The sequence below is a fragment of the Canis lupus genome, chromosome X (assembly GCF_048164855.1).
Source record: "Canis lupus baileyi chromosome X, mCanLup2.hap1, whole genome shotgun sequence".
Lineage (NCBI taxonomy): Eukaryota > Metazoa > Chordata > Mammalia > Carnivora > Canidae > Canis > Canis lupus.
Window position 1 is genome coordinate 4,148,622 of NC_132876.1, and position 70,018 is coordinate 4,218,639.

At 49.5% G+C, this 70,018-nt stretch overlaps 3 protein-coding genes and 1 long non-coding RNA gene across 9 annotated transcripts; 1 reads left to right on the plus strand and 3 right to left on the minus strand.

Annotated features, from left to right (window-relative positions):
• Positions 1-5,411: 5,411 nt before the first annotated feature.
• CNGA2 (cyclic nucleotide gated channel subunit alpha 2) lies at positions 5,412-12,305 on the minus strand. The gene is made up of 6 exons (XM_072816458.1): positions 12,196-12,305; positions 11,886-11,978; positions 11,082-11,252; positions 9,860-9,967; positions 7,982-8,088; positions 5,412-7,633 (listed from the first exon to the last, which is right to left on the minus strand). Exons 1-6 carry the CDS (start codon positions 12,303-12,305, stop codon positions 6,228-6,230), a joined length of 1,995 nt encoding a protein of 664 aa, XP_072672559.1. The 3' UTR covers positions 5,412-6,227.
• Positions 12,306-26,377: 14,072 nt separating this feature from the next.
• FATE1 (fetal and adult testis expressed 1) lies at positions 26,378-33,045 on the minus strand. The gene is made up of 5 exons (XM_072815325.1): positions 32,843-33,045; positions 31,692-31,819; positions 28,059-28,165; positions 27,575-27,653; positions 26,378-26,870 (listed from the first exon to the last, which is right to left on the minus strand). Exons 1-5 carry the CDS (start codon positions 32,946-32,948, stop codon positions 26,739-26,741), a joined length of 552 nt encoding a protein of 183 aa, XP_072671426.1. The 5' UTR covers positions 32,949-33,045; the 3' UTR covers positions 26,378-26,738.
• Positions 33,046-35,727: 2,682 nt separating this feature from the next.
• Positions 35,728-45,649, plus strand: LOC140627462 (uncharacterized). The gene is made up of 2 exons (XR_012026187.1): positions 35,728-36,797; positions 44,333-45,649. It is a non-coding gene; the product is annotated as an uncharacterized lncRNA (long non-coding RNA).
• A 1,245-nt stretch (positions 45,650-46,894) lies between these two features.
• On the minus strand, positions 46,895-57,916 carry PRRG3 (proline rich and Gla domain 3). Of its 6 annotated transcripts, none has more exons than XM_072817676.1 (4): positions 57,839-57,916; positions 53,868-53,906; positions 52,775-52,935; positions 46,895-52,450 (listed from the first exon to the last, which is right to left on the minus strand). In XM_072817676.1, exons 2-4 carry the CDS (start codon positions 53,872-53,874, stop codon positions 51,923-51,925), a joined length of 696 nt encoding a protein of 231 aa, XP_072673777.1. In that variant the 5' UTR covers positions 53,875-53,906; positions 57,839-57,916; the 3' UTR covers positions 46,895-51,922. The 6 variants fall into 6 exon arrangements, with proteins under 6 accessions (XP_072673777.1, XP_072673774.1, XP_072673776.1 ...); XM_072817673.1 differs by lacking the exon at positions 57,839-57,916 and adding an exon at positions 57,327-57,471; XM_072817675.1 differs by lacking the exon at positions 57,839-57,916 and adding an exon at positions 56,798-56,904.
• Positions 57,917-70,018: the final 12,102 nt, after the last annotated feature.

The following is a 70,018-nucleotide window of genomic DNA, read 5'->3' on the forward strand; positions in this document are numbered from 1 at the left end:
TCTGTAGAACCCTATCAGATCCTACACAGATATGGCCCTGGTCCAAGACACAACACCAAGCCCCTTTGGACCTATGTTTAGCAAGCCTTTTAGCTAGAAATGCATCTTCATCACCCTCCCAAATGGTGCCAGCTGTAGCTGGCTTGGTTTTGGGTCTTAAATCAAAGCTGGATTGTCCTTCCAGGGAAATGTCTGCCTTGGAGAAAAGCAAAATTACTTAGTATTTGGCAGCTCAGTCCATGCCAGGGGAAGGTGACCTGCAACAGAACCCACAGTCAGTGTGGCAAGTCATTCCTCATGCTAGAACCAGATGGCATCCCATACCAGCCTACCCCACGTCCCTGTTGAGCTTGTGGAGCTCTGCCTTCAGTAGGGCCCTATAGGGACCAAGTCCCTATCCACACTTCCAACCCCAAGTAGCCTCAGCTATGGGAAAGGCACTGCGAATACCACACGGAAGAGGTGGTGGTTGTTTTGAGGTGGATTTCTGTGAGGGCCCCTTCAGAGCCCTGATGACAAAGAACAAGTCATGACAAGGTCTAGAGGAAGAGGGATCAAGGCAGAGGACAGTAAGTGCAAGGCCACCAAGACAAGAAGAAGCTTGGTGGGAGTGTGGGAGGAATTAAAAGAAGACTGGAGGGCTTCTGGAAGAGAAAAGCAGGAGAAATGAAAGAGCAGGCAAGGTCAAAGACATAGCCTGGGCTTATAGCAGACAGGACCTGGAGACCAGTCATGAGTTAGGATCCTATTATAGGAATAATGGGAAAGCACTGGGAGGTTTGAAGTAGGGAAATGGAAAGGATTTCAGGGAGATAAGGTAGAAACAAAGACACTAATCTGAAGGCAACTGTAGGCACCTACAAGAAAGCTTATGGGGGCCTGGACCAGGGTGGGACCAGCAGAAGTGGGAGAGGTTCGTGGATCCTGACTTTACTTTGAGAGTTAAGCAGAGAGTATTTCCTGGCTGGTTGGATATACTGGATGAAGGAAAGAGGTGAGTCTAGGATGACTCCGATGGTTTGGCCTAAGCAACTGGAAGGGTAGGTTAAGCCATTACTCATGGGGAGGATGGTAGGGAGCTAATTTGGAAGAAAAGCAATCAAAAGCTGAGTTATGATAGTGTTGATTTTGAAATGCGTTAGTGTTGTCAGGTAGGCTTTTGGATATCCACCATTATCTGGTCACTCCCTTCATGAGCCATTGGAACAATTATTCATATAATCATTTTCTTTAAATCAACCTTAAATAAGTTCATTTTTTCTTTAACTCCATGCTAAGCAATAATATTCATGACATCAAGGGTTTCATAGACTACTAGTATTTTTTTCCTCGATACACATTAAAATTCATATGACAAACATAGTTACTAGGTCTTATTGAAGTTCAATCCTGACATTTCCTCCTTACCCAACCCTTAGCAAAGTCTGGGCACCTGGCATATACAGATTTGAATTCAGCCATTGGCTTTGATGCCTAGGATCCTTCAAGGGCATTTGAAGGAATTGCAGTGGGGCATTCAGAGAAGAAGACCTGGTCCTGAAGCTCAGAGAGGGCCTGAGGGCAGCCTCCCGATTGCTAGGGAACCCTACTGAGCCCTCAGCTTGGTAGGGGGTTTCACAGAGCAGAGCCCACCACCCTTTTCTTAGGTCCATGCGCCCTCTGGTGGTTAGGTTCTCTGACTCTTTGCACTGGGGGGGCTTCTGAGCTCGCTTCCAGGCTATGCAGAAGTGGGGGACCCTCTACCTTGGCCTCCTTTCAAGGGAAGGGGAAGGGGTCAGATTAGCTTTAGGCTCAAAACTAAGGGACAGGATGGGCTTAAGTGGGGGCAGCAGTTTGCAAGCCAGGCTGAAACCACCAAGAGTCAGACCAAAAGGGGAAGAAGAGTGGTGGGTAGGAGTAGGGGCTTTTGTTATCCATAGAAGGTCGCCAATGCAAAGAAAAGCACACTGATAGCCATATACAAATAGGGCAATTTACCTTAGGTGGGTATTTTCAGAGGAAAATACAAAACACTCCAATTCTAATATTTCAAAATTAAGAGCAGGGAACATCAGACTATGCTGAATAAATACAACACATAATGGAAAATGTATTTCAGTTCTTATATTACAGCCAGTTATGGGAGAGAAGCGGGGGCGGTGACCAGCAACAGGCAGGAGAGAGTCATGCTCTTGCAGAAAGCAATCAAGGAGGGGACTGGGAGGGGCAAAGAGACACTGTCTGCCTAGGTTGATATCCAGGTGCTCACACAGGCATCCACACCACATCGACACAAGTGTCCACACAGGCGTGTGTGTGTGTGTGTGTGTGTGTGTGCGCACACACACACATTCACATACTCACATACTTCAGGCTGCATGGATATTCTTTTGGTAACCCTTTCATCTTTTTCTCAAAGAACAAACTGTGTTTAGATGAGAAGAGACCAATTGCTAAACACACTCACAGTCCAATGTGCAAGACAGTCTCATGTAGAAGGCTGTGGCAAGGCCTCAAAGAAGGGGGCCCCTGAACTGAGTCTCAGAGGAAAAAAAAGCAGAAAAGAGTGATCCAGGCAAAAGGGACAGCATGAGAAGTCCTAGAAGCTTAAGAGAACATAGACATTCAAGGCACCACAAAAGGTCATGAGTGATTTAGACTCGAAGATGTCTGGGGAGAGTGTGGGTACAGAACAGAGCCCTGAATCCTGCATCTCATTCCAGGGAGCTCCCCACATGACCCAGATGAGTCACCTACTTGCACTGGGGAAAACTAGGTCCAAGATTTGATGTCTGCTAGGTTGATGTGAGCTGGAAATCAGGTACCCATGGAGGCTGGACGAAGGGTGAACCAGGCTCCAGGAGAAAAGGCTACAGATTTCTTGCTAAAGCCAATGAAATATTTTTCAATGCAGTGATCTGCTGCTTCTGGGCCAGTGCCATTCCAGGGCAACAAAATTAATATCTATTCTGGGTTCCAGCACAGAGCAAAGCTGAGCTACTTGGTGTAGCCTTCGCAATGAGCATCTGGGCAAGCAAATGGTTGTGTCCTCAAGGACCCCACCTCCTGGTGGCTCAGCTTCTAATGAAGTGAAGGGACTTAGAGCCTTTTCTTCCAGCCCAGAATTCAAAGGGAGAGCATACACAGAATACTGTTCCATCATGAATCCTGCCTCCCTACTGCTGCCATTCTCAGGGATCAGGTCTAAGCATGGGTAATGTTACAGATCCCTCCAAGTGAGTCTGTCCCTGGTTAGGACTTGTTACTGTAAGGTAGAGAAGAGGCCAAGAAATTACATCAATTGTAAAAGAAGTCTGGCTAGAATGAGTTCCAAAGAAGATCAGTGGTAACACCTACATCCAGGAAAATTGGACTAATCAAAATTTAAAAATTCTGTGTTTCAAAGGACACAATGAACAGTGAAAAAGCAACCTATGGAAAGGGGGAAGGAATTACAAATCATATATCTGAAATATCTGATATGGGCTAATACCCAGAATATGTAAAGAACTCCTACAACTCAGTATGAAAAAAACAAACAATATGATTTAAACAGTGCAAAGGACTAAATAGCCATTTCTCAAAAAAAAAAAAAATGGCCAAAAAGCACATGACCGTTTACCAGGGAAATAAATATTAAGACTACAATAAGGTACCACCCACACCCATTAGGATGGAAACTGTAAAAAAAAAAAAAAAGAAAAAAAAAAGAAACAAGTTTTGGTGAAGATGTATAGAAGTTATACTCCTAGTGCACTGTTAGTGGGAATGTAAAATCGTGCAGTTGCTATAAGGGATATTATGATGGATGCTCAAAAAATTAAAAATAGATTTACTATATGATGCAGCAATTCCACTTCTGGGTATATCCTCAAAAGAAGCAAAAGCAAGAACTTGAGCAGATATTTGTGTATTCATGTGCATAGTGGCATGATTCACAGTAGCCAGAAGATGAAAATAACCCAAGTGTCCATCGGTGGATGAATGGATAAACAAAATGTGGGGGATCCCTGGGTGGCGCAGTGGTTTGGAGCCTGCCTTTGGCCCAGGGCGCGATCCTGGAGACTCGGGATCGAATCCCACGTCGGGCTCCCTGCATGGAGCCTGCTTCTCCCTCTGCCTGTGTCTCTGCCTCTCTCTCTCTCTCTGTGACTATCATGAATAAATAAATAAAATCTAAAAAAAAAAACAAAACAAAACAAAACAAAAAAAACAAAATGTGGTATATCCATACAATGGAGCATTATTCAGCCTTAGAAAGGAAGGGTATTCTGACACATGCTACAACATAGATGAACTTTAAGGGCATGAGTGAAATAAGCTTATCACAAAGGAATAAATAGGGTATAATTCCACCTATATGAGGTATCTAAAATAGTCAAGTCATAGAAACAGAAAGTAGAGTGATGGTTGCCAGGTGCTAGCAGGGAGGGAAAATGAGGAGGTGTTGTTTAATGGGAGTAGAGTTTCAGTTTGGGAAGATTAAAAAATGCTGGAAATTTGTTTCACAACAATGTGAATGTACCTAACCCTACAAAACTGTACGCTTAAAAGAGGATGAGGGATTCCTGGATGGCTCAGGGTGTGATCCCAGGGTCCTGGGATGGAGTCCCACATCAGGCTCCGCACAGGGAGCCTGCTCTCTCTCTGCCTATGTCTCTGCCTCTCTCTGTGTGTCTCTCATGAATAAATAAATAAAATCTTAAAAAATAGTTAAGATAGTAAATTTGATGTATATTGTACTGTGATTAATAGAGACCTAGAGAGATGGATGATAAATAGGCAGATAGTAATAAGTGGTGTGCACAAAAGCATCTGAGTCTGCACCTAGAACTTCTCGACTACTAATTAGCACTTGTCCTTTGGGTTCCTAATCATCTGATGGTACCTACTCAAGTATCTGCTCTTCCAGAAGATCTCCTGCAAATCCCCAGATGTAGCCAATGTTTCTTTAAAGACCCAGCTATTGGCAAATAGAAACATAGGCATCTTGATGTGTTTGCTCATTGCCCCAGCATTTTTTGAAAGCCTCCTCTGGGCCACGCATGTCCCCAAGACTGCAGACAAAGCAGTGAGGGAGGGTATGTTGGGCCTGCCCTCCAAGAGCCCACAGTACGGAAGGGAAACCAGCTCTGTCAAAACCAGCCACACAGTATGATATGAGCCAGAACATAGACTTGCAAGTGCTGTGGGAGTCTGGGGGGGGGGGTGATTGACTGCCTAATGAGAGCCTTATCCAAGAAGGTAGTTTTTGAGCTGAGTCCTAAAGGACCAGTGGAGCTATGGCAGGCAGCAGAAGATAGCAGAGGTGTTCCAGGCAGAGTGAGTCCTTTATAAGAGGATAAAAGAGGAGAGAAAGGGAAAGAATGGGAATAGCGTAGTGGAACAATAACCACAACTAGTTCAAATGAATTTATTAACTTGTAGGTGCCTCTACTGCAGATGTGAACTTAAAGAGTCTCCCACCCACTGCCAGCCTCAGGGCTTCTTCGGTAATGCTCTGTATAGAGGAGTGATGGCCAGAGCTCCCACCCACCTCCTTCTCCAGGTAGCACTTCCTTGTTCCTCACTCCCTGCACTGGAATGGACAAGGAACCAAGAGAATAATCTCTCCCTAGTCCAGAGAAGCCTGCAGAGACCTCACTTCTGGCTGGCAACATTCAGATGGATGAACAAAGCAGGACTTGGAGTACCTGATGGAGAGGCAGCCGTGAGTGATCACTGTCCTACTTGCCACCCTCCTTTCCCTGCCTTGGGAGACAGACACTCGGTACCTATGCTAACTGTCTGCAGCCATTTATTGAACTACATACATGTGCAGGGAAATGGGGATATTCAGATCACATATCCAAAAAGCAGGGGCCAGAACCAAGTGGGAAGCAGCTATGTGTGAAAGAACCTGGAGAAAGGGCAGATCCACAGTAGGGTGCACAGTGTCCTGCAGATGGGCTTCTTCAGAGTAGATCATTTCCCAGGCTCCCAACCCCAAGAAAGACCCCTTGAAGATAATTCAATGGGCTCTTCTCTTCCTTCCTCAGACTTGGACAGGCTAAAGCTCCTGGAAGCTGAGCCAACATGGTCTGCACTGTGCATAAGCTTGGCTATTAGCTGGACTTGGAGGAGGGCTCCTAGATGATTGAGCCAAAAACCTAGGACAGAGAGGCTTCGGGGAGAATTCAAGAGGTAATATGGACACCTGCACAGCTCCTCTAATTCCCAAGGCTGGGAGGGCAGTTGAACCCAAACCCTCATGGCTTATCAGCAACAGCTGGCTCGGGGCTGGTAATCCCATCTGACAGGTAATCATCCTCATTGTTCTGCTTCATCTTGGTTTCCAGAACCGTAATGCGCTGCTTGAGCTTTTGCTGGGCTCCCGTGTATTCAGCCAGCAAGCGGCCAAAGCGAGTGTACAAGGTCTCCATGTTGGTCTCCAGCTGCTCTAGCTTCTCTTGCACATCTATGTCCATGCTGGCTGCCACCTCAGTCTCATCCAGCAACCCCTCCTTCATCAGGATCTCCCGGCCCCTCTCCTCCAAGACCTTCTTGGCATCAGGGTACTCAGTCACGGCTTCCATAAGATCATCCTTGGACAAGCAAAAGAGATCTGAGTAACCAAGGCTACGGATGTTGGCTGTGCGTCGATTGCCCATTTTGCTGCCCTTAATGTTAAGGATACTGATCTCTCCAAAGCAACTCCCAGCCGAAAGCAGGGCATATTGAGTAACACCATCATCAGCCACCACTGCCAATTTGCCCTCCTTGATTATGTACATCTCCTTGCCAATATCCCCCTTGCGGCAAATGTAATCACCAGGACTGAAGACCTGAGGACGAAGCTTCAATACTAGCTCCACCAGCAGGCCAGCCTCACAATCCTGGAAGATGCGCACTTTTTTGAGTGTGGACAGATGGACATTGATGGCTATCTCAGCCCTCAGCTTGGCTGGCAAGTTCTTGAGAACTTCCCGCTCATCCACACTCTTCTTATTGGTCCACAAGTAGTCAAACCACTTAATTACCTTGGCTTCCATCTCCTTACTGACCTTTCGGAACTGCATGTAATGTTTGACAGCATCAATCTTGGCCTGGAATTCAGCCCGAGTGGCATTCATGTTGGAGATCATGGAGCCCACGTTTCCCACAATGGTGGCAAAGATGAGGACACCAATCAGGAAGTCAAAGATGACAAATAAGTACTCCTCATCCTTTACAGGGGGTGGTGTCTCTCCAATGGTGGTGAGTGTCAGCGTAGACCAGTAAAGGCAGTAGATGTATTCTCTAGCCAGGTAGCCATACTCAGGGTCAGTGATGTTGGGATAAACCCAGGTGTCAACGCCAAAGCCAATGGACTTGGAGATGGCATAGTAGATGCAGGCATTCCAGTGGATGATGACCAAGATGTAGAGGACCAGGTTGCTGATTCGGAATATGTTAGGGTAGCTGGTGCGTGTCTCAGTGCGATCAAAGAATTCAAACATGCGGGCAAAGTGTAGCAGGCGGTTGAAGCGCAGCTCAGGTCTGTGGATGCCCACAGCAAAATAGATCAAGTCTGTGGGAATAATAGAAGCCACGTCCAGCTTGAACTGCAGTGTGTGGATATAGTTGTCCCGCAACTTCTTAGAATCTTTGACCAGCAGGCCCTGCTCCAAAAAACCTAGTAGAGATGCAAACCAGTATATCAGTACTGCCCTCAGGCCTGTCCCTCTAAATAGGCTAATGCTCAGCAAGGGACAAACTGCACACTCAGCCCTCCTGCCCAAGAAGAGTTATAGGAAACTCACAAGGCAGAGCTGGCCTGAAGGACCCTAACACATGACCCCTAGGCTTGAACCTCACTAAGCACACAGGGACTGTGAGGTTCAAAGAAGAGCAAACACCAACCCAAGTCCCAGCCAGGCAGTTAAGTCTAACGCTGTGTCAAGAAATCTTCCTAAAAACGTGGATTCAGGAGTTTGGACTGATGGGTCATGTTCCTGCCTATGCATCCCACTTGCTCACTTACCTGTGCGCAATCGAATGAAGAGGTCCGTGATATACACCACATCTGAGAAGTAGTCCAGCACCAGCCACACTAGGTAGTAGCCTTTCTGTAGGTCACTGAAGCAGGCTCTGCAGGAAGACAGGACTGGGCTTCTCTCTCAAAGCCAGCCAAGGCCCTCTGGAGGCCTCAAACTGAGTGCCCACTGAGCACAGGGCTTGAGATAGCTACTAGGGACACTGACAAGTCACAGTCAGTCTGGTGTCATGAAGAAACTTATTAACAAGCAACATATACCTCCTTAAATAGACATCCACACTGACCATTACTTGTCTCTTATCCACTGGACTATGAGTACCAAGAAGATGGAGACCACCTCTTAGTCATTACTGTATATGTCCTATGCCCTGCCCCAGAGCACCAGGATTTTTGACAGGGGTGAGTTGAACCAAAAATTAGACACTGGAAGTATGAACTATAATATACAGCTGAATAGCCCCATGCCCATCTCTTCAACATACACTTATTGAGAATTCAACACAGAGCACTGGCCAATCCAAGTGAGAGAGAAGACAGTAGCTGGGCTTAGCCTAGAGGCAGTAGGAATGGAGAGGTTAGAGGCTGCAGGAGTTTTAGAAAGAATTGACAAGACTTGATGACTGAATGGGTACAGACCCAGAGAGGGAGTAGAATAGGAGATAGAATGCACAATGATGACCCAGTGAGTGTACGAGTCAAAGGAAAGAGCGGTTTATTCTTACTACTTGGTCACATTTCAAGTAAGACCCAAGACCCTGGTGCACCAAGCCTACAGAACAGTACTATGCCTGCCTGATATTCACTTCAAGTCTTCCAGCCAACTAGGCCATCCTGAGACAGGGTCTTGGCATATGTTCCTCCTTCCCAGAATGTTCCTTTCACCAGGCTCAGGCATCTAAATAACTGATTCCCTATCACCATTCAGGTCTCAGCTAGGATGTCACCTCCTTAGAGAGGACTACACTGACTGACTTCCTCTAGTAGCTCCCTGCCTCAAGTCCCTTGGGCATTTGTTTTGTTCTTGTTTACTATCAGTGACTCTCACTAGCCTGAGAGCTCCAAGAGAGCAGAGGCCATGTGTGTCTTGTTCACCACATCATCGTCAGCACATAGCACAGAGCCTGGCACCCAATGGATGCTCAGTCAAACCCTTGCTAAATAAATAAAGTGGGGGATAGGGTGGGGTGGGAAATGATGTCAAAGAAAGCTACCTGTGAGAGTGGCTTTGGAACTGAAACTGTAAGAAGAACCTCCATAGGCTAAAAATGGGGAAAGAAAAGCTTCTCTTGAGGAAATAGAATGTTATGATTCAAGAGTAGTGACTGCTGGGGCTGAGGGTATGTCCAAAAGGTGGAACTAGAGAGAAGGCCAGGTCCAAACAGCCTTAACGGTTACTCTGAGGGCTTCAATTTCATCCTGTGAGCAATGGGAGGGGGGGCATTGAAGGATTTATTAGGAGAAACTGACGTAATCAAATCCCAGTTTCTACTAACTGTACTAGTTGCAAGTGTGAAGGATGCATTGGAGGGGGCAAGAGTGCTTGCAAGAAATGGGTGCAAGACTATTGTAGTTGTCCCAGGGAGAGAGGAGGGTGGCCTTATCCAGGCCAGTATTGGTATGGATGGAGAAGTAAGAACAGATTCCAGGAAGGACATACATGAAGCTTTGGTAGCATATTAAATTGGGAGGGGGCATTGGGGGTTAGCAGGGCAGAGGGAGGTGCCATTGGCAAGCAGGGGATCCAGAAAGAAAACTGGGTTGAGATGAGCTCTGTGTCCACAGCTGGGACTGGTACACTCTTAACCCCAAAGCCTGTGTGCTGGGCTGCTTTGGCCACCCCCTCCCAGATCCCTCTCTGCTCACCTGGCCACCAGCAGGCACCAGTTGTAGAGAACAGGCATGGCAATGACAAATAGCCAGCGGTAGTACCAGTCCCCAGCTGGATCCAAGACAAATAGTTCAAATTTCTTTCTGAGGAGACAGACAGAGGGCAGGCTTGAGGACTAGGTCCTCACTGTGGCAGCACCCCAGTTCCCAGAGGCCAGGAGTCCTTTAAAAATTAATGCTTAAGAGGATGTGCAGGGTAAGGACCAGGTTGGCTCAGGGCCCCATTTTCAGGGAGACAACTTGGTACTGGGCATCTGAGTAGAGCTCAGATGGGCCAGGGTCACCCATCTTCCTACTTTAACCCCACACAGGCCCATTGGTCCCCATGCCTTCCTGAGGCCCCTCGCTCAGAGGGCAGGACATGGCAAGGGGCAGTGTTTTCACTGAAGTGGGCTTCAGGGCCTGGGGAGGTACTTCCACAGGATGGTAATGAGCACTCAGGGCCTGTTCCCATATCCCTCCTGGGAAGAGAGAGGAACTCCAGAAAAGTGAGTGCCACGTGCTTCCTGCCCACCCCACCCTCCCTGTTTGGTCCCTGGCCTCCAGCTCCCAAATTGCTTTCCCAGATGCTACATCCTGTCTTGGCAAAAGCTCTTTTCCTCCACCGGCCAGAAGTGGGGAATGTCGGCTTGGCCAGACATCCCCAGTCGCCAACTCATTCCTCAAAGAACAGAGCTTCCAGCTCTACCTTCTTGGCCCTCCCCCGCTCCCTCCTGCTCAGTTGTTCCCAGGCCTTCCCCAGCCAGCCAGCCCCCCATATGGCCTCTTCAAAGGCCCACCTCTGTACCCACATTGGCACTGGTGTGGGCATACTCTCAGCAGCACTCCCTAATTGCACCCTCCTCTGCATTTACTGACTGTTGGAATTGAGACTGAGGCTGGCAAACATTTGTGTGCCCTTGCTGTTTGCTTCATAAGCAGTAAGAGAACATCTGGCAAGGGACAGCTAAGGGAAGAAAAGCCACTAAGAGCTCCCATGGCAATTGGTTCCTGGAAGTTGGAAAGTCTGTGAACAGGGACAATGGAAACATACTAGAATTAAAACCATAGCAGGTCTCCCCTGTCAACCCTTTTCCTTGCCATGGCAGGACTTGTTATAGACTTCAGTCTTCCCCTGACAGTGGCATAAGAAACCCCACCAAGCCCTACAGTCGCATGCATGAGAGCCCTTCTAGTCCTACAAGCTGGACAACTATACTTGGTGCCCTTGCCCTCGCCGTCCTTGTCGCCTTTGCCATCCCCTTGCTGCGTTGTCACAGTCTGGAGCTCGGGCCCACGGAAACGCTCCAGGAACGAGTCAGGTCGAGCTTCCTCCTCACGGAAATTCTTGTTGGCCCACTCTCTGATGACCCCCACCAGGCGGACAATCCTAGAAATGAGAGAGAGCATGGACCAGAGAGAAGAATCATGCTATTCAGAAAGGATGTGGGCCCAAAAGCTCACCACTTGGTGAGGGAGATGGAGAAGGGACCTTGGAAACAGGCCAGTCCATGATGCTTCCCATGCTAAGAGTTGGGATGTGGACCAGCACTGAGGACAGGAGGCTGGGGTTTGGGTATGACTCTAAATGCAGCCTGAGAGGCAAGGAGTTGTTCTGGGAAGACTTCTTGTATGAGGTGCCATCTCAATTGATGGTGAAGAACAAATAGGTAGTCTCCAGGGCAAGATAATGGAGGACAAGTCAAGAGGAAGATTGGCCCAGGCTTCCTGATTTCCCTATGGAGCCTATGACTCTGGGCTGCGGACCTCAGGACCCTCTTCTTAGACCCATTTGCTGGGGAGGATTCCTCCTCCCTCTCCCAATGCTGAGACAGACAAGTCTGAAGGGAATGCTCCACTGAGCACTCCCAGCTTGCTCACAGGAGCCACCTCAGGAGAAAAGTATTTCCCATGGGTCTTAGCAGAAAGGCTCAATGGGACTGACAGAAAGGGAATTATGGTAGCCATTCTGACAGATCCCATAGGCAGAAGCAGGTAGCATGAGAGCAATGGTGGAACCTACCTGTGGAAGCCACCCCTTCCCCGCTGGGGGGCATCCATCTCCGCCAGCCTCTGAAGTTCTGAGGAGGTGTCATCATCAGCGGCAGACTGTGGCCTGTAGAGGAAGGAACAGAGCTGACAAGGGTTACTCTGGACATACCTTGTCTCCTATCAGCACTTTTCTCTGCTGGGAGGTGCCTAGAAATCCAATACTCCCTTTTTAGAGGATATTCTTAAGCCAAAGGATTGTTTACTCTGACAATGAGGCAGAGCTGGGAAAAATTAGAAGCCTCCAGGCCATCCCTGAAAAGACCCAGCCTCAACAGACTCACCTGCTGCTGGTCCTGGGGTCATCTTTGCCATTGGCCTTGATTGCAGGAGGTGCATGGTGGTTGTGGTTATTGGCTGGGGAACTCTTCACACCATTGGATTTTTCTGTCATCCTCCATGTACAACCGGTTCCTCACCTGCAAGGGAGATGGTGAAGAAAAAAGTCACAGAGGATCTTGGACACCAGATAAGGCAGAGGAGGTACAGATGAGCAGTGAGAACAGAACCAGGGCTCACCTGGGAAACCCCAGCATTCCTGGGTACTGCGATGGCAATGCAGGACAGGGGTATTCAGCATTGCCTAAGTACCAAGCTCTAAACACCAAGAAGATGAAGGTGCTTTCCCCACTCTGCCAGGTAATTCAAAAGGCAAATAGCACTAAATTGCAAAATGTGCTTATTTTTCTTTTACCCCAGTGTATTTTTGACATATAAACTATCAAAGCTAAAACAAAACAGAACAGGTAAAAAAAACTGTCTGAGATGGTGTGCCTGGGTGGTGCAGTTAGTTGAGCATCCAACTCCTAGTTTTGGCTCAGGTTGTGACCTCAAGGTCTTGAGACAGAGCGTCATGTTGGGCTCCATGCTCAGCACAGAGTCTGCTTGAGATTCCTTCTCCCTCTCCCTGCCCCTTCTGCTTGTGTATGCTCTCTCTATCCCTGCCTCCCTCTCAAATAAATAAATAAATAAATAAATAAATAAATAATTTTTTTTTAAAATGTCTAAGACATCTTCTGGTGCCCTGTCTTTGCAAATGTCTGGAAGATACTTAGGCTGCCGAGCATCTCCAAACCAACAACTGCCCCCAAAATCTTGCCTTATGGAAGGAGATGTATCTCCTTGGCCCAAAGCAGCTGCTACCCCACCCCTCACTCCCAGATCTCTGGTTCTGGTTCTCCTGACCCGAGATCACCTCAGAACTCATGCTCTTAGGTGAGAGTTCATCTCTCATTGACTTCTTCAACCAGGGGTAATGTCTCTGGGGCTCCTTCCTTTCAGCTCCAGTCACATTCTCTCCAGTACCCCCTAAGTAATGTTGCACAAGCTGAGGAACAAAAAATGAGCCCATGGCTGGGACAGGGAGTGATAGGTAGAGAAGGGAGCACTCCCATGGGCTCCATAGACAGTGGTACCAGTCAGGACTCTCTCCTTTGGGCTACAGCAAGCCTTGGAAAAGCTGAGCAGGAGCATGGCTAGAACAGTGTTATATTCTAAAAAGATCCTCTGGCTGCTATGTAGAGACTGGATTAAAGCAAGATAAGAGGCAAGGTGGTAGGGAGAAGACTGAAGAAGATGGTGCCAAAGGAGCCGGAGACAAATGGGCAGAGTGGAGAACTATTCAGGAGGAGAAAGGACGGGACTCAGAGATGGATGGGGAGCACTGGAGAGCAAGTGGGTGGAATTGCACAAAAAGAAAATACAGACTGAGAGACCAGGTCAGAGCTCTGGAGAACCCCAAAGTTTAAATATGAGCATAGGAGGATGTGCCCACAAAATAGACTACGAAGGAGCAGTCTGAGAGGGAAAAATCCTGAAGAAAGACAGGAGATTACATTCATTCTGCATTATTTCTTGCCATGGGTTCAGAGAGGCTGGGGCAAGAGAGATTCAGAGCAGCTCTTCCCTGCTCGGTCTGGTCAGCATGACCCACCAGATTCAATCAGAAGTGGTAAGCACACCCCTTCAGGTTGCCTATAACCCCTACTGCTGAAATCCTGCCCCAGTCGCCACTACCTCATCCCCTCTCCATCCACTAATTCCAGATTCCAAAGCTGTCACCATGGTGATGGCAGGCACACCAAGCTCTGCGGTGAGTGGTAATAACAAGCAACCTCAGAGCTGCTCGCCCGGTACTCTCTGTGGGACTATGGCACTGGGATGCTAATGAGGACACCTGAGGGATAGGAACCAGTATCTCTCAGTCTCTGCTTGGACCCTAGAGACAGCAGACCATGGAGACAGAAAGTTCCAGGCAATGCAAACAAAGCTGGTACCACTCACACTGATCAGAGTTGGCCTCAATGGAGCACTGTTCAGTGAATGGATAGTAGGAGTACAGGTAGAGCAATAAAGGTTAAGTCCATTGCATGGATGGAAGGGAGACTGGTGTGAGGAGAGTGGACCCAGAGTGGGGTGTGAGCACAGGAGGCCGAGGCAACCCAGGAAGCATGCAAATACCAGACAGAGGACTTGGGACAGCCTCACTGATAGAGATCCAATGCAGGCCCTGTCTGCCACCACTTGGATCTCTTCCTTCTTTTCTAATCATCCCTAATGGCAATGGCTCTCAGCCCACAGACGGATAGCTTTGGGGGTACACGGCAACATTTGTGTCCTCTCTAAGTTTCTAGCACCAAGAAAGATTTGTCTTCTATTATTCCTACTCCTTCTCTGCTAGGAACAGGCCCTCCCTTCAGTCTTGTTGCCCAGCAACTGCCCTGCCACACACATTCCAGTTCATAAGACCCACCCCCTCATGCTGCTTGCCAGAGAGCAAAGGCAGGCAGCTATCTCCTGGCAGTGCAGGCAGCTATGCCAGTGGTTCTCATCTGCATCTAGTCCTAAGGCTTCTAGTACCATCATGTCCCCAACCAGGCATCTCTCCCAAGCCACTCACCCATATCTCCAGCAGCCTGGTAGACATCTCCTTTGAGGTACCTCAAATGCAACATAGCTAAAACTAAACTTGACACCTTTACCTACAAATTGACTTCTCCAAGTTACCCATCTCTTAAAGGGGGACTACCCTATACCCATCGTCCAAATCAGAAACCTGGATGTCAACCATAACTCTTGGTTTCCTCCAATCAGCATATCCAGACAACCTCTGTCCTCAGTCAGTCGTCCCCCCCAAAGTGTCAAAGATCTGTCCATGTACTGCCCTCTATTCCCAAGGCCCTGGCCTGCTCTCAAGCCTTCACTGTTGCTCTCCATACATGCTGCAGCAGGCTCTGGACTAGAGGGTTTGCTGGGGGTTAAAGCTCTCAGAGTGGATGACCAGAAAAGGAGGCTGAGGGGAGCATCCTGAGGATCTGCAAAGGCCACATGGAGCTGAACAAGTGAAGGAAATTGGTGACCTTATCAAAAGCAGTCTCCTGCCCCCCTCCCATCTAGCAGCCAGTAGTTTTTTTCTCCGTATTTACAGGTTTGATTCTGCTGCTTGTTTGTTGGTGGGAAGATAAGCAAAATGGGTTAGGCAAAATGGGTGAAAGAGGGTGAGAGATACAGGCTTTCAGTTGCAGAATGAATAAGTAACAAGGATTAAAACAAAACAAAAAGGATGAAAACAGTACAGTGTGGGGGATATAGTCAATGTTATTGTAATGGCATTGCATGGTGACAGATGGTAGCTACACTCGCAGTAAGCACAGCCTAATATACAGAGAAGTTGAATCACTATTATGCACACCTGAAACTAATATAACATTGTATATCAACTATACTTCCAATTTTTTTTTAAAAAAAATAGCAGCCTCAAGGAGTGATGGTAAAAGACAGCATGTTTTACAGGGTTTCATAATGAGTAGTAGGAGGTGAAGAAAAAAGCTATGAATATGTCTAACTCTTTCCAGGAGCTTGATTGAGAGAGAAAGGAGAGAGATAGAATGGAAACCGAAGAATGTGGGGTTGCAAGAGGTTCATTGTGTTGTTTCTCTTATTCTTTTACTGAAAGGAGATAATAAAGCAGGTATAAAAATTCTGAGGAGGGATTCAACAGATAATGAAAATATCTGCATATCCGTCCAACTTCAGTTAAGACATCATGAAAGATGGATGTAATGAGTGGGCCTAGGCACTAGAGGAGTAAGAGGAGATTTATCAAGAACATAGGCCAGGAGGGAAGGAGGTGACAGACAGTTTAGATGGGGATAGGGATACAGTGAGAAACAGCTGAAGGGGCTCATTCATATAAAACCCCAGAATTCTCAGTGAAATGACATCAAGTTTCACCTTCAGAGGCACCAGGCAACAGTAGACACAGACTTTGGAGGAGGTCAAAAGGTTTGAAATAGCTGCTGCAGAGGTGCATGGGGAACCTGAGCAAGTGTGAGGGCAGGACTAGGCTAGGCAAAGAAGACAGGAGACCATGTAATTGGCAAAGACGAGAGAAATGGGCTAGGTCCTAGATAGAATGTGGAACCCTCAAGAAGGGAGGCTTTCAAACAGAGTAAGACGTAATGATTCTGTAAAAAGCCTGACATCAGTCACGATATACTTCTGGATCTCTTTCCTTCTCACCCACAAGTTGAACAACAGACCCAAGACTTTTATAGAACAACCAGCCCTGGTCCAAGTAGTCTCTTGGACCCTGGTTGAGAGCATTCTGAGGACAATTATTTAAGAGATGCTAAGACCAGGGACATAAGGGACAAGTTACACATACAGCCAAGAGAAGAAGCCAGAACTACTAACTTCCAGTTTGTGTCTCATTCAAATGCTCATTGTTGCCTGGTACTCTTTTATTCATTCATCTAGCCCATGCATGTTCCCAAAGCACCCGCTATGCATCAGGTCCGTGCTAACTGCTGAGGTCAAAGAGATGTTTCTGGCCAAGCCTTTGACCTCAGTGTTGCTCCCAGAATAAAAGAGACGATAGGAGCACAATTCATCCTCAGAGTCACTTCTAGATTCATGCCTGTTCTGTTTCTCAGAAGCATTTGACACAGCTTGTCTACTCTCTCCTCTCCTCCTTTCTCACTGGCCACTTCTTAGTGTCTTCTGAAAAAGCCTCTTCCTCTTTCCTAACTCCAAACTTTGGAGTTTCCTGAACTCAGTCTTTGGATGGATTCCTTATAGTTCTCTTCATCATTTCCTCATCCAGTCTTGTGGCTTTAAACACATCTGTATGATGATGACTTGCAAATTTATAACAACAGCTCAGCCTCTCTCCAAAACTCCAGTTTGCGTCTCAGATATTACCACTTGAATGTTGAATAGGCATCTCAGACTGAATATGTCCAAAACTGAGCTCTTGATCTTCCTCTCCAAGCCTTATCCTCCGGTACTCACCTGCATCTCAATAAAGACAATGCTATTGTCCCAGTTATTCAAGTCAAAAAACTTCAGAATCATCCTTGACTTCTGTCTTTCTATTATATCCACACACTCTACCTGTGCAAGTCACAAGGACTCTACCTTCAAAACATACCTTGTATCCAGTCATTTCTCACTATTTGTACCATTAATATCTTAGTCCGAACTACCATCTTATCTCAGTGCCTGACATATAATACGTGCTCAATAAGTTTTGAACGAATAGTCAATGGACGGTACCTGCACTTTCTCCAGTCCATTACTCCCTCTCTTTATACATCCATTACTTTTTTTAAAAAAGATTTTATTTATTTATTCATGAGAGACACAGAGAGAGAGAGAGGCAGAGACACAGGCAGAGGGAGAAGCAGGCTCCATGCAGGGAGCCCAATGTGGGACTCGATCCCGGGTCTCCAGGATCATGCCCTGGGCCGAAGGTAGGGGCTAAACCACTGAGCCACCCAGGGATCCCCACTACATCCATTACTTAGCTTAGGCCACTACTATATAGAATAGGTCATTTTAAAGATTTTATCTGTTTATTTGAGAGAAAGAAAGAGAGAGAGAGGGAGAGAGAGAGAGAGAGAACAAGCATGGAGGAGATCACAAACAGGGAGGAGAGGGAGAAGCAGATTCTACGCTGAGCTGGGAGCCTGACACGGGGCTCGATTCTAAGACCCCAGGATCATGATCTGGGCCAAAGGCAGACGCTTAACAACTGAGCTACCCAGGTGCTCCTAAATTAGTCATTTTAAAGGACTATATGAGACTTCTGCTTCTGGACAAGATGGATTATCAGGGACTGGATATACCCTCCAGAATGAAACCCAAGTTCGGCAAAATAAATGAAACAGCAGCTTTAAAGACATTAGGCAACAATGTCAGTGACCCCTAAGAGTCAGGAAACAAATGAGGTGATCTCTACAATTGCCCCAGATTACTTTTATGAGAGATGCCGGGCCATGGCACAGAGAGAGGAAATCCAGGTGGAGCCTGATAGATTACCTGGATTGAGAAGACAAACATGAGAATCCAAGGAGAGCAAGGCAGCTAGAGTTTGCAGAATAGAGTACGGGGGAAGAGAAAGCTGCACAGAGAGAGAATTCTAGAGATCTGCGGAGTCCCTTTCAAGTTGTCAGCTGAGCATTTATCAACACATACCTATGAGGAACGAAGTTATCCAAGGCTGGGGAAAGAACCATTCCAAAAAACTAGAGTTACATTTCCCAACCCTAACACAGGGCATGGAAGAGTGTCTGATGCCACCAACTACACTGGAAAACCTAGTAATTCATGGACTATCTGGTGATGTATCCAGGAGGATCCTGTTACTATAGTGGGGAATAATTTGTTCCTCGACTGAACACTGTTCTGGTCCTGCTGAAAAAGTCTGAAAAGCAAGACTCAAAAAATCAAACTCTCTCCAAATAAGTTAACTTCATACCAGGGCAAGACCCAAAAATATTTTTAAGAATAAAAAATAAGTATTTAGCATCCAACAAGGTAAACTTCACGATGTGTGGCATCCACTCCAAAATTACCAAGCATATAAATAATGTCTCTGCAATGAAGAGCAAATGATCTATCAATCAAAACAAACCCAGAACTGACACAAATTACCAGACAAGGGTATTAAAACAGTTAATATTACAAAGAGAAAAGAGAATCCGAAAAAGAAAGAGCAAAGCATCAAAGAGCTATGGAACAACTTCAAGTGGCTTAACATAGGTGTTGGTGAAGTTCCCAAAGGAGGGGGGGAGAGAAAAAAATATTTGAAAAAATAATAGTCAAAATTTTTCCAAGTTTGACAAAAACTATAAGCCCACAGATACAAGAAGCTCAATGAGCTAAGCACAAGAAACATGAAGAAAACTACACCAAGTTATTCTATATGTTGGCAAATCGAACTCTAATTAAAAAAATATATACCAAAAAAAGGACTACATGTGCTGTGATGAGCCCTGGGTGTTGTATGGATGTGTCGAACACTGTATTGTATATCTGAAACTAAGATTACACTACGTTAACGAACTGGAATTTTAAATAAAAACTTCTTTTAAGAAAAAGAAAAGAAAACTACACCAGGGCATATTATAATCAAATTCCCCAAATATATTGATAATAAGAAAACCCTAAAAGTAGCCAGAAATATAAGACACATGATGTACAGTCACAAGAGTAAGGATGAAATCAAATGTCCAATGATAACAAAATAATAATGAAAATCCCTCTGCTGAGCTTCAGACTTTCCTTCCAACTTCCAACTGGACATTACTTTCTGGCTACCCTTGAACAGGGGCAGTTCACCTCATCCCAAATCACACTGAATCCACCACCACCATCAGCCCTTAGACAGACATTTGTGACTGACTGAGACTGCAAGCCTTCAGCTTCTGGCCTTCGAGGTGCCTTGGCACTCAAGCTTCTCCCTAAAGAGCATGTCCAGGCTCATTGTCCTTGTGCACAGCTTCCTGCCAAGTTCCCAAAGTCCTACAGTGAAGCCCGAGTCCAGACTACGCCACTCTTTTTGCCAGCAGCACCCCCCCCCACTAGATCCTGTACTGCCTGAGGGCATACATCAGGTTCTGCATTGTTATGCACTGCATACCCATGTCTCACCACAGCTGGTTCCTGGAAAGCACTCCACACATGCTGATGGAAGGAAAAAAGGGATGGAGGGATGGAGGAGAAGACATAAAGGCTAGACTGTGGTGCCATTCTGAGAAATCTCAGAAGACAGAGCTTAGAAGAGGGAACTGCTAGTAGAGAGATTTCCTCCAGTGAATCCTTCCAGGTCACCGGGTATCCCAATGTCTTTTATCATTCAGGCCATCCTGGTCTCAGATTCAAGTTAAGACTAGCCAGATTTTTTTCTCCTATGACTTGGGAAGGGAAATCTTCCATAACTGACAGCCTAGAGAGGCAGATTCCGAGTCTCAGCCAGACGCTTATCACCCCAGATATTCAAATCCGGCCATTACATCAGAGAAGGTCCTGGGCTGCAGGCAGAGAATGGTACTAACAGGTAATGGGGATCATGTACATCATAGGTGGCAGGACAGTAGGGGCAAGCAAGCAGGAAAGCAGGGAGGTAAGGTGGGCAAGCAGTCAGTGACAAGGAGAGCCAAGAAGAAGCCAGAACCTGGGAGTGCAGGGACAGTTTCTAATTCATTAAGCAGCTACCACGTGCTAAGTACTTGCCCTGAGTTAATCCATTTAATCCTCACAACAACGTGACAAGTCTGATGCTATTGATATTCCCACAGCGTGGATTCACACCTAAGCAATCTTGCTCCAAAAAGTGATCCACCTTTGGTTCTGGCCAGCCATCCAGAGGTGAGGTTCTAGCCTGCCACTTTTATGAAACAGATGCTTAAGAACTATTTGTTGAATAAATTAAATCTCCAGAAGGATGCACAGGAAGCAGGGCTTTGTACAAAAGGTCTGGCAGGTCAGTAGAGCTGGCCGTTCATTTGACAATGGGCTGCAGCCTCTTGTGTGGACACCATGACATCAGAAACTTGCCATGGTAAAAAAAAAAGAAAAGAAAGAAAGAAAGAAAGAAAGAAAGAAAGAGAAAGAAGAAAGAAAGAAAGAAAGAAAGAAAGAAAGAAAGAAAGAAAGAAAGAAAGAAAGAAAGAAAAAGAAAGAAAGAGAAGAAAGAAGAAAGAAAGAAAGAAAGAAAGAAAGAAAGAAAGAAAGAAAGAAAGAAAGAAAGAAAGAAAGAAAGAAAGGAAAGGAAAGGAAGCTTGCCATGGTTGGGCTTCTTTTACCAAGATAGACTTTATTTCTTTACAGACAACTATGGGAATGGGGCAATATATCTGACATCAGCCACACTGAGTCCGTACTCCAGGCCAAGGAGGCCTCTCCTAGGATAGGCTGGACCCTAGAGACAGTAGCCAATCCCATATCCCCAAACCCTGTTGTCCTCACTGAGAAGCCCCTCTTGTGCTCTACATTTCTAGGTGCCCACAGGCCAACTCTATCTCTGGGTGCAGACATGCTGAGCCCTGGACTCAACATGTCCCAATCTGAAATGACCTTCTGACCCTAGCCCTGGCTTTTACCTCCACAATGCCTTATCTTAAGAAAGTCACACCTCTCCCCACGCGTGCTCAGTCCAGAAACCTAGGAATCATCCTTGGTACCCACCACCCCATCTGCAAAGCCTGTTGGTTCTACTGCTGAAATCTTTCTCCAATACCTTCTTCTTTCTCCAGCCTGACTGCTGCTTCCCCGGGTCTGGCCTCAACCTTGCCAAAGCTCTCTGACTCTTTACTTATTCACCTCCAGACTCCCAAGCCTACCTCTTCTCTACCTTCCGCACCATCAGGGTGAGTTTAGTAAGTCAATACCTGGGTCTGTCTGTCACTCCCGCTTCTAAAACACATGGACAAATGCCCTCACGTTAGAAATAAACTTCACCAGAGCAGGAATTTGTCTGTTTTGTTTAGTCATTAACCTCAAGACCCTAGCCCAGTGATAAGCACATATGTATTTGGGAAGTGAATGAATGAACGAATTAATAAACAAATAAATTTCCTGAACTGGCAGTTTCCCATATCTACACCTCGTTTCAGTTCACTATTCCCCACTTTCTTTGTATTGTAAACTTACCATGTCCTTACATTAGTTTACTGTGTCTCTCATAAAATGGTCAGTCACATCCATGTGAGCAAGGACTGAGTAGGCCTTATTCCCTGCTAAGTGCCAGAATTAGGGACAGTGTCAGGTACTTATTGAATGGATGGAGGAACCATCTACATGAGAAATACCAAACTCTGCTTTGGGGCATTCAAATCCCTTCTGGATCTCACCAGACCCACCTTTGCAGCCTCATGTCTTGTGGGGCCATCTCACTTTGGAGCCTGGTGGAGTGTGGCTATATCTGGTCCTGGCAGTTCTGAGGATGCTGCTCACACTCTGCCAACTGCAGGGCCACGACACTGGCAGGAAATCTAAACACCAGGCCACCCCAACATTAGCTGCTTCTTTTTTTTTTTTTTTTTTTTTTTTTTTTTACATTAGCTGCTTCTTACGACCACAGGCCAACAAGGATGAAGCTGACACTTTCTGGACTGGCATCAAGATCAGCTGAAGGGCCAAAATGGAGAGCCTATCCCTGCCCCAGGCCTGAATGTGGAATCTTCCCTCAGCCAAAAGTTCCAAGAACTTCATTGCAGATGCTTTTGCCCAAATGGCAGAGGGGCTGGTTCTCAAAACCTGAGAGACCTGCAGTGGCCATTCTCCCTCAAGGCTCTTCAAAAGAAGCCAGGGTGCATTTGAAGGGCCAAAAACAAAGACTGCAATCCCAGTAGGGTTTCTGGAAGAAGCATTACATAACCCCCACCCCTACCTCCATCACTTCTCATATGCAGAGAGCCATGGAGCTCCGAGTGGCACATTCCATGCTCTGAGACTGGGATGCCCAGAAATGCCCTGGGTCAGGCAGGCAGTGGAGGAGGCAGGGGCAGGTGGTAAGGCCCACAGGCTTTTCCTTCCCTCCCACCAAAGCCTGTCCGGCCAAGCAGCCCTTCAGCCCCTCTATTCCAAGTCTTCCTCAGCCACTCTCCCTGCCACTCTCCTAGAAGAGAACAAAGACAGCTGCTTTGGGCCAATCCTAGCATGGCACTCAGTGCCTCCATACTTCTGGAGCCCCAGGATTTGATTCAGCTGCTTTGACAAGGGACAATGGTTCCCCACACAGTCACTTTCCCTCAGCTGGGAAAGACCAGTCACACGAAAGCCCTGTCAAGACACACTCTAGGACCTGCACACTTTCATGGGCTCCAGCTCCTACCGCATGGAGGCCACCAGCCCTGGTTACAAGAAGGTGCCAACCCTTGATCAGCGGCTGCTTCAATCCAATGCCAGCTCCTTTCCTCACCAATCAGATGGCTTCAGAGGCAGGGTGTCCCCTGGCCACAGTCAGCATCCGTTGGTCCGTCTGTGAAGCTTCCAACCAGAGATAAGCCCTTGGGGGTTCATCAGCACCTGAAGCCAGCAGTGATTTCCTGGTATTCCTGTTCCCAGGCCAGTAGGGTCCCTGATTCCCCCACACAGCTGGCAGCCTCCCAGTCAGAGAGCTGTCCCACCCCACCTGACACCAGCATGGGAAGCTGGCAGTGGCCCAGAGGAGCTCATGCCTACGGCTGCAGCAAGCTCAGGACCCTGGCCCCAGGGGGCATCTGCCCACTGGAGAAGCTGCCGTGCCTGCTGGCTGGATGCGTGACCCTCTCACTATGGGCCCTGTACAGGTCAGGCTGCAAGAAGGTGAAGGCTGGATGCTGGGCTGCCTGGCTGTGTAAGCTGCTTGTCCGCCCAGATCCACGAGCCAGCCCCTCCCAAGCTCCCTGAGGAACCCTCCCTTACATGGAACATGCATCACTCAGGGCTTTGTGTCTGGGGACTCAAAGCTGCGAGCTCACTGCCCCTATGCACCTGCCTCCCGCCTTGGCCACAGTCCTGGCCAGCCTACCTCCCAGAATGCAAGCCAGGGAGAAATCTAAGAGGGGCCATGGTTGGAGAAGTGAAAGACGACAAGAACCATCGGGTGACAGATCATTAACTCCTTTTCAAGAGGCCAAGTACAACCAAGCCCCCTCTGTGCACCTCACATCTTTCTCTCCACATGCCCACCTTCCTCTGCCAGGCTTCCCCAGCTGCTGGGAAGCCAACCTGAGACAAAAGAACCAGGATATGGAGTTTCAGCAATTACAAGGGCTGGCGGGGGTCTCAGTGCCAGCCTAGTGGGACAGGCATGATCAGAGGCTTATAGCTGCTATAGTCACCCGCACACGCAGCTAGGAAACTGGCCCATCTCTCAGTGGGTTGTATGGGGCAGCTCACGTGAGATCCCATGCACGAAGCCCAGGACTCAAACAAGTAGACACATCTGCATAACACCAGGAAGTCACTGCTGGCTATGTCACATATGTGACCGTGAGAGTTTTCAGGGGTGCGTAGCAAGCTGATCGTGGGAGTTAGTTCTATAGTGAGGCTTAACACTGTGGGACAAGGGGCTTTGTTAGGTCCACCTGTAAGGTTTGCCTTTCTCAGGAGGCTATTACCAAGCAGGACTCGTGCAATTGTTCAGATTGTCACCAGAAGGCCTGGTAGGGGGTGCCAGCCCCCACAATAGGGCCCCTCCCAGAACTCTGCAGAGGAGCCCACTGCCTGCCTCTCAGGCCATCCTGGAGGCCAGCATGGGGCAGATCTAGCTCCAGTTCCCTTCTAGAGGCCTCTGTAGATGGAGCAGGCAAGGCTAGCAACAGTAGTCACACCACAGGGTGAGGTGTGGAGGGGAGCCAGGGTCTATGCAAGTGCTCCACCTTAGCTCACCTAGCCCAGGAGACATCTCTCCAGGGGGCTGCCGCAGTGTTTGTTTGCATCTCGGCTAAATTGCTCCCAAGGGTGAACCTTTGTTTCGCAACATATATTCAGCCAGACTTTTTCTGCAAACATGTCCGTGTCTGCTCTCACACACATGCACACCCATGTCCCAGAGGGCAGGTCTTGCTCTGACCCTCAGCAGACTTCTCTTTGAGCCTTCTGGCACAGCCAGCTGGAACAGAAGAGAGGGGCAGCTTTCAGAGGGCCACTCAAGGGCAGGCTTCCTGGTATCCTTAAATCCAGGCCTCTCTGCTCGGCTTGCCTGGCCTCCTTCCACATCCTCAAAGGCAGTGGGGACTTTGGACTTGTGGCTGTTCCCCTTGATAAGTCCCTGCAGCTTGGGCCCTGGTCTACCCTGAGGCTGTGGGGAGGGATGGGGTGGCCTACAAGGACGTTACCCAGCCTTCCTTTTAGCCCTTGGATGATTCCTGGGCAGCAGGGTCCATTTGGAGTGGACAGGGAGGCTCCAGGTCATCTCCAGGCCTCTTGGCCTTTCCCAACTAGAAGCACTTGTGTCTGGAGGCCGCCCTCTCCCCATTCCACAGAGGGCCTTCCTCTGGCACTCCATTACCTTCTCTACTCTAGGACCAGAGGGGGAAGCTCTCAACTATCTTCATTAAGTGTTCTTGTCTCCACTTTCACCAGGGCCCAGACCCAGTGGCCACATGCATGGTATCCCACAGGGCTGACAGGCGGCCTCCCAGAGTCAAGAGTAGAAGAACCCCCTCGTTGTCTGGGGGCCACTAAGTATCAGAGGATGGGGCAGGAGCAAAGCAGGCCCACAGCTCCAGTCTCTCTCTCCTTCCCTCCTCCCTTCCATCCCTCTCCCACTGTCTCTCTCACATCTCTTCCCATTGTCTCTATCTCTGTCTCTCTGCCTCTGTCTCTATCTCTCTCTTTCTCTCTCTCTCTCTCTCTCTCTCACACACACACAGTCATGTTGATTTTATATCTAATGACTAACATACTCTGTTACCTTTATAGATGAAGAAGCTGGACAGATTTGGGGGATTGGGGAAGGTCCAGTTAGCCACTAAAGCCAATGAGAATTTTCTGGGTCCCTGCCCCCCCAAGAGACATGTATTTATTGCTTGGCGCCAGGCAAAGGGGCAACAGCTCTTCCCAAGGTCTCCTGCAGCCCAGCGCATCTGGGATCAGGCCCCAAACAGTGACACTCCCATTTGTTCAGCCCAAGTCCCAGCGCCCTACCAGCAATCCGCCCTTTGTGAAATTAGCTTCATGGGGGCTGTGGACATGGGGGAGAGGGGCAAAGCCCCTCCATGTGGCCTCCCATTTGCCTCTAGAGCTGAGTCAGGGTGTTGCCCTCAGTCAGTCTGTATGAGACAGGCAGGGCCTAGGCTGGAACACAAGAGAACTCATTCCAGACCTAGCCCTGCCCCAGGCTTGCTGGATGACCCAGGGCCATGCTCTTCCTCTCAAGGACTCAGTTTCGTCCTAGGCAAATGGAAAGGCTTCTGGTGCACTCCAAGTTTCCTCTGATTGAGTCCTTGCAGCACCTGGCCCGGACACACTGTGGAAGAATAGCTTCCCCACGAGCACTCATGGGCATGAGCCCAACAGGAAGGACCTTGCCAAGCCCTGCCCCTCAGAAGGCTCCCTGCCTGGGCAGGGGATCTTGGGGGGGAGGGGACCAGGACCCCTGGGGTGGGGCATCAGTCTAGTCCCTGCAACAGTGACTGTCCACAAGGGCTGTCCCTACATGAATCCCGGATGAAAGAAGCTCAGCCACCAGGGTTTGCTGCTATCAGTAAGCGTTTATTGAGCATGTTCTGCGTGTAGAGCCCCGTACACAAAGTGGAAGAAAACTGGGAAGGCGCAGCCAGGGCCCTGCCACAGACGATGGAGCGGAAGGGACACCGAGGGTGCATTGGCAAGGTTCAGCTCTCAGATGGTGATCATGGAGCGCTGATGGGCCAGCAGGACGCTGCCCTTTTCCGACCTCCCGGCAGCACAGGCCTCCCCAGGCCAGCGGGGGAGAGGTGGACAATGGCTCTGATGCTGCTAAGGGCTGCTGGGAGATGGAAGGAGCACGAGCAAGAGTGGGGCAGGGAGGAAAGGCAAGAGGAAGGAGAAAGGGGCTCGGGCGCTGGAGGCATCACTGGCGCATCCACAGCCACAGGTTGGCAATGCAGGCCGACACCAGCACGGTGAAGAACAGAGCTTCCCTGTGGCGCCAGGTGGCGCCCTGGTCCTCCAGGGCTCGCAGGCGGCTGGTGATCACCTGCAGCTGTATGGACGAGGGGCTGGTGAGTGAGTGACGGGGGAGCCCATGGCTCACCCCTGGGGAAAGTACGAACTTAGTACAGGAAGGGGCTTTGCTGCCCTCTGGGTGAGAAGCAGGCAGAGCCTCTGAAACCAGGGGCTGGGGTCGGCCCAAGGGCCGGACCACCTGTGTTGGCAGGCGCAGCGGCCTAGGCCCCTGGTTGGGGTTCCAAACCCCAGTTGTGTGGAGGAAGCCAGCCTGTCCCAGCTGTGCCTGGGGAGTTGGGGGAAGGCGTTGCAGTCCTGGGAAGCAGCCAGCACCTCCAGAGTGAGGGCTCCAGGATGGGTGACACCCAGAGGCTGAACAGGGCCACCAGAGCAGATGTGCCTCCAGGCCTGCTGTCCTCTGTCCCTAGGAAGACAACACCTCCGCCAGACCTCTTAGCAACATTCTCTCTGCACAGACTTCTACCCTTTTCTGTTGCCTCTTCATCCTCCTTTTGGCTTCTCCCATTCCCTCCCCACACATCTCAGGGAGAGACACAGAGCTGAGGCTGCCATCAAGATGGGACACGAGAGCCCCGAGGACCAAGAGGGAAAGGAGGGGAGCTTGACTTCACCTCTACTGCCAGAGGCTAAGATGACTTCAAAGGGGGTGGTCTGGTTGCTGCCGAGGCCCACCTGCCCCTTCCACCCTCCCAGTGGGTCCATGGCATGGGAGATACTTACCTGCCTTTTCATGACTTCCATCTCCAGTCCATTGAGCTCTTCTAGGCCAATCTCTGTCATCATATCAGTCTCTGGGTTGCTGGGAAAGAAGAAAAGATGGAGGGTCAGAGGTGCTGGTGGTCCTTGGCCAGGCATGGCAGGGAGCATAGGAAGGCCATGAGGGCAAGCAGGTAAAGTCAGGGGCTTTTGTAGACAATGACTCTGTCTTCCTGAGTCCTTCACTTCCCAGGTAAGTAGGTCCTGGGAGCTGAGGGCTGGAAGCCATCCTAGCCCAGGCTCAGGGTACTCAGAGTCCACAAATGGGTAAGAGGCCAGGAGTTTCATGAGTGATGGTGAGGGGGCAACAGAGCCCCAGAATTCCAAGCATGGCCAGCTGTTCACAACACCTTTCTGGTCAGTCTGCTTGCTAGCCCATCTGATCCACTCTGGTTTCTGCCCAAAGAGCTCCAGCTTTCCTCCTGCAGGGGCCTGGGATCTTTCTTACCGCTCATAATGGAACCTCATGTTTTGGAAGCCATGAGGATGCTCCTGGGAATGGGCATCACCGTGGCCTGGTTCTCTCAACATTCTGGGTAATGGCAGCTGGGGCCCCTAAAGAAAGGAATGGTCAGTAAAAGTAGCCTACTCAGTCTCAGCTGAGCAGCTGCCTCACACTACCCAAGACCAATGGTGTACCCTATCAGGAGTCATGTGGTAACTGATCCTCTGGAATCAGGGACTGGCAGCTTCAGACCACTAGAAGAGCCTGGGAATCCCACAAGTTGGCCAACTGTCACCACTCCACCCACACCATGGTCCTCAGTAGCTTCTAGCCATCCAAACGATGGGGAAGGAAGGATCCCTGTTCTCTGCCAATGCTGTCACATGCAGACATCAGCTGAGTCAGAGAGGAGAATAGAAAAACTCAGTTTTAGAGCTGAGTAAATTGAGGCTTGGCAAACGACTGGACTTTTCAAGGACACACAGTAAGTGTTGGAGCTCAGGATAGAACTCTGGCCACTGGGAGACTCTGAGTCTCTGAGTCTCTGAGTCTCTGAGTGAGCACATCTCTGAGTCCCTGAGTGAGCACAGCCATCTCAGCAGCTGTCATTTTTATCCGTATCTGGAGTGGATGTGTCTGGCCCACAGCTCTGGGGCTAGGGTATGTCATGCCTTGAGGAACTAGTGTGGGCTAGAGGAACAGAATGTGCCAGACCCACCTGGGTTCAAATCTCAGCTCTGGGCTTCCAATGCAAGAAGAAAAATGTCACAAGCTATTTGGTTTCACACATGCCACATGTCATTCTCTAAGCCCTAACCAACATCAAACCATTAAATCCTCATCACAACCCCTCAAAATAGGTATCACTATCATCTCATTTTGAAAGATTGGAAAACTGAGACACAGAGAGGTCATGTTACTTGTCCAAGTCACACAACAGGTAAGTTGCAGAGCAGTCATTTAAAGCCAGGAATGGGGGCAGCCAGGGTGGCTCAAAGGTTTAGCACCACTGCCATCAGCCCAGGGTGTGATCCTGGAGACCCGGGATTGAGTCCCACGTCAGGCTCTCTGCATGGAGCCAGCTTCTGCCTGTATCTCTGCCTCTCTCTCTCTCTGTCTCTCATGAATAGAAAAATAAAATCTTTTAAAAATAAAATAAATAAAGCCAGGAATGGTTGTGAATTTAGAATTATATGCATAATAATATATAAGAATTTTATAGCTAGCACTTTGATGGAGATTAAGAAAATCTATGAACTTCATTAACTCCTAGCTTCTGCCTACTACTTCAAATAGTGTTATTTTTATTTTCATTTACTCTTCAAGGCACACTACTTCCTCAACACCCAAATCAGCAAAACACTATCATGAAATTTTGGCCTTTCATGCTGTGATTCTGTCAAAGGTGGTGGTAGTTCCATTTGGGGGGGGAGGTGCTCAAAAGTCAATGATAAATAGAATTGGTAAATTTCTTATTTCTAAATGTCTAATTTCTAAATTCAATATATTTAGTATATAATATATATCAGTATATCAGCTGTTTCTTTTTAAAGTATTCCTGTGGTCCTAAAAGGTAACTGTAATTAATCCAGATATTATATCTCCCCACTGCCCCCCCTCATCCCATTCTGCCTCAATCTCATGGGCATGGGTGGCTTGCTGGAGCCTGACCTGCTGGAGCAACCTGATTTGACTTCTGCCATTGGAGACGAAACCAATTCAGTATTTCTAGCTTATTTCCATTCCCAAGAGGTCTCTGGGAGCTCTTTTTCTCTTTATTCATTGGCAGTGGAATCACTTAGGCATTTATCATATCTCATTCCCTAGAACAGCCAGGCCTCCGGAATCTCCAATCTTATTGACTTTCCCCACTAGCTTCTGCAACAGTGTAACAACCATGGTGACTCTGGCTAACAGAATCTGCTACAGAACTACCTGACTCAACTGATTCCCTAGAATAGTCGAGTCATCCTTCCTCCAACATGGCTACCTTTTCCCAGTAATCTTTGCAACAATATGGCTGCCATTTTTTTTCTAGAACATTCCCTCACCCAGAGTGAATGTAGCTTAAAGGATTAGCTACAGAACAATGAGACTCAGATGATTTCCAAGAACACTGGGTTTCCCTTCCTCTGCAACCGAGTTGCCTTTTCCCAGTAACATTTGCAACAGTATAACAACCATTTTTCTAAAGCTTTCCCTCCCTCACAGTGAAAGTGTGGAACAGATTGGATACAGAACTTGAAACTCAGATGACTCCCTTCAACAGTCAGGTCCCTCTCCTCTCCAACTGGGTTCTCTTTTTCCAGCAACTTTTGCAACAGTATAGCAACCATGTTTCCAAAGCTTCTCCTCACTTAGCAGTGAATGTAACCTAAAGGATTGGCTACACAGTGAGAGATCTCACGGGATTCCCTAGAACACTCAGGTCTCCCTCCTCTCCAAAATGACCACCTTTTCCCAGTATCCTTTGTAACAGTGTACCTGCCAGTTTTCCAGAGCTTTTCTTAACCCACATTAAATGTACTTTAAAGGATTGGCTACATAATGGTCAGATTCAATTGATTGGATTTCCTAACAGCCAGGGAACATAGGAACCTAACTTGTCTTAATCTTTTTCCAGACTTGAGAATCATATTGTTTTATGTATGTATATTTCTATTTAATAGCGTAGATGAGGTCCATCTACAGTATCAAGGATTACTAATGTCTTTTACTTAAAGTCCACAGAGTGTAGATGCTAACTAAAATTCCAAAATGATGGGGATCCCTGGGTGGCTCAGCGGTTTAGTGCCTGCCTTTGGCCCAGGGCGCGATCCTGGAGTCCCGGGATCAAGTCCCGCATCGGGCTCCCGGTGCATGGAGCTGCTTCTCCCTCCTCCTGTGTCTCTGCCTCTCTCTTTCTCTCTCTATCATAAATAAATAAATAAATCTTTAAAAAAAATAAAAATAAAAATAAAATAAAATAAATTCCAAAATGCCTTCATGGCAACACCTAGACTAGTGTTTGATGGAATAACTGGGAACTACAGGCTACCCAACAAACAGGTAAACTTGACCCTCATAGTGATCTAATCATTAGGGAAGCTGAGGGAGAATTTGGACTTAGACCAGAGACTGTAGGACCTGTATGGGGACAGTGGGGCCTCCAATGGCTACAGACAGATTCTTTCTTTCCTATCCTTCCTTCCTTTTATTCATCAATGATTCTCATGATTCCAGGCTGATTATTTAGTTGATAATTAAATAATTTATATAGTTATAATTTATATAGATAATATAGATAATATAGATATAGGAAGGAAATATACATATAGAATTATTTATTTATAAAGGAAAGTGTCATTTCACACACAATAGAGTTTTGCAAAATAAAGTGTATATGTAGTCCCCAAGGAATATGTGAATCCGGTGTTCTGGAAACCCAAGGTTGAGCTCCCAGCCTACCAAAGGATGGCCCTGACCTCTCAAAGGACATCCCTGCCTTCATTGCCTCACTGGTACACAAAAGCTTTTTCCTTTGGCCCCAAGTCAACATCTGGCTCTGCTCAACCTACCGTCATGAAGCTGGAGCCCCTTTAGTCTGTTGTCCCAACCCCAGCCTAGCCACTGCATGCCAAGGACTCCATACAGTACCGCTTTCTTGCTCCGGTTGCCAGTCATATTCCAACCCGATTGACCTGCAGCAGAGCCAGCAGCCTTTGGATCCGCCTTCTGTCGCCGCTGAGAAGCACCCACAGACTGGGATCCATGCTCCATCATTTCTAGGCAAAAGAAGAGAGGCCCCAGAAACACCCATAGAGGCTATACCAAGGCTTCCTGGACACAGGACACACCAGAAAGAGGATAAGGTACCCAAACTTCTTAGGAGTCATTCAATATTCATTCACTGTTGTCCCCTGGCAGATCCCAAGCCTCAGTCTGTTCATTTGTTTAAAAGTTTAGTAAGTATTTCTTGAGGGCCAAACTCTGGGCTAGGTTACTGGAGGGAGAGCAATGACCAAGACACAAGATCTCAGCAATCTAGTAATCAACTGTCTATGTGTGCTTAGCTGAAGTGAGGGGTGCAAAATGGGTATAATCTATCAGTGTTAACTCAGATCAAGAGATACATGCTCCCAAAATGATAAGAACAGGGCAACATGGTGGAAGGAAGGGCTACTTCTAGAAAAGCCAGAAACACCTGTGAGGCAGAGACCTGAAAGACAAAAATGATGGCAGCCATGGAAAATCTAGGAAAACAGCATCCCAGGCAGAGGTAGCAGTCAACACAAAGGCTATCAGGAAGAATCAGCCTTCGGGTATTATGAGGACAAGTATAAATGCAGTGTGCTGTGGGTCATCATACCACAGCATGAAATATATTGAGGAGGTGGCATTGGCTGGCTCTTGTAGATCAAGGAAAGGAGTTTGGATTTTACTCTAAAGGAGGAAAAGGCATTAAAAAGGAGAGAGAATTGGTCTGAATGATCTTATAAATTGAGCGCTCTGGATACTTTGCCATAAACACAGTGGTAGCTTGGACAGGGGGAGATAAGGACCACACATGTGGATCCCATCCTACTCTCTCACAGGCTTCAAAATGTTCACATCATCAATACCTTTCCCCCCCAGCTTCCTGTTCATCAAGGCACAAATACAGGTATACGCACACCAAGGCACAGACACACACATAGCCACACATACTTGCATATATATGACTCTTCCCAGCCATGAACACACCTTCTCCAACACATGTGACTGGGTGCAGACACCCAAAGGAAAGGGACATTACAGGGGCTCCTCACCTGCTATCACCAGGTGCTCCTGGCTTTTCCCATAGTTTCCAGGAACCAGCTCTTCAGCGATGGATGTTTCCATCTCCTCCTTGATAGTAGGGGGGCCTCCTGCCATCACAGCTAGCGCTTAGCTATTAAGCTATAGCCAGGATACACAGGAAGCCGGGCACAGAGCAGACTCTTGGAAAGTCTGCTCTTCCAGGGGCAGGAGCTCGAGGAAGATATATCTGGCCATGGGGGTGGAGCCACACTCTCCCACAGGACTCAGGCCTTGGACCCAGCACCTTGTGTTCCTGTTGTATCTTATTGGCTTGGTTCACAGTCTTCTCCCCTGCTACTCTGTAAGCAACTTAGGAGGAGGAGTTTCTGATACTTATCTCAGAAACTTTGCCTGTGAGAACTACCCTGGCTCTCGGGTCACATGATTTGGCCCCATTGAGGGGCCAGTGGGATCTACTCTCCATCATTTCTAAAGAGAGGTAGATACTGGCACAGGACCCCAAAGCCAGTCAGTAGCCAGAACAGGGTTAGATCCCAAACTTGTTGTGGCTTCTGCAAGCCCAGCTCTGGCAAGTATTTCAGGCCACAGCTCCCCTCAGGAGGCATCCTCTACAGAGCACATCTTGTTTCCCCCCAATGTAGAGTTCCCAGGGGAGATGGCCTTTTAATGCCTTGGGTCAGTCTGAGCAGGAACCATGAGAATCTAAGGAGGGAAGGGCAGGAAAGAAGGGATCTACCTGTAGCCACTGGAGGGCCCACTGTCCCCAGGCAGGCCCTGCAGTCCCTGGTCTAAGTCCAAATTCTCTCTCAGCTTCCCTAATGATTAGACCACTGTGAGGGTCAAGTTTATCTGTTCGTTGGGTAGCCTATAGTTCCCAGTTATTCCATCAAACACTAGTCTAGGTGTTGCTATGAAGTTATTTTGGAGCTTTGGTTGACATTTGCACTCTGTGGACTTTAAGTAAAAGACATTACTAATCCTTGATAATGTGGATAGGCCTCATTTAATGAGTTGAAAGGCCTGAAGAGCAAAGACTGAGGTTTTCCAGCGAAGAAGAAATTTTGCTCAAGAATGCAACATCGGGAAACAAAAGCAAACAAAAACTCCTGGGACTAAATCAGAATACAAAGCTTTGGCACAGTAAAGGAACCTGTCAACAAAACAGAAAGGCAACCTAGTGAATGGGAAAAGATATGGGCAAATGATGTATCTGAGAAGGGGTTAAAATGCAAAATATATAAAGAACTGATACAACTCTCAGCACTAGAAAAACAAAAAAATCCAATTTAAGAAGGGGCAGAGGACCTGAATAGACTTATTTCCAAAGAAGACATACAGATGGCCAACAGACATGTGAAAAGATGCTCAGCATCACTCATCATCAGGGAAATGCAAATCAAAACCACCATGAGGTATCACCTCACCCCTGTGAGAATGGCTAAAATCAACAATACAAGAAACAAGTGTTGGTGAGGACATGGAAAAAAAAAGGAACCCTCACGCACGGTTGGTGGGAATGCAAATTGGTGCAGCCACTATGGAAAATAGAATTGAGTTTCCTCAAAAAATTAAAAATAGAAATACTGTATGAAACAATAATCCCACTACTGGGTATTTACCTAAAGAAAATGAAACAAAGGGCAGCCCCGGTGGCTCAACGGTTTAGCGCCACCTTCAGCCCAGGGTGTGATCCTGGAGACCGGATCGAGTCCCATGTCGGGCTCCCTGCATGGAGCCTGCTTCTCCCTCTGCCTGTGTCTCTGCCTCTCTCTCTCTCTCTCTCTCTCTCTCTCTGCCTCTCGTGAGTAAATAAATACATTTAAAAAAATCTTAAAAAAAGAAAATGAAACAAAACAACAATAAAAAAAGAAAATGAAAACACTAATGTGAAAAGACATATGCACCCCTATTTTTATGGCAGCATTATTTACAACAGCCCAGATACAGAGTGACCTAAGTGTCCATCAATAAGAATATTGGATATCGAATGAGGAAGACATGACATATACACATACAGTGGAATATTGTGCAAACATTAAAAAAGATGAAATCACGCTGTTTGTGACAATGTAGATGGACCTAGTGGGTATTATGCTAAGTGAAATAAGTCAGACAGAGAAAGACAAATACCATATGATTCCACTCATATGTGGAGTCGAAAACAACAAACAAAAAGCACATTCAGACCTATAAATACAAAGAACAAACTGCTGATTTCCAGAGACGAGGGGGGTAGGGGATGGGCAAAATAGGTCCAGGGGAGTGGGAGATATGGAAGGAATAAATCATGGGAGTAAAAAGCACGGCAGGAACACCAGGAACACGGAGTCAGTGATATTAAAATAACATTGTATGGTGACGGGTGTCAGCTACAATTGTACTGAGCATAGCATAATGTACAAACTTGTTGAATCACTATATTGTACACCTGAAACTAATGTAACATTGTATGTGGACTATGCTCAAACTTTAAAAAAAAAAAAACAATTTTTTTTAAAGACTGCAGCATCTCTCCCTGCCTCAGATTCCAATGTGCAGGCCTGCCCTGCAGATTTTGCCCTTGCAAGCCCCATAATGGCAGGAGCCAATTCCTCAAAATAAATCTCTGTATACACACACATAGGCATTTGCACATACATACATGTACTGACATAAGTCCTACTGGTTTTTTTTCTCTAGAGAACCCTGACTGATACAATCACCAGAGGTGAACCCTGGGCTCTAGGGAATAGCTCCAGAGTCCCTGGGGGGAAGAGGAGGTGATTTGCAAAAGGAACCAAGCCCAGCTGGGGCCAGGAAGAGGAGGGAAGAAGAGGAGGAAGCAGGGAAGGAGGAGGGAGGAAGGAAAGTGTGAGAGAGAAAAGGAAGGGCTGCAACTTGCCTAGAGAGGGTGACATGGTCTGGACTGCCTGGCCCCCTCCCTGGCCCCACCTGTCCAGCACTGGGACTAATCTGGAGCCCAGCAGACCCAGGCCCTGCCTGCATTCCTGAAGGCCCTGAGGAAGCCCTTCCCAGATCCAGTGGAGCAGCTGCAATGAAATCCGAGCTTTCTGGAAGGCCACCTTAAGAGTGGAGAAGTGTGCTTTGGGGGGACCCAGGAGCCTGGGAAGCAGGAACCATAGGCTTCTGCTGGCCAGGGCTGCCAGACTGAGCAAATACAAATACAAACCGCCAACTAAATTTGAATTTCAGATAAAGGACAAGTAAGTTTCTTTTTTTTTTTAAAGATTGTACTTATTTATTCATGAGAGACACAGAGACAGAGAGGCAGAGACACAGGCAGAGGGTGAAGCAGGCTCCCTGCAGAGGGGCCCCAGATGCGGGACTCAATCCCAGGACCCCAGGATCACGCTCTGGGCCAAAGGCAGGTGCTCAACCACTGAGCCACCCACGGGTCCCAGGACAAGTAAGTTCCTAGTGTGAGTACACTCTGCGCAACGTTTGAGACAAACTTACACTGAAGATGTATTCTCACGGTTTATCTGATATTCACAATTGACTGTGTATCCTTTATTTTATCTCTGGCAGCCCCTGTGCTCTGCCCATTCTAATCATGATCTCACGATTTGGCCTTGATCAAGTCTTTCCTTTCTTTGGGCCTCTGTCTCCACACTGGACGATGGAGCTAACAATCCCTACCTTACAGCGTGGCTGGGAAGCCTCCACTGCCTAGTGTGACAACCTTGGGGCCCGAGGCCTGGAAAATCCCTAGAGCACAGGGGACTGGGCCAAGCCTTATGGCGCCTGAGAAAATGGCTCATGCTTAGTGAAGGTGGGGGGCTACAGAGACCTAGACCCCAGTGGAAGGCTCCCAAAGAAGAAGGCCAGAAAACACAAAGCTCTTTTCACCCTGGAGATTAGACAGATGCCTCTGGAAAGAGGAAGGAGGGGCCCAGAGAACATCTGGCCGAGATGTGTGTATACGTTTGCAGTGCTCTACACAAATGAGATCATACATTTGAGGTACGTGCTGTTCCGCAGTTGACTGTTGGTTTTGGTTGGCTTTTTTTTTTCTTTTTTTTTCCAAGTACCTGACACATATTAGGAAAACCCTTATAAAAGGTAAAAAGAAAAATGGATAGAAGTGTGTGACCTTACATGTATACATTTACATGAAGGGAAGGACAGGGGGTTCTTGTCTATCACTTTTCTTAAAAGGGTTTTGTGGAATTTCCCCCCAGTTTATTGAGAAATATGCAAGTTGCTTTTTTAAGTGCACAGCGTGCCTTGGGGATCTTGCATGTCAGAACAAATCTCCCTCACGTCTTTGAAACACAGCTTTTGCTGCACAGCTGCGCCCCTGTTTATTGACCTGTTCGTGGACATTTTAGGTGTCTAAAGCTTTTCGCTTTTATAAACAAGATGCAGTGAGCGTTCCTGGACATGCCTCTTTGCACACATATGTAAATATTTTTGTAGGGCGGGTGCCTAGAAGTGGAATTGTGGGGTTCTAGGGTGTGCATGTTGACGATTTTTGCTAATATTGACCAATAATCTCCATGCCCCTCCTAAGAGACTGCAGCAGGTGGGACCTCACCAAGTGGAAGAAAGTTCTGTTTTCTTCAGAGCCTTATCAGCAGGAGGTATTATGAGACTTTCTAAAAGGCATTGGTATGATGGGTAGAAAATGATATCTATCTTATTGTTGCCTTAACTTTATTGCTTTAATTATGAATAAACCTGAGCAATTTTTAATATGTTTATTGATTTTTCTGTATTTCTTTCCCATGAACTGTCTGCTGGAGGGCTTGGATCCTTATTAAAATAAGAGTGGTTTTATTAACAGAAAAACATGGGGATGAAAGCTCCCCCTCCCTTCAAGCTAAACGTCTCCAAAGAAAACATATCATCTTTTTCACTAAAGGTGATCATGAGCACAGAGCCTCCACTGGGGGCCAAACAAATCCAGTTAATTGCATCCTCGTTTGTGCTGAAATCTAGAGAGCATCCAGCCCCCCACAGAGCAGGTGTCTGACTCCGGCTGCTGCCTGCCTGTCTGCCTGCCTTTGTCTTACGTCTGTCTGTCCCTCTGCCTGCTGGAGCGCAGGCCTCCGCCAATGCCTTCCAACCACTGGCCTTTTCCATCTGTTCAGCCAGCCATGTGCTGGACTCAGATTCCTGACAAGCATGGGGCCCGGCAGTGCTGTGCACCGCCTGCTCCCACCTCCCTGGCAAGTAGCAGTAGAGGGTGACAGGAACCCAGGCCAGGATCAGCACACCTGGGAGTGACACCGGGGCAACTTAGGCTAGTTGTTTCCCAAGCTCTGAGCATCTGTTTCCCATCTTCACATGGAAGATTGGGCAAAACCCAGTTTTAAACTATGTTTTACTGTTGCAGGGAGGTATGTTGAGGCTACTTGGGCTTCAAGGCAGCCTCCAGCCTCTCTTCACACAGAGCAGCTCTGCTTTTTTTTTTTTTTTTTTTTAGCAGCTCTGCTTTTATCCACTTTCTCATATCCGGGTTCTAGGGAAGAGACCATTCGAAGCCAATATCCGGGTTCTAGGGAAGAGACCATTCAAAGCCAATGGGCACAATGGTCCATGACATCCCAGCTCTGCTCAGAGTCCAGTTTCAGGCCAAGCGAGTAACCTGATTGGGGCTGCAAACTCAGATCCCAGGCATCTGGGAGTTTCCTCTCCACTTGTTAATGAAACTTATGAACCTATAAACAATTCTCCTTCCTGCTCCTGGAAGCAGCTGGCACTGATGTCATCCCTGGAGCCCCAGGGCCTCCCCAACCAGAAGGGAAGGGGAAGGGGAACTAGTGCAGCCTTGCAGCTGTCCCTCCGTTCCTTAAAGAGACAGGAAGGACAGATGCCTAAACTTGAGTCACTTCATAAGCAGAGAGGGAGAAATAAGTGGCAGGAGCATGTGGGGGCAACCCTTCAGACTCATCCCCCCGCCCCTGCAGAGACAGGGCCACCAGCAGGAGGTTATAGAGAGCTCCTCAATTTCCAAATGTGGGCCTCTCTCATTCAGTATGACTGTCATGAATCACGACTGACTCGGTGCCAAGCCCTGAGACCAGGGACAAGTTTCCTGTCTTCGTGGAACTTATGCTTAGAGGGCAGACAAGAACAAATAGACAGGAAGGCAGAAAGCCCATGGGTCTGAGGGACGGTAACAGGGGCTCATTTTTTTGGCAGTCCTGCCCTGAATCCGGCTACACTCTGCCTTCCTGGAAGGGTCGTAGGTACTCTCTTGAGCTTTGTCAACCTAAGAGCAAGAGACTGACTCTTGTCCCCAAGACCGACAGCCTCTGCCTACACACCTCCAGGACAGCTCACTGCTTCCCGAGGTGGCTTGGACTGGGTGGAAATGCTGGTCACACACCCCACCTCCCAAACTGGTCCACCCTGGAGGGAGCAGCCCCAGCAGAAGTGGGGTAAAGACACTGACACAGCCGCAGCCCAGACTGACAAGCTTATGTCTCAGCAGCCATGTCTCTCCCTGCAGCCCCTGGGGCAGCCCCCACAGGAGAACTCAAGTGTTGCTAGCTAGGCACCTGGTGGGGAACTCAGGACTGCCCTGTGTGCACGTGGACGTGGGACAGAGCAGCCCTGAAGAGCAAACACTGGGAAGCTTGCCTTCTGCCTCCCGGTGGAGCCGGCTGCTGTCTCTGTTGTTCATGTCTTCTCTCCACTGGCCTGAGAATCCCTTGCCCCAAAAGCTGGCAGCAGATTTGGAAACCGAGAGGGATTTAGTTGTCTGCTTGCCACTCACTTTTGCCCCATGTGCAGGGAATCCTTGGAGTGGGTGGGAAAGGCCTTCCTTCCTGATCCTAGCTAGAGGCAACGGTGTCAGATAAGGTGACCTCACAGAACCCGCAGCCTTCTTGTTTGCAGGGTGACTCCCCAGATTGAGATGCATCTGCTCTCAATTGTTTCTATGTCCAATGACTGAGACGTGAAGTGTATGTACAATTCAGGAGAATCAGAAGCCAAAGGAAAATGGCCAACAATAATGAAGAGGTGGAAAAAAGTGGTGCAAAGTCTCAGACACTGACCAGCTCAAAAGCATAAGCAATGGCAGCTCTTCTGAGCCAGAGAACAAGGTGGAAGAGAGGAAAAACCCAAGGTGAGAAAGACAGGCCTGAGAAGCTGTAGACAAGTAGATACTTTTCCTGTTATCCCCCATTTTATTTTATTTTTTTAAAAGATTTATTTATTTATTTATTATTAATTTATTTATTTATGATAGACATATATATATAGAGAGAGAGAGGAGGAGGGAGAAGCAGGTTCCATGCCGGGATCCCGACGTAGGACTCGATCCTGGGTCACCATGATTCGCGCCCTGGGCCTAAGGCAGGCGCCAAACCGCTGAGCCACCCAGGGATCCCCTATCCCCCATTTTAGATGCACAACCTGGGCCCAGTTCACTTAGCAATTCGGTGGCAGGGCTTAGACGCAAACCAGTGGCTTCAGACAGGTGACCTGGGGTCCTCGGAGAAGAGGAGAAGGCCCCAGGGGGGGGGACTGGCTCAGGAGAGCCTCAGCAAGCCTCCTCCAGCCCCGTCCCCCCTTGCCCTGCCCTTCACTCTCCCAAGACAGCGGTGGATCAGAGCCCAGGCTCTGAAGTCCAGCTGTCCCCTCCCCACAAGCCCTTAGGGTTGGAGGCCTAGCTCCTCACTTAGTAGCAACGTGCCTTGGTGGTTCTGTTGGGAAAAGGCGGGTCACGAGGCATGGCATATGAAACACTGAGCTCCTACTAGAGTTAGTGCTTGAAGCCCAGCTGCTGGGATTCTCACAGAGGCCACAAAGCCTCCTCCTTGCTCGTTACAATAGATGAGCTGCAGTGCTGCTAGCAAGGTTGGTGGCCCCCTGTACTTGGGCTCATCTCCAGCTCTATCAGTAACCCAGCTCTGCGCTCTCCAAGGCCTTCAGCTTCTCCCCCCTTGCTAAGATAATTCTCTTCAACAAGGAAATATCATCACTTCTTTCCCAGCATGGGGATGTTGGTTCCATTAGGGCAGAGACCTTGTCAGCCTCACTCACCACTCTGTCTCCCATGCACTTGGCATAAGACCTGACTCATGGTAGGAGCTCATTAGGTAGTTGTTGAAGTAAGATGACCTGGGATCCCTGGGTGGCTCAGTGGTTGAGCCTTCAGCTGAGGGCGTGATCCTGGAGTCCTGGGATCGAGTCCCATGTCGGGCTCCCTGCACAGAGCCTGCTTCTCCCTCTGCCTATGTCTCTGCCTCTCTCTGTTCTCTCATGAATAAGTAAATTAATATTTTTTAAAAATAAATAAATAAATAAATGAAATGACCTGAAAATTTTAAAAAGGGGAAAAAACTGTCTTCCCTTAGTATCTTGTCTCACTTACTTATGCTACTGTCCTTTCTCAACTCCTTGAAAGTGTCACCCCCACTGTGCATGCACACTGTCTCTGCTCCTTTACCTCCCAGACATTCATCTCCTCATTCTAGTCTGCCTTTCTCATCTGCAACTCAATTGAAACTGCACCAGGCCAAAGCCACCACTGACCTCCCGGCTCCATCCCATGAGCCCACTCCACTCTTCATCTTACTTGACTTCTTGGAAGCATTTCACATCATTGTCCTTTCTCCTTCTAGAAACATTCTCTCCTCTTGGTTTCCAGGACTCTGCACCCCCATGGTTTTTCCCCCTGCCTCTGGCCTCTTTCCTGGCTCATGGGTTCATACACAAGACTTCATTTATCATCCTTTTTGTATAATCTTTTTTAGATGATAAAGTGAATAGAATTCCGGTAAGCAGAATAATACCTCCCCCCCCCCCCCCGAAAGATGTCAATGTCTTAATCTCCAGATACTGGGAATATATCAGTTTTCATGGCAAAGGTTGAAGATGGGATCCAGTTTGCTAATCTGCTGGTAAAAATAGGAAGTTTGTCTTGGATTACCGAAGTGTCCGGTATAATCACAAAGGTCTATAAACATGGGAGAGTGACAAATACAAAAAATGTCAGGGTGATGGGATGTGAGAAAGACTTAACTATGCAGCATTTTTTTTTCAATTGCTTATGTTGGATTCTTTCCTCATTAGCAAAGAATTTCATTCAGTGTAATTGTACAAGTAACTTTGGGTATGTTTATCATCTTTATGGTAACTTGACCCTAGTCCTCCCGCCTTAGTCCCCTCAGACACACTCCACACCACACACTTCGCATGCTCCCCCGACCTACTCTTCCTCTGCTATGACCCTTCCCATTGAATGGTTTTATGCCTCAATCTGAGCCTCTAAGCCTCAGAGTCATCTGGGACTCCTCCCTACCCATCCCAACCAATCAGTCACTATGCATAGTCCCATCCCACCTGTGATAGTAAATTTTACGTGTCACCTTGACTGGACCGTGGGGTGCCCAGATTAAGCCTTGTTTCTGGGTGTGTCTGTGAGGGTGTTTCTGTATGATATCAACATTTGAATCAATGGACTCAGTAAGCAGATGGCCCTCCCCAGTGTGAATGAACATCACCCAATCCATTAAGAGCTCGAATAGAACAAAAGGAGCTCACATGCCGTAATGAGCATGGGGTGACATATAGAAGTGTTGACTCACTACATTGTCCACCTGAAACTAATATGACACTGTATGTTAACCATGGAATTTCAGTATAAACTTTTTAAAACAGATAAAGCACAGATGCTCACAGACACAGTTCAAAGCTGTGGCAGCTGGATACTGAGGCACCAAGTGCAGCTGGTGAGGAAAGAGCCTGGTGGTGTGGCTCCTGCTGCTCCGGGTGCACACAGCCCGTGGACCAGATCACTCCAAGACAAATGTTGGACGATGGATGCTACTGTTGCTTTTGGCCTATTTTTATAAAAGCAAAAATCTTCTGCTGGCTTCTTTCAGTTAGCGAAAACAGGTGCTAATGCAGGTCTTTCATAAAACCCAAGTGGCATAAAGCAAACTTTTGAAAAGCGGGGGGTGCCCATAAGTCCAACTCTCTATCTCTGTATACGACTCCTACTGGTTCTGTGTCTCTGGAGAACCCTGATACAATATCCTCAATATATTATTCAGTGTTTGAGCAAAAAGCTTCTCAGTAGTCTACTTCTCTCTGTCTCCTCTGTCACTACCCCAGCCAGTGCCATCACCACCTCTTGCTTGGATGACGGCATAGCCTCGTACCTTATCTCTTGGATCTTATTGTGACCCCTTCAGCCCATTACCCACATAGCAGGCAGACTATTTTAAATATAACACTCAGCATAATACCCTCCAGTTCCATCCACCTCGAAGCAAATGGTGGGTATTTGTCGTTTCTAATGGCTGAGGAATATTCCATTGTATACAGAGACCACAGCTTCTTTATCCATTCATCTTTATGCTGAGTGAAATAAATCAATCGGAGAAGGACAAACATTATAAGGTCTCATTCATTTGGGGACTATAAAAAATAGTGAAAGGGAATAAAAAGGAAAGGAGAAAAAATGAGTGGGAAATATCAGAAAGGGAGACAGAACATGAAAGACTCCTAACTCTGGGAAACGAACTAGGGGTGGTGGAAGAGGAGGTGGGCAGGGGGTGGGGTGACTGGGTGACGGGCACTGAGGGGGGCACTTGATGGGATGATCACTGGGTGTTATGCTATATGTTGGCAAATTGAACATCAATAAAAAATAAATTTATATAAATAAATAAATAAATAAATAAATAAATAAATAAATAAATAAATACAACAGGCCTGGCCATGTCCTCTTGCTCCTCAAAGCACTCCTCAGTGCCTTCCCATTCTCACTGCAGAGTAAAGACTATAGCCCTGAGTGTAGCCTCAGGGCCCTGCATGGGCTGCCTTCCCTCAGCCTCTCCAGGCTCATCTCGCTCAAAGATTTCCCCTTATGCTACCCTGGAGTCTTCTGTTTCCTTAAAAACTTGACAGCCTTGTTGGACTCTAAACCCCTTCACGTGGCATTCCTCTGTCTGATTTAATTGTCTTCCATGCTCTTTGCCTGACTGATTCCTACTCATCCTTCAATCTTTAGGTTGGGCATGGCTTCCTTAGGAAGGCTTTCTCTGGCAGCCCGCAGCCCCAGCCCCCCAGACTTTCCCTAGCAGAAACTGCAACACACGTCATTGCTGTGGCTTATCTAATGCTTTCCCCACAAAACTAGTCCCAGAGTTCCAGAAAGATAGGACCTAGGATGTTACTATACTCCCTTCCAGAGCCCCATGGCCTGGCTTGAAGCTTGTAGAACACCATGCTCTGTCAGCACCTACCCCCCTATGCCCTTATCAGCCCCAGGATTCAGGAGTTCTAGGAGTGACTGGTCTACTCAGTGCGCTGCTGCGATTTAGTGTATCCAATCTGATATGAAATGATAGCCGGCCTCTGTTTTGTAGCACGTAAAGCCTGGTGACACTGAATCCATCACGCAGTGTAAGTTCCTCGGAGAAATTGCTGAACGTCACTGTTATTGGAGCTGCTAGTCTTGTGATTCCTAAAAACAACATATTTTTCCTATAAACAAAATGTGAGTGGTCACAAACATTTTGTCTATTTTTCAGGCTTTGGGTTCTCACATCACTCTCCCCAGAGGAACCCTGGAAAAACTATTCTGAAGCCCACTTCTCTCCCAATCCCATCTGGCCTGTCGGGACCTTTGGCAACTGTCCCAGACCTGTCCGTTTGTGGCAAGGAAGAAACTGCTCTAGGAGGCCTGGTTTGAGGCTGACAAGGTGCCCCTGTCTTCACTGGCCTCTCAGAGAAGTCCTGATGTCCACCCCTAAGCTTTTCCAGAGCGTGTGTGACGTGCCCAGGGTTGGGATAAGGAGCAGCAAAGACTCTCCCTGCTACAAATGGAATGTTATAGCCTGAATTGTGTTTCCTGCCCAACTCTCACCCCCAAATTCTTTTTTTTTTTTTTTTTAATTTATTTATGATAGTCACACACAGAGAGAGAGAGAGAGAGAGTCAGAGACACAGGCAGAGGGAGAAGCAGGCTCCATGCACCGGGAGCCCGACGTGGGATTCGATCCCAGGTCTCCAGGATCGCGCCCTGGGCCAAAGGCAGGCGCTAAACCGCTGCGCCACCCAGGGATCCCTCACCCCCAAATTCTTATGTTGAAGTCCTGACCTCCAATACCTCAGCATATGACGGTATTGGGAGATAGGATCTTTAAAGAGGTAACTGAGGTTAAATGAGATCAAGAGGAGATTAGGACACCGACACACACATAAGGGAGACCATGTGAGGTCACAGGCAGAAAAGAGTGGTCTACAAGCCAAAGGGAAAGGCCTCAGAAGAAACCGACCCTGCCAACGTCTGGCTCTCAGAGCCCCAACCTCTAGGATCCTAAGAGAATACATTTCCATCATTTAAGCCATCCAGGCTGTGGTACTTTGTTATGGCCACCCGAGCAAACTGACATGTGAACCCTGGGTCTTAATTGGACAAAAGAATCAATCGACACATTTTATTTCATTGAACACTGACTGTGAGCCACTGTGCTGAGTTCTGAGGAAGAAGTGAGGAGAAAAATGTTTTACACGGTCCCTGCCCTTGTGGAATTACCAGTTGGGCAAGAGGAGGTGTGGGGACGCTGGCAGGTTGGACAGGCCACAGGAAATCAAAAGCAAAGTGACCTCCCAAGAAGACTAACAGTGTCATCTGAGTGGCCAGGGTGGGACAATCAGGGCAAATGTGAGTTCCCGCGATGAGGGCAGCACTTCCTGCTCGTGAGACCTTGGCCAAATGGCATACCTCCCTGGCCTTCCTTCCCTCAGCTCTCACAGGTCTCTTGGGAGGACTGTCTCAGTTATTGTGTCCATAAGGCCTGGCATACTCCAAGTGCTCAATAAATGCTGGCTATGATCATTTCCAAGCACATCTCACGGATCCTTCCGACGATCCCTCCATCCCTTTGCTAGGTGCAGTCTCGGACCAGCTGCTCGAAGGGTTTGGGGATAGTATGGGATGGAGGCTTAGGGAAAGGATGACAAAAGGGATCCCAAGTCACACCCAGGAAGCAGTCTCTGGCCCCTTCCCTACCATCACTCCTTTAAGTCCCTGCCCTGACTTGCCCTCACCATCCATAAGCAATCCCAGAACGTGTAGTGCTGTGGTACAGCAGGCAAACAAGAAAGGGAGACCCAGTCCCTTGGATGGTGCCTGAACAGGGACTTGGGAAGCCTGGGAACTCCCTCATGTATTAGCTTCCTCACATGGGCTAGCCTGGGACTCTACGTCACTGCCTAGAATGCTTGTTCCTGACAAAAAGAGCCTAAAGTGCAAACCCCATGTTCAGAATGTGACCCCATCTGTGCCCTGGAGTCCACTTGAAAAGTATTCATTTGACTTCTCCACATCCCCAGAAAGTTGGCATCACTCGACAAGCCAGTCCGGGATAGGAATGGAACCCAAGGCCCCTCGCTGTCATTCTGGCATTTGGCCTCCACATTCAATCCTCGAAGGAGGCCCTACATTTCATGGTCATTTTCTCTTCACTGCCATGGCTTTTCCTATTTGAGGGTGGATTATTTTCATTACTGGGGATTGGTCCAACTTGCACCAGTGATGTCCCATGGCCATATCTCACCCCACACCAACAGCTGGGAGTACTGGGGACTGAGACTATGCTTCCATCAAGGGGAAGCGAGTGCATCCTTGCCCTCTGAACAGTCTCTGAGTCTTGCCATTCTCTGAATTGGGCAAGCAGAGCCAGGGCAAAGCCTGAGTATTAAGTCCTACCTTCACGGGACACAGAAAACTTTCTCCCTCCCACCCCTCCCCCAGCCCTGAAACCAAGCAAGGTATCCTTTTAGCAAGAGAGACAACCCTGTTAGTAGCCAGGGATCAGGTGACAGGGAAATTGCTAACTTGATTTGTGACAGACTTTACTAACCTGTCCCAGGAGGATGGGTCAGGAGATCATCTTACACATAAGGACAATCTTTTAGGACCAGGACATCTCTGCTTCCTGCTTCTAAACTGGTTTGGGCTGTTTCCTTATCTACAGCCTGACTTTGGGGGGGAAAAAAACCCCACACATTTGGCCCACAACCATCCATGCCCCAATGAAAGTTCTGGAGTCAGCAGGGATCCGAGAGTGATGAGGACAGGACACAAGTGAATGCCATGTGCTCTTTATTATTATTAATTATCTTCTTGTACAGAAAGAGACAAAGTCGAACAGCTAAACTCAACAATTATAAAAAGAGAGAGAGAGAAAGAATCAGAAGCAAGAGGGTTGGTTGCTCCCAGGCTCCAGTGAAATCCTGACATACTACTGAATGTACAGATTTCCCAGCTGACATGGGTCAACACATGAATACAAGCACAGTTTAAAGTGGTACCAAAATGAATCCATTTCACAGTAATCATGTCTAGAAGCTCAGTTGCACATATCAGGGTTTCCACTGTCACAAATTCACAATCACAGAGTGAAATAGCAGGTGTGTTCAGGCCTGGGAAAGTGGCATCCGGAAGGGGAGACAGATAGGGAGGCAAAAGCAGCTGTGGGATTTGTTTCAATCTTGAATATCTGTGTTAATGCTCAGGCTGGGGGCGGGGGAGGGGCAGGCACTGTGCAACGGTCAGATGTCTCAGTACAGTAGAACAACTGTTGAGGCAATGAGCCCGAGGGGGTGTGCTGTTTGGATATCCTTGTCAGAGAAATTCTTGCTAGAGAGAGACTCGCCGCCCACAGCCTGTGAAAGGAAAAGCTCCCTACGTTCAATATTTGGGGGCGAATGATGGGAGTGGCCAGTCTGATAGCAAAACATCGGCTTCACAGAATATTTAGCAAGATACACAGCTACGTTACTTTAAATTGCAGGCTACGAGAATGAAAAGCTACAGCACCCACCCTTCCCGCAATGGAGAGAGACCAAGAGACCATCCTACGCACAAAGAGCCTCACACACGAGAATTGCTGAACCCCAAAGCTGAAGGCACGGTGAAGGGATCCCTGATATCTTGAGCCTTTTCTTTGAAAAAAAAAGTGCTCATTTTAACTAGATCCCTCTTACACATAGGACCCTGAACATCGACTAACATCGCGAAGACTATGTCAAACCTTTCTACGGAGCAAGAATCGCAGATACCGTGAATTAAGATAATTTAATAAGATAAGTTGTGATTTGTCTATAAGTTCTGAATTAGTGGGCTTCAAATTAATAGGCTTTTACCATGGTTGCAGGCAGTCTGATTACAGTACTTTGAAATTAGCTAATTATACTGATTAGTAGGAGCAGAGTTCGGTGGGGAGGATGTGCTTGTTTCTGAATCGGCACAATCCTGAAATGGAGCTTCATTACTTGTCAAGCTGGAAAGCTTTGCTGCCCAGCTCTCCATCTCAGCCTTGAACGTGAGGGCACGTGCAAGACACAGCACACAGGCACACTCCTAGAAACACAGGGCGTAGGTGAAAAAGAGCCCCCCTCCCCACCCCTTTCCCCAGACAAAAGAACAATCTAGAGGCAGTGTTGTTTTTTCCTTCTTCTCAAGGGATGCCATTCGGTTGTCAAAAGATCAACCCGCAGCCAGAGAGGAACCATCTGGTTCAAACTCCTTAACAAAAAAAGACACTTTCCTGTCCTGAATTCCTCATATTCAGGCCACCAGAAAGGCAACATCCAACCCACCGGGCAGATTCCTGTTTTCCCAAGCACCCTAAGGAATTCGCACTAATGGCAGTGGGATTCACAAGCGGAAGAGGAGGCTCCTGGCCTCCAGGTCAGCCTGCTTGGTGTTGCTGGGCACCTGTGCGCTTCACTCTTTCTCTTGTGCTTTCATTTTGAAGAACCCCAGGCGATGGGGAGCAGCGTGGAGGGACAGGTTTGCGATTCTCGTTTTAAAAAGTCTTAAAAAGTGTTTTAAAGCCTTTTCTCTTTTTTTTTTTTTGTCTTCATGAAAAATATCTGAACAACTAGCCCCACCATTTCCAAAGGCAAGAGTCACACATTTGTTCCACCACAAAAGAAAATGGAAAAAGAAAAAGGCCCAGGAGTGCTCAGATCTCCTTCAGCTGTTGAGACCCGCAGAACAGGGGCAGAGGTGGGGGACACGGTGCCAGAAGGGCGTGGGGGGGTCCCACAGGGCAGAGGCCCACAGGGTGGAGCTGCTTAGTCTTCTCCTAAAACTTTTCGTGAAGTGGGGGCAGAAGGTGGTGACTCTGCGGGGCTTGGACAGCCAATCTCAGCTTTCCTCCCTCAGGGTCCCGTCAAAAGGCTGTCCAGCCCCAGGAGGTGACATTCCTCCCTTCAGACCGGAACCCTCCTGGTACAAATATAGCCACACACCGGCTATTGTTTCAGATAAGCATATGAGAAAAAGGCAACGTGCACACGTGTACAGGCACGCATGCACAGGCGCACGCACGCGCGCGCGCACACACACACGCACACAGGTCCCAATACAACAAAAATGTAGCTACTACAGATTTAGCATTGTATCAAACCAACGTCCATACAAAGACACAGTTTGAAAAGGTATATACAGAGCATTCGTAAAAGCCGAGTGTGCACCGTGAGGAGTTATGACCCTTGTGTACTATAGACTTTGTTTTCTACAATAGACTGCAAAAAACGTCCCAGAGACCACGGTGGCAAGCCCACCTGTTAGAATCTCGCGGAGCACCTTAGCGGGAGCACACAGGGCCCCAGGAGCTGCTCTCGAGCTCTCCCTGCAGGCCCGCACTCGCTGGCCTGGCGCCCAAGGACGCAGCATGTGCTGCCCTCCCGCAGGCCAGGCTCCTGCCTCCCGCTCCCTCCCAGCTCCACCCGGCTTGGCAGGGCAGGGCTCCGCGGATGCCAAATGCAGCAGGCCTTCCTTGGCATGCTCCCTTTGGCTCTGGTCAGCGGGGCCTGTGCCCGGCTCTCTTCTCAGTGGGGAAGAGACACACGGGGCGGGGGGTGGGGGGGGTCAGGGTCTTCTCCCCCGCTCCCAGGTGGCTCACAGGTGGCCCTCGGGCTGCCCCCGGGTCCTCCACCACAGGCCAAATAGGAGAGACCGCAGCCTCCGTCGTGGAAAGAGCAGGGCCCTTCTAGGCTAAAAATCCCTTTGTGAAGAAGGGCAGGAGTGTCATGTTAGAGGTCCAGAGGGAGAAGAGGAAGGAAGGGAAGGTGGGATGCACCTGGTTGGCACCTGTGGCATCAGGGAGCTCTCATGGAAGGACAGACGAGAGAACAGAAAGCATCACCCGGCAGGACACTGACTCCCCAAGTCGAGACTCAACATCAGAGTCACGTGAAGGCCCCCATGAGACGGGTCTCCTGTAAGCTACACATTTCCAGAAGCATCTTCTTAAGGGCAAACTGCACTAGCTCCCTGATGCTTCAGGAACTGCACAGGCATTATTAGCTCAGTCAGCCTCCCTTGGGTCCGGGAGGTGGGGGGAGGATGGAAAAACCCAGCCACCGGGTCAAGCTGTCGAAGTCGGTGGCCTCAGTGGGATAAGAATACAAGTCTCCTAAACTTGAAGTGTGTCCCAGGGCAAGTGTTCAGGATGGGAGGGGCCTCCAGAAGTCACCCGCGGCCTCGAGGCAGGGCTGCGGTCAAAGGACGAGGCCCGATGCCTGCCTTGGAGAGCTGTTTGGACGGAGAGAAGCTTGTCTTGTCAGTGGGTTTTGAACTGCTGTGGTTGCCAATAGACCCTGGCTGTGCACTCTAATGGACCCCACAAAGATTTGCTACATTATTTTAAGCACCACAGAGAAAAAGTGATTTGGCTCCGAGGCCAGGAGGACGGACATGCAGGGCTAGGGGGGAAGCGGTGTCGAGAATCTTTTACGTGGTCACGGTCAGTTCAAGGGCAGGTCACTCCTGCCCCACTGCTGTCCAAAACCTCCCTGAAATGCAGAAGTGGACAGCTCCTGGGCCGCAGAGAGGGGTCACTAAAAATGGACCAGCACCTGGCCATAACACAGGAAACCCCGAAGGCGTCTTCAACCCCAGGTCACGGGCTTCCCCACCTCCCCTGCCAAGGAAGTTCTAGAAAGGGACACTTTGGGATCTTTTCCCCAGGTGAGCACCATTATTAAGGAGAAATCAGTCAACTGAAGTTCAAGTTCAACTCAATGCACCTGCTCACGAAAAGGGAAGTATCCTCAAAGTTCAAAGCTGAGGAGGCCAAGTTCTTGGGTTTTGTCATCCCAGGGTACTATCAGCCTCAGTAGGACAGAACTCCAGCGCTCTGGCCCAGGCTTGTAGCCCTGAGCACTCAGAGGCCAGGGGCTCCCCAGGCAGGGTCACCAGCATTAGTGTTCCCAGAGCTACGATTGGGCTCAGGCCAGTGGGTAGTGGCTTTAGCACAGCCGGTACACATCTAGAAAGCCAAGGTCTTCAGAAGGCCAAGCACACTAGAACCAGAGCTAGCTTCCAGGATGGCAAAGTTCGCACAGGCCTCTCACTCAATCTGGCAGCCAGCCCCGTGCCCCTCATCCTTCACACAACCCGTCCTCCTTCCAGCTGGCTCCAGATATTCCTTTTAATCTGGTCAGGAGCGTGTGTGGAGGTGGGTGTCGGGGCAGGGGAGTATCACAGATCTGATGTCCCTCGGTCCCCTATGAATGGCCCAGGTTGTATTGTTTTGCTTTATTGTGTTGGTCGTTTATTTACTCATTATTACTCTTTTTTGTGGTTGTTGTTCAGTCCTTGTCCCCGTCCTCAAAATGTTAAGCAAGGACGGAAAGCAGAAGACAGGGGAGGAAAAGGGACTGCTGATCGCCTAGCTTCTCTCCCTCAACCTCTGTGCCCTAGGCTCCCAGCCAGACACACACAGGTCTCCAGCCCGCCACACGGCCCCGGGGCCTGAGCCTACGCACATTCGGGCCACAATCCACTCAATGGGCTAATACCTTTGGCATAAGAGAAGCCAGTTCCTGATGGGAGGACAGGATGGCGGGAGCATGGGGGCTTCTGGGAGAGCTGGGCTCTCTGGCCTGTGGCTCCCCCAGGGGCTTTGACGCATGTGTGTTCCCTACCCCCCCCCCCCGACCTGTCTCTGACAGCTGACTTCCTACAAATCCACGGTTAGGAAATTATTTGGCAACAGGAGGCTAAGGCTGTTTTGTGGTGGCACAGTCTTTAAAAAGTTAAAAAGAAAATAGGAGACCCCTGAAAAGAGGCTTTCACTCCGGACAGGACAGAAGTCCTACTACTTGTCCGAGCCGGGGTTGGTGGCCACTATCTCCTCATACTTTGGGGGTGGGTCGCTGTAAGAGACACTCGCCTCCTCACTGCTGCTCTCCTGAGGCGCGGTCACCTCCTCGTAGGACGGGGGAGGGGTGGCACTGGACAGCCTGGAGAGAGAGAGCTCAGGGAGGTAGAGGGTGCTCTCGAGGCGGACCGTGGCTCTGCCCCCGCGACTGGGCCCCAGCACCACCTGCGGGTTGCCCCCCGCCTCACGATGCCCAGAGGACTCCCCCTGGCTATGCACAGTGCCCCGGTACACCATGACCCGGGGCAGGCTGTGCCCGGCACGACTGGCGAGATACCGGTTCTGCGCGTACGACGGGTGGTGACGGGTGGCTTTCTGCAGCTGGCACCTCCAGATGATGAACAGGGCGATGACGATCAGGAGCGCCACCCCCAGAAGGGGCACCACCACGTACATGGCATCTGAGCTTTGGGCCGGATCTCGGACCGAGTAGACGGCGTTCGGATACCCCTTCCAGAACTCCATCTACAAGAGAAAGGGGGCCGCTTGCACCTGCACGCACGACCTCACGGCCCAGATGGAGCCCCGAGACCTCTGGCAGGCCTGGCACGTTCGGCGGGGCCTGTGGCCGCCCCCGGCCCCCCAGCTGGCCTACCGTCGACAGCTGCCAGGACAAAGGAGGGTGCTCCCAAGTGATGAGGCCCCCAGAATCGGGCGGCTGGGGCTCTAAGGCCACGTCCTTCGATGGCCCTGGCGCCCCTGCCACAGACCGGGCGGCTTTGCCCGCACGCCTTGTGATGGGCCCCAGGCTCCCCTGCTCCCACAAAGCCGCCCTGGGGCAGCACATGCCGTTTTCTCTTTGTCCTCGAACACCTCCTTGACCTCCTCGTAGCTGCAGACCTCTTCCATGCACTCTCGCTCGATGGTGCCCTGGCGCAGCTCCTCCAGGAACTCATTGGCGCGGGGGAACCGTTTCAGGACCGAATGGGCATTCTTGGCCTCCAGGAACACTGAGGAGAGAGCCGTACTGAGGCCTGGCACGGGCGAGGGCCCTGGGGCTCCTTCAGGCCCGACTCAGCCCGGACAGGGAAGCACAGGGAGGAAGGGAAGCAGGACAAAGCCGGCAGGCGCCGCGCCACCCCGGATACGGCTGCGCCTCTGCACCCGGGATCGAAGGGCTGGCTGACCTTCTGCGATGCCACGATGCACCTGCTTAGAACACCACGGACCCGAGCAGACGCATGAGTGTGGGGCCCCGGGTAGTACAGAGGAAAATGGGACCAACCGCAAATCACCCCATAGGACTCTACCAGGGCGGTGCCCTGTCCCTCCGCCTGAATGGCCACCTGCGACGTCACCAATTGCCCAGACCCAGACAACCTACTACCAGTCCAGTCTGGGCTAGATCGGGGCACTGGGCACATACAAATCTGAGAGTGCCCCGGGGAAGAGGGTCACAGGGATCTATGAGGAGAAAGGAAGCCCCAGGAGACTGGGCACAGACGCGTCCTCCAAAAGTGTCACTGAGTCCTAGCCATATCTACTTATTCCCAAGGGAGGGACCCAGGCCTAGTCGAGCTGCCCCACATGGTCTCAGCTACATGCTCTGTAAACCTGAGCTAGTATCCTATCCACCAGCCCCTTGCAGTGCCCAGGCAGGCAGGGCTTTCCCAAAAAGCAGGCGCCCATTACCAAAAAGTAGGCCTGTCGTATTAGTTTCTCTCATACAGGCTTGGGCAGGTGCACATCTACAAGTGGGCACACACTCAAGGATGGATCCAGAGCTGAGAGGGGAAAGCTGCGACCCACCAATGAGACAGGGGCTTCAGGGACACCCTGGGGACGGGCAGGCTGGACAGGACTTGAGAGGTGAGCATGCACCTTTCCTGTGAGTCCCTGGGCACGGCCACTCACCCCTCCACCCGGGCCCTGGCAAACTCACCTGCCATGGCTGCTCCCTCAGCTCCAGCGTCTCACTTGCCTGGCAGAGGAGAAAAGCAGAGTTACAGTGAGGTCACACCTCAAAGCCTACAGGGCACCCCCTCGGCCCTGGGATGTGACTCCCACCCCCACTGGCCTGGTCAAAGGTCAAAGCTCATGTCACCCCCTGTGCCACTCACAGCCTCCCGTCCTCCCCCAAGCTCCCTGAGGCCCAGCAGAACCCAAAGCTAACCTTCCTTCTGACTCTTCCCCCCATGACCAGAGTCTGAGAGTGTAGATGACCTTTAAAAGAAAGAGGGGGGATCCCCTCCTACAGGCCAAGTTTCCTCCTTCCTCACTTCCCTCAACAAGTCTTCGCACTTTTAAGTCAGAAAGGACCTCCGAGGGATGGAGAATTAGGTGAGGTCAAGCACGCCAACGGTGACAGAGACAGGACCCACTCTTAGGGACTCATTTTGCTCACAATGGCGAGTCCCAGAAACCTCTAATGACAAGTATGTTCCTTGAAAACAGGCGGCCCGTGTTGAAGAAGCAGGTGCTGGCAGCGCTGAACGGGGCGACATGCATCTCAGAAGTCATGGCCCAACCCCGGGTGACCCACTGTGTCTGTCTGCACCGGACAGGGTACCGAGGGTCTCCTGCAACTAGCTCCCTCTCCTCTCATGGCATCGAAGACCACTGCAGTGGGGCATGAAGATAGTGACCGGCGTGATTGGAACTGAGATGCTTAACTCAACGCAAGGGTTGCCTGCAATGTCCCAAAGCCCCGCTCCTGCTCAGGAATTCTCCAGCCACTATATAAACCAGGGCCAGTGCTCCCGCGCACGCGCACACGCACTGCCCGAGCTGTCCGCACCTGGGAGCCATCACCCCACTGCTCCCTCCCCAAGCAGAAGCTGGGGGTTTATGACTACCTGGACGCAAGACACGGGAACGTGCAACCCGTCGTGCTACCCTTTTCACCTCGGCTGCCAGGAAGCTCAGTGTTAACGCTGACCGTGAAGCCCAGCTGGTGAAGCACCTATGCTCCTCCTTGGCAGCGTGGCACACGCTTTTCTATTCACAGGTGCAGGGCCTTGTGTGTATTTCAAATATACCTTCCAATCCGATCGGCAAACACGTAGGATATAAATGGTAAATAAAATCAAAGCTAAAGGAAAAACAGCAAATCTATCCCCTGTCTACAAGAAACCCCACGTCAAGGGGGATTTTGTCTTTTGAACCCCAGGACGATCCCACCCAAAACTCGGGGAGCGACTCCGTCCCCCAGATTGGTCTACCATGGTAAGAAGAGTTGGCCCTCGGTGTGGAAGGAGTGAAGACTGACTATTTATCTCAAGATTCTGCCTCTGACTGGTCTCTGGGGTTCCCTGAGGGCCAATGCCAGTCACGTGGTGAGGGTGTGGGTGTGGCACGCCTAACAGCAAAGGGTTTGACTGAATTAAAAATGGAGCTGTTGTGTCACAGTTTGCAAAGATTGAGTAAAGGCTGTCCTAGCGAGTGAAGATCCAAAGCCACACATTGCATTGTTTATCGAAGAGAACTGCCGTGTCGGTTCTGTTCATTTTTACGTGTTAAAATTACATAACAGCTTACACACAGCCACATCTTGTCCCAAACACACCTGACTTGGGTGCATGCACACCCACACCTATCATAGCCACGAATGAGTGCTCTCCTGACACTTGCCAAAGTTATTAGTTTATTTTTAAGGTTCAAAAAAGGCAGGAACTCCTCCTTCCCCCCCCAAAAAAAAACCCAGCTCACAGGGAATGGCACACTCCATTAACAATTCTGCAGCCACCATTACTGCTGCTGCTGCTGCTGCTGCTGCTGCTGCTGCGAGGCCGCCTCCCCCTCCTTCCCCAAAATTTAGCGCCTGCTTCTTCCCCTATAAATACACCATCAATAGGGCGTTGCTATGGCAACAGTGAGGAAGCGTGAGGGCTCCAGACAGAGAATGCTGCTGCAGTCACGCATATACATGATGTCCCTCCTACCCCTGGTGGATACTGTAAGGCTGATTGTAGGCCCAAGGAATTTTTAACCCACTCCCCCCAGGAACACAGCTGAATCCTGAGGGCCTGGAGAGGAAGGAAGGCAGGGACAGGCCGCCACAAAGACCTTCCTTAACCCCAGCCTGGGCTGAGGCAGCCAAATCACAGCAGTCTGAAAGGTCGCTCCCCAAATCCCTCGCATGGAGACAGGAGGCCATCAGAGCACCAGGTGTCCCAAGACGTGGCCTGCAAACCACTTCTCCCAATCCTAGCCCTTTTCATTCCCCTCACTCAGAACTAGCTGTCGCCAGGAAAGGCTTCTGTGATCGCCAAAGCTCATGACTCATCAACCCACCCAGTGACATGAAACTCCCAAATTATGCTCCAACTCCAACTCTGGGCCCTCCTGGTCCCCTTCCGCTCATGCCAGCCCTTAACGTGCCCGTCCTTGCCCACCGTCGCCCGCCAGCTGCGCCCTGCCCAGGAGCGCCAGCCTCTGGCCCGGGCACACTCTTCTCCTGGGGCTGCTCGGGACCCCCAACGCCTTGGCCCGGCCGGGCCTCCGGACCCCCCCGCCCAGCAGTGCCCGGCGCCCAGCTCAGGGGCCCTGTACTCCGAACCATGCCCTCGGGGCCGGGGCGCCCAACCCCAACGGCCTCACCGTTCTCTGGGCCCAGGAGGCGGCCGCCCTGCTTGCGCACGCAGCCCGCCACCTCGCTGCGGCGCCTCTGCCAGCAGGGCCCTGTCCCCGCCCACCTGCTCCCCGTCGGCCAAGCCCCCGGCCCGGCCCAGCCGTCTCCGCCCGCCCGCCCTCCCCGCCCGCCGCCCGCCCGCCGCCCCGGGGCCCCCCGAAGCCCGCCCGGCCGAGGCCGGGGCCGAGGTGCGCCTGGAGCTCCCGCCCCTCGCAGCCGGGCGCCCGGGCCCTGCCCGTTACCTCGGACCCCCCTGCCCTGCTGTCCTCTGGGGACTCCGCCGCTGCCCGCCCCCCACGCCCCGCTGCGCCAAGTCTGGCCTCGCGCCCCGCGCCTCGCGCGCCACCCTCGAGCGCCACGACCCCCGGGCCCCGCTCGCCAGGCCGCGATCGTCGCGCCGCACCGCGCGCCGGGCCGCCGGGCCGAGGACGCCAGAGGGCAGGGGGCGAGGAGAGCGGGCCGAGGGGGAGGGCGGGCGGCCGGCGAGCTGGGCCGGAGGGGCGGCGGCGCGCACCCAGCACCGCGCGCCCGCGCCCCGCTCCGCCGGCGCCGCCCCTGCCCCCGCCCGTGCTGCCGGGGGGCGGGGCCTGGGCGGCGGGCCCGGGGCGCGCCGGGGACCCCCCAGCCGAAGGCGCGGGCCCCGTGGTGCCCCCGGGCCCTGGCCCTCGGAAGCCCGGGCGCCAAGGCGAGCTGGGGCGGCCGCGCCCAAGGCCCACGCGCCCGGGCCCCGCGCAGCGCACCCTCCCCCACCTGTCCCCGACCCAGGCTCACCTGTCATTGTGGCCAGCCCGCCCCCGAGAGCCGGCCGAGGAAAGAAGGGGCTCGGGCCAGCACCCCGGGCCCACCTCGCAGGGCTCCAGCGGGCCCGCGGAAGGGCTGGGTGGAGGCTGCGTTCCGCCAATGACTGGGTGACCTTGGCTCCTTCACTTACCGCCCCCCGCCCCCCCGCCCCGGGACGGCAGGCTCCCCGCCGGTCAAATCTGGTAAATGGGGAGAAGCCTGCCTCCCTCGCGGGGCTGCAGCGAAATAAAGGAGGAAATGGGTTTGGGAAAGTCTGAAGGCGCAGAAAGGGGAGAGGAAGGGGAGCGCGGGGGGGAGCGGGGAGGGGGCACAGGAGGCCGCGCTGCGGGAGGTTCGGCATGACAGGACCAGGCGCTGGTAGAGGACACTGGTCCCAGGAGAAGCACGCGACGCGGCGGACTGCTAAGGGGGGACCGTTGCGGGGGGGGGGGGGGACTCGGGGTCTGGGTCTGCCCAAGCTTCCCCGGGGTGGTCCAGGGCACCTGCTGAGTTTTCAGGGTTCCGTTTGTTCTCTGCACCTCTGGAGCCCTCCTGGCAACTGAAGTGGGCGCCTTTCCCACCCCTTTTCCTATTTTGGGGTTTCCGGCAGGATGATCCAGAGAAGGTACACCCGGAACTATCCCCACCCCCATCCCAGGCAGAGAGATTCCAATGTCCTGCCTCCATCGGAAAATAGGGGGAAGGCTTCCATCCCCTCGGGCCTCTGGCAGTCCAGCTCCCAGAGCTGAGCAGCCCCCCTGCCCTTCTCTCCTCTCCCAACCCGGCTCCCAAGGGCGCTTTGCACCTGTACTCAGAGCCCCCTTTGCCCAGGACAGCCCTCTGCCCTCCTTCATGAAGGCAAGAGGCCCACATCCCCCCGCCTGGGGAGAAGGCTTGCACAGAAGGGAATCAAGATCACCCGGGGATAAGAACGGGAGTCCTTTGGGACCCAAAAGGGCTGTGTAGGCTTTAGAGGCCCTCTCCGTTCTGGGGGAGAGGGTGTGGGCCGGGCTGCTGGGAGAAGCGCTTTGGACCTCTCCTGAAACTTACTTCCTGGGTCTCCTAGTCCCACCCCCAGCTTCCTTTCCTGATCTTAACCATGTCCACAGGCAACTTCACACAACTCTCCGCGTGTGAGGCCAGGGTCGGTGGCTTTCACACGCCTCCCAGCACCCCCACCTAAGCTACTAGCTCCCTCCCTGCCCAGAATGCCTTTCCTCCCACCAGCAGCCTCTGCTCACTCACATTCATTCTTCCCGCATAGCTCAGATGACATCTGTCCTCAGGTCGGGATTCTCCGCCCCTGCCCACGCTGACAGCTGGGTTCTTAGCACTCTCTGCAGATGCCCAGGGTGGGAATGGTGAGGAGCGGCCCCTCGGCAGCAGCAGCAGCAGCGCAGGAGCTCCAACTCCTGACAAGACCATGCATCACCTGCGATCCTGAGCAAGTGACTTAACCTCTCTGCATCTCAGTTTCCTCATCTGTCAAAGGAAAATGATGACGATAATGATAATAGCTCCCTCAAAGGCAGGGAAGAGAGCAAACGGCAGGGTCACATCAAAGTCACATGAGTGTGCCCCCATCCAGCTGCATTCTGTCCGTTTGGTCGCTCACTTGAGCCGTGCACCCGCCTCCTCTATCTCGGGGGCCAGGGACCTCTTCATATGTCCCTCACATCCCACACAGGGCCTCATCCACAGCGCCCGCTGGATGCTTGCAGAGCCGAGGTAGGAGAGGCCCAGTTGAAGTGAGGAGCTGGAGCAACGGTCCATCTTCAACTTACCACCAAGGTGTCCCCAACACCACCAGAAGCTCTGGGCCCTGCTTCCTCCCCATGGGGATCCTGAGTCTGGGCTTCCTCCAGACTTTGGCTTTCTTCAAAGAAGACTTCCTAATTCCCCCCAGGAGGGCCCCATGCACTCCCAGGGACCAGGAGTTGCTTTGAGATATGGCCTGAACAGCCCCTGCTGTGCACCAGGGTGGGAAAGGTTTGGCCTCTTGGCTTACCTGCCTGGGCTGGGCACCCAGCAGATTAGTGCACTCAAGGGACTTTATTTTCCAAGCAAATTGCTCCTCCCACAGACTAACGGTGCAGTCCAGACCCTCATTATCGAAATCCTAGAGAGATGCTCCAGTCTCCCTGCAGGTCTTCACTCTCCTCCATTTCCATCCCACCCAACATGCACCCTTCTCTTACTTGTTACCAAGCGGTGCTGGTGACAACAACCACACCTCGGCACACATCAAAATCACATAGGTAGGGCACTAAGGATTGTGGGAGGAACTACCTCCAAAAAGTGTACAGTACAGTTGCTAATAATAATAAAAGATGGCAAAAGGCAGACCATGTTTCAATAAAAATCTCCAGCACATTGAAGAGAAAAGACTGTTTTTACCCAACCTTATCCTAACTTCTAACCTATCTCCATTCCTGATCCATATCCTATTGGGCAGGACCAGCTTTATGGCTGTGTACCCTACACTTGGTTTAAGACTCTGCTGTCTCCGTCTTGAAATTCTCAGTTCTTAATGCTTTTTGAACAAGAGACCTGTATTTGCATTTTGCACCAGGCCCCAGAAAGTATGCGGGCAATCTCACCCACTGGTGACATTCTCAACATCCTCAAACCTACTCCAGCTTCTCAACCACCCCACTGCTCCTCTGATTCCTCCCCTCATCCCCTCTGCAAGCCTTGGCCAGTCTCTCCTTTCCTCACCTCTCAACTGCACTGATTCCATTATCTTCTGTCACATGGCCTCTCCCTAACACCACCCTTGTGTCGCATCCTTTGGCTGAGACAAGTACCCTCTTCTGGCCTCATTCACTCTTGGCACCTCAATCCCTATCCGACTGTCATCCATCCCAGAATTGAATCCTTCTATGAACGCTACTGCCCCCCTTCCCTTTATAGCCTCACCAAGACTCATCCTGTCCCTGAGCCTAAACACTGATCTTTACCCCATAAAAGCCTCAATTCATCTTTGCACATGGATTAACCAATTAATCAAGTATCATGGGCTGAACTGTGCCTCCCCACACAATCTACATGTTGAAGTTCTAATCCCTTTACTTCAGAATGTGACTGTATTTGGAAACAGGGTCTTTACAGTGGTCATTAAGTTAAAATGAGGTTATTAAGGTGGGACCCACTCCAATCTGTCTGCTGCTCATATGAGAAGAGGAGATCAGGGCACAGGCACACAGGAAAAAGCATGTGAAGACACAGGTAGAAGGAGAGAGATCTCTGAATAAACCAATTCTGATGACACTTTGATCCCACACTTCAGGCCTCCAGAATCGTGAGAAAATAGATTTCTGTTGCTTAAGCCGGGCTGTGGTACTTTGTCAGGGCAGGCTGAGCAAACTAAGACACCAAGTATTTACTCAGTGCTATTGTGTGCGGGGTAGTATTCTAGGACCTGGGATTACAGAAGCCAATAAAACAAACAAAAGCTCCTACCCTCATGAAGTTCAGACAAAAAAGACAAAGAAGTCAAAGATACAGGATGTTGGGTGATGACTAGTGCTGTGGAGAAGAATGAAACAGAGAAGCGACTTTGAGTGTGGGGTCTTTAGATACAGTAGTCAGGGAAGACTGCACTGAGGAGATGGCATTTGAGCCAAGATCCAAAGGATTTGAGGGGCCATACTGTTCCACGCTGTGGGATCCACACATGCCAGAGCCCTGGAATCAGGTGCACGCCTAACACACCCTGGGGGCACCCAGCAGGCTGGTGTGTTGCAGTGGAGGGACTGAGAGAGGAGGACGGTGGGGATGAGGCCAGAGAGGCCACAAGAGAGGGTGGTGAGAGATCATGCGAGGCCTTGCAGCCCATCGCGAGGACTTTGGCTATGAAAGTGATGTGGAGAGACATTGAGGGGTACTGTGATCTGACATCTATTCTCATCCAAGCGATCAATTGGGCTGCCCCCGAGAACATATTAAACAGAGAAAAGACTGGAAGCAGGGATACTATTTTGGGGTTCTTGAAATAATCCAGGTGAGAGACACTGGTGGTTTACACCAGGTGATGTGGCAAAGGCAGTGAGAAGTAGGCAGATTCTGGGTAGTTTCTGATGACAGATTCGTATTGAGCTACAGCAGAAAGACACAAGTCCAGGACAGAATGAGCAGCGAGGTGCAAGGAAAGAGGATCAAGAAGGAGGGATTGGCCACTTCTTCAAATCCTACCAACTGGATGACTAAGAGGACAAAGAAGTGACCACTGTGTTTAGCTGTTTAGCAATGGAGGGCTCACTGGTAGCCTTCCTGAGCAGTTTCCACGGAGACGCGGGGGCCTACAGGTGGATCAGAGTGCTTCCCGTCAAGAGTCAGAAAAGAGAAATTGGAAAGTGGTGGTTAGTAGGAACACGAGGGAACAAGATAAAAGTATTGTTTTAATGTGGGAGAAATTACAGCACAGGAACAACATGTTTGTGCGCCAATAAGCCAGTTAGGAAGGAAAAAGTTGACGATGCAGGAGACAGATGCACAGGTGCAGGGAGATAGGAGAGGTCACGGCGGAGCTTGGAGCACTTGTCTTCTGGTGCTTTGTCTTTTCTCAGCGAAACAAGAAGCCAGGCCACTAGCTGGGAGTGAGGGTGGGAGAGAAGTATCAGTGCTTTCAGGAGAAAAGGAAGAGTTTCTGGGAGATGCGAAGGCTGGACTCTCTGTGGAAATGCAGCAGGACCGCTAGGCTGTATCAAGGGCCCACTTGAGGTTGAGTGGCCGTCAATTTAAAGTGAAAATACTTACATGCCTCCAAGGTTTTCACCAGGCACATTCAATCTCAGGGGTGCAGACCCCAAGTCGGTGGAAGGTTGGGTTATATCACGGTTGAGTCTCCCTACATGAGTACAAAGAAATGGCAGAGGGACACAGGAGCTTTGCATGGTTCTAGGAAGCAGTGATGATGACTGGTCATGGATTAATGGGTAAGGAGAGAAGTAAGGATAGAGTCAGAATTTGGTGTAGGGCAGTGGAAAAAAAATGGTAGGATTGTTGGTTGAAGGGTCCCGGTGGCAGGCCACCCCACCACTGAGCCGGCACCCTAGCAAGCGCCACACCCTCTGTCCCCATCCCCCATATCTTCCCTGAGCCTTGCTCCTGAACATTTAATTGAGCACCTACTATATGTCGGGCGCTATGCCTGGTGCTCATGACATAAAGGTGAATCAAACAGACCAATGTCTACCCTGCTTCCCTTCTGGTTGGTGAAGAGAGACAATAAGCTAGAAAACACAGAGGATACCTAGGAAGGCAGTTGGTAGAGGTACAATGGAGGAAACCAAAGCTGCGAAGGGGGCTGGGGGGACCAGGTCATCCTTATTCTGACCCATGCCTGGAGCCTCCCAGTCTGTGGGCTGCTCAGCCTAGGCCAGCTCATGGTGACAATGTGTAGCTTCATCCATGCCCTTGCAGTCTCCCTACGCCAACCCTCCCCTCCCCTCCTCCTTGGGCATGGCCTCCGGATCAGCCCCCAGTGACGTTCCTGATCCTCAAGTGTTCCTCAGCCCTCAACTGAGCTGTATCATCAAACTTCATCTGCTCCCTAAGCTTCATGTTGCCCAGAGGCTTCCTTCCTCCATAAAGCTCCCCCAGCCCTGCCCGTCTCTCCTAACAGATTCTCTCCCCACTTCATCCCTACCCAGACCCCGACTCCATCTGTTCCTAGGTCTACCCTCAAGCCCCAATGCCTCCTCTCTTACTCCCCTCCCAGCTCCTGCTCTGGCTCTGACTATGTCTGAGCAGCTTCTGCCTTCCTGGCTGGTGTCAGACGGCCTTTCAGCATCCCCCTTCTTGCGGCTCAGCATGTTCCTTGGGGACACAGGGTCTGAGGGTTCAGGATCCCAGGAGTTTGAGGACAGCTGAGGAAACGCCCAAGATTGGAGGCTAGTCTTTCCCTAAAGAGGAAGAAAAAGTTCCCTCAGTGGCTTAAAGGTCCCTGGCACCTCTGCCCTGGCAGTGGGATCCTCTCCTTTTCCCTGGGCAGTCATCGTCTCTTTGGCCATCTGCCTCTAGACCGGAATTTCTCAAAGATTTTGCTGTACAGAACTGTGAATCCAAAGACGGGTCTGAGCAGCCATGAGGTGGCCCATCACAGCCCCACATCCCTTCTGTCCCAATGTACACACACGCACACCCTACTCCCCTACTCTGGGAAAAGATGCTTAAGCAGACAAGCAACCTCAGCCCCGGTGCATTTCATTTTTCCTACTGCCACCTCCTGGACACAGTGGACATTGTAGCCACCACCCTGACCCCATGCCCCCCACCCACCAGGTGCATTCCTTTCCTGTGCCAGGCCTCTCCAGATCCCATTATTACACCATCAACCATGCTTGAGGGCTCCTCACTGAAGTCCAAATACATCCCTTCTCCCTGGCCCTAATGTTTGGGGGGTGGGGAGCTGGAACCATGCCAGTTTTCAGAAGAGAACTGAGCCTCCTGGAGCTACCCCCTGACAGGAATGTTCACCAAGCAGCAGAGAGGTACCAGCCACCAGCCTCTGGTCTCTGGGAGCAGACACTTAAGGGAGAGAGGATGCAGGTGAAAGCTGTGAGAGATCTGATGACAACTGTGCTGGGCAGAAGCACAGAGCTTCTTCTATCAGCCCGCTCCAGCCACAGTGCCCCCCCTTGCTACTCCGGGAGCACCACACACACGTTCCCCACCTCGGGATGTTTGCACTCGTTGTTCACTCTGCCTGGGATCCTGTCTGTTCAAAGTGCATCACAAATACTCATTGAGCACTCACTCTGCACGGGTATGTTCTAGAGGCCGGGGGTCCCAGCAGCGAACCGAGTCAACCGAAGGCCTGGTCGGCCTGGACGGTGCAGCGAGGGAAGACAGACGACACATTAATAACTAAGCCTGATGTAAATCACGTTTCATCAACTCTAAGATTGCATCAATTGCATGACCTCGCAATTAAGCCATGCTTCCAATTAAGCCATGATACAACACTTCCCTATCACATATAATTTTTATTTTGTCCTTATTGAAAGAGCTCTTTTAGACTTCCTCGGACATTGATTTTTTTTTTTTTTCGGACATTGATTTTTATCCTAGATCTCACTGGTGCTTGCCTAAAAAGGAAACCACAAAGCAAAGTAAATTGGTGGAAGTAAATGAGGCCAGTCCTCCCGAATCATTTTTTGACCAAGCTTTGTAGATGGCAGCAGCATCCTCTGTGCCACCAGGAGTGTTGGGGAGGACGCCTTTCTTTAAAGAATTTTCTTTAAGCCTGCAGGTCCTAAATCAGGGTTTGGAATTCCCGGAGGCTTGCCCACTTCACACTCCCGCTTAGGGAATGTAGCTGATCACATTCGATTTACCACCTCGGCGCCACCCTCCACCCTGTGTCCGTGGCCGTTGGTTCCTAGAAGTTCAAGAAGTGATTCCCTATCGTCTCCGGGATTTCTTCTCGAATGCTGACACTCCCGCTGCAAGTTTTGATGTTGACACTTTGGATTGGTGCTGGCCTGGCCTGCACTGTAAATGAGAGTCATCTTGATTTTGGAGGCTGAAATGTGAACCAAAGGGAAACCAAAAGGCTCCTCTTAGCGTGTCAGATGACAAGCCTAGGGAGAAAAATAAAGCAGAAGGTGGGGTGAGGGGAAGGGCTGGGGGATGGCGGATTGCAGTTTTCAATTGGCTGGTTAAGAGAGAACTCACTAAGAATTAAGATTTGAGCAGCACTTGAAGCAGGTAATAGAGATAGCTGACCAGGTAGGAGGGTATTCTGGAATCCAGGAACAGCACATGCAAAGGCCCTGAGGCAGGCATGTGTTTGGCCCGTCTGAGGGACAGGGAGTGCCAGGGAAGGGCTCAGCCACGGCATTCCAGTGACCGCGCATGTCTCCACATAGGCCAGGTAGGCAAGGCTCAACGGCAGCCTGACTCAAGTCTCGGTCGAATGCCCTGTGACCCCCCCAGGACCATTGAAAGATGGGCAGTCCCGTGAGGAGCCATCACTAGACCCTTCCTCATCTGCCTTTGTGTCTGGTGCCAACAAGGAGGCAGTTTCTCAGCCACTTCCCTCGTTCCAGGGACGGAGGGAATTTTCCACCATGCCCCCCACCCACCTTTTGGGGACAGTGTCAACTATACCAGCGCCTTGCTGAAGAGCACCATGGTCATGTGTTGCCTGGCCCCTGACCCTTGTGTAACTTGGCCCCTGAGGAGGGGACCCCGGGGTGGAGGAGCTGCAGAAGAGATCAGAAGAGACCAGTCCACCCTGCTCCCCACTTCCAGTCACTTCCCAGCCGCGGGGTGCTTTCCTTCAGAGCACCTTCTCCCCATCTTTCTGATTCATTCAGGTTCCCTTGCAGCCTGCCCGCCTCCTCCACCTGATTGCACTCTGGACTCCTTCCTCCTTTTCTAATCTCCTTTCCCACCACACAGCTCAGGAATTGTACTTTTTTTTTCCCTCCCGATTCTGTTCATAAAAGAGTAATATGCTCCCGTTGTGGTGGCAATTTTAGACATCCCACCAGCCAGGAAAGTCACGATTACAATCTGTATATATTGCCTTCCTGTTTCTCACTCCACAAATCCGATTTCACATCATTTACTTCAGACGATGTAAAGACTTTTTTATTCCCTTTTTCTCTGCGCATTATTAAAATGTCAAGACAAAACACACATACATAAAAAGGAAAGTTAAAATCACCCCTGATCCTACTACCTGGTGAGAATCACATTAGTATTTGGGGCGTAGCCCTCTGATATTTTGTCTCACACACACACAAAGGAATTTTGAGCTTTTCCCCCCTCCATGAGGTCTGTGATTTCTCCAGCTGGTGTCCCTGTCACAGCAACACACAGACGTGTGAACCAACACCTCCTCATTTCCGAATTCTCTCCTGCTTCCTGTTTCCCACTGTACACCATGCTGTCCCGGCCTTGCCGGTGCCCACCCTTGTGCCATTGCACCATTTTCTCCATCCCCAGCATTTAAAACATTTATGGTTTTCACTGTGTGTTTTGATGTTTTTGTTAGTTAACATAGAAGTGTTTTTAAGGATTTTATTGATTTATTTGAGAGAGAGTGCATGAGCATGGGGAGAGGGAGAAGCAGACTCCCCGAGGAGCCCAATGTGGGGATTTGATCCCTGGACCCTGAGGGTCATGATCTAAGCTGAAGGCAGACCCTTTAGCGCCTGAGGCCCTCAGGCGAGCCAGCAGGTACATGTATAATCTGTCCACAATGGAATTTGGCTTAAGATTTAAACTAAGGATTAGCTGTATTTTTTGGTTTAATATCTGCGGAACACTGTCATTTCTGTAGCAGCATGGGAGAGAAGGCCAGACTCAGAAGGTAGGGTCTCTATGGGATCCATTAACTGTCCCCCATCCTGCACTTGTTTCATATGAACTATTTCCCGAGCCTTTGAGAGTCCTCCCCCCAGTGCTCCTCCCCCCACCTCACCGAACATTCATGTCTTAAAGCAAGTCCGGAGCCGAAGACAACACCAATCCAACCATGTCTGTCTTCTGTATCCTTGGCTCTGTTTCCAGTCTAGTCCATTCAACGTCTTAAGCCAGGGTAGCTCGAATGTTCTGGCAACATGTGGCGGGTCAGGCACCCTCTCCTCCCTTGCCTGCCCCCATCACTTCTATTTCTTTTCCCCCTCAATTCCATTCTTGCTTATTTACTCCGCTCTCTAAACTGTAGAATCATTGCATAAAGTTACAAATGAAAAATAATGCCATCACCATCTTGCTTGTAATTGCCTTACATTTATGGATTGAATTTGGGGGAAAACTGATTTCTTTACAGTACAAAGAATTTTTCAGTCAAGCTCTTGATTTGTCAGGGCCCCTGGCTGGCTCAGTCGGTAGAGCCTGTGACTCTTGGTCTCAGGGTCAGGAGCTCAAGCCTCTGGGTGGAGAGCTTACTGAAAAACAGACAGACAAATAAAAAACCCCAAGGTCTTGATATTTCTCTTTATTTACCTAAATCTTGCGTGATGTCCCTCAGAAAGGTCTACTTTTTTTTAGGTTCTGCATATTTTTAAACATTTTAGTATAATATATATATACATATATATATATATATATAACATATATAATACATAATGTTATATATAATGTTATATAAGTATTCTATTATACTTGGCATATATTATATATTAACATATATTACATAACATACATATATTCCTTGTAGTTGTGAGTGGAATCGTTTTTTCTGTTGGGCTATTGTTGGCTTATGAGAAAGGTGCTGAGTTTTGTAAAATCATCTTGTATTCATCTGCCTTGCTAAAAATGTTTCTGAGTTTCTTAGTTTTAAAACGAGGCGATCATAGAATTTGCAAATAATGATAAATGTGTCTTCTCTTTTTCTAATATGCATGCCATTTGTTCCTTGTTCTGCTACTACTGCAATGTCCTGTCCTTGGCTTGCATGGCAATGCCTCCAGCCATTCAGGATGCATACCAATGCTTCGTCTACCATTGTCTCAGATACAGTTAATGTACTTGTTGAGGAAGAACTTCTTTGTTCCTAGTTCACTACTTTTTTTTTTTTTTTAATATTTTATTTATTCATTCATGAGAGACAGAGAGAGAGGGGGGCAGAGACACAGGCAGAGGGAGAAGCAGGCTCCATGCAGGAAGCCTGATGTGGGGCTTGATCCCAGGACTCCAGGATCACACCCTGGGCCAAAGGCAGGCGCTAAACCGCTGAGCCACCCAGGGATCCCTCTTTTTGTTATTTTAATCAGGAATAGAGTTGAGTGTGATCAAACAATTTTTGTTTATTTGCAGTATTTTTTTTAACGCATATAGTTTCATTGCATGGAGGTTTCAAAATATACCCGACAATTGCTCAGGTAATGGGAGGCTTAGGTCATTGCTATTTTTCGCCTTTGTAAATGATGCTGTGAATGAAAAAATAATTAATAATTGTGCTTCTTCTACTTCCTCTTCTTCTCAACATAAACAGGAAGGCCAGCAAGTGACCAAGATTACCGAGCAGCAGTTATGTGTTTGGGATTGGGGCTGGGGTTTCTGGTTCACCTGTGCTTGAATTAGTTGGGGGAGGCATCTCTAGTAGCTACGTTTGGGTGAAGCTTTGAGTGAGTAGGAAGCAGCTAATATGGAGTAATCTTGTCCTTTTAGACGTCTATTCATTTTTCAGCTTAATTCAATTCAATAAATAAACACTTATTTTTCCTGTAAATCAAGGGCGATATGGATTACAGACAGATTCTACTCAGCCTCTGCTTTCACCATGTCCTCATGTGCATGAGAACTTCTTAAAAGCAGAATTGTGAAAAAAAAATAAAAAAAAAATAAAAAAAGTAGAATTCTGGTTCCCTAGCAATAAAATTCCTTGTTAAAGAATATGAACCTTGAAAGGGGTTGACTCTGAAGACCTGAAGTGTACAAAATTGTCACAAATTGCAGTGCACAAAGGTGTTCATTTCAGCTCGCCCTTTGCAGCAAGAAGCATTACAAGCAAATTTTTTGGTAGAAATTATTCATATATTTGGTCCTTTTGGATTATATTTTATCATATTTATTTTTTCACACACTCAGTCACTATTTTCCTTCTCTGTGAATTGTCTATGCTCTTATTTCTCTGCTGCAATCTTAGGGGATTTCTTATTGATTCACATATGCTCTGTGCACACTAGGTACACTGATGTATGGCACATATTTAAGCTCTTGCTTGCCTTTTACTGTCTCTCATATTCTTGGCAAACAAACATCTATTATTTTAGTGTAGATAAATCTGTTATTTTGTTTCTCCTTTGCAATTCTTTCCACGTTTTTTAACATAGAAATCTCCATCCACTCATGGATCACAAAGATATCTCATACATTTCTTTATTTTTTTTTAATGGCTTCGTAGTTAGAGCAAAACATAAATCTAGAAGCCTCAAAGGGGTGGAAGCTCATGGAATGAGGTGGGGTTATGCCGCTTTCACGTAATGTCCACCCTAGCCCCATCCGCAACCTTCTGCAACTGGTGACATCCATTGGGAGCTGAGAGCCAGTAGAAGCCTGGGCTGACATTCCTCAACAAACCACTGCTTGCTTCCCTTACAGCATCTCCATTTCTTTCTTCTTGCTCTCAACATGCATCTAACAATTGCCCACCCTCCGCCCTGGACTCCGGAGAGAGTGGGGAATCAATCTCTGCCCCCACTTTGCAATAGAGTTCAGAGGTGGGCAGAACCTATATTGTTGGCATTCCATATGGGTAAGTCTATTTACTTACTTATTTCTTCAACAAAATTGGATATGAGAAGTTGAGATGATTTGTATTGCTATGAGAGTTTATAACAAGGGAGGGGATTTTAGGTAAAACAACATACTAAGATTAGGACAAGAAACAAGGGGCATACATATTGGAAAACACACACTGAAAAATGTATCATTATTTGCAAATTCTGTAACTGGCTGCTTAGAAAGCAAAAGTGTTACATAGTGTGGGAGATGATGGTGGAAACTTCCGGGGCCAAGAGCAGTGGATGGATTCCAGATCAGTTTTGGACGTAGAGCCGAGATAGGCATGTTGGGTGGATGCAAACGGTTTAGGAGAAAGAAGTAGTCCAGAGTGAGCCCGAGTGCATTGGTTGGCCCCATTGTTGTCACAAACCTGGCGGCTGTATCAGTCCACTGGGGCTGCCCTAAGAAAATAGCGCAGAGTGGAGCCGGGCTTCAAC

Excerpts from the sequence above, each read along its gene's own strand:
- CNGA2 (XM_072816458.1), bottom strand. The coding sequence starts at position 12,305 with ATGACAGAAAAATCCAATGGTGTGAAGAGTTCCCCAGCCAATAACCAC. Across the intron at positions 11,253-11,885 it reads GGAAGGGGTGGCTTCCACAG|GATTGTCCGCCTGGTGGGGG; the intron begins GTAGGTTCCACC and ends TCTCATTTCTAG. Across the intron at positions 7,634-7,981 it reads CTTCATTCGATTGCGCACAG|GTTTTTTGGAGCAGGGCCTG; the intron begins GTAAGTGAGCAA and ends CATCTCTACTAG.
- FATE1 (XM_072815325.1), bottom strand. The coding sequence starts at position 32,948 with ATGGCAGGAGGCCCCCCTACTATCAAGGAGGAGATGGAAACATCCATC. Across the intron at positions 31,820-32,842 it reads GGAGCACCTGGTGATAGCAG|AAATGATGGAGCATGGATCC; the intron begins GTGAGGAGCCCC and ends TCTTTTGCCTAG. Across the intron at positions 27,654-28,058 it reads ATGAGGTTCCATTATGAGCG|CAACCCAGAGACTGATATGA; the intron begins GTAAGAAAGATC and ends CTTCTTTCCCAG.
- PRRG3 (XM_072817676.1), bottom strand. Across the intron at positions 52,451-52,774 it reads TCGAGGACAAAGAGAAAACG|ATGGAGTTCTGGAAGGGGTA; the intron begins GCATGTGCTGCC and ends TTTCTCTTGTAG.